The sequence below is a fragment of the Aotus nancymaae genome, unplaced genomic scaffold (genome assembly GCF_030222135.1).
Source record: "Aotus nancymaae isolate 86718 unplaced genomic scaffold, 86718_ANA_hifiasm-v0.15.2.pri h1tg000094l, whole genome shotgun sequence".
Taxonomy (NCBI): Eukaryota; Metazoa; Chordata; class Mammalia; order Primates; family Aotidae; genus Aotus; species Aotus nancymaae.
In genome coordinates this window covers 458179-528388 of record NW_026988509.1, presented here as the reverse complement: position 1 = coordinate 528388, position 70210 = coordinate 458179, and the positions used below count along the sequence as shown (strand labels likewise).

At 55.0% G+C, this 70210-nt stretch overlaps 1 protein-coding gene and 1 long non-coding RNA gene across 2 annotated transcripts; both read right to left on the bottom strand.

Annotated features, from left to right (window-relative positions):
• Positions 1 to 48552: 48552 nt before the first annotated feature.
• LOC135271861 (collagen alpha-1(VI) chain-like) lies at positions 48553 to 60409 on the bottom strand. The gene is made up of 18 exons (XM_064369880.1): positions 60245 to 60409; positions 60005 to 60067; positions 58680 to 58742; positions 55168 to 55230; positions 54889 to 54951; positions 54529 to 54579; positions 54286 to 54321; positions 53346 to 53408; positions 53088 to 53153; positions 52718 to 52753; positions 52297 to 52333; positions 52002 to 52010; positions 51198 to 51331; positions 50622 to 50731; positions 50249 to 50432; positions 49941 to 50124; positions 49711 to 49740; positions 48553 to 49384 (listed from the first exon to the last, which is right to left on the bottom strand). The coding sequence occupies exons 1-18, from the start codon at positions 60407 to 60409 to the stop codon at positions 48762 to 48764; spliced, it is 1980 nt and encodes a 659-aa protein (XP_064225950.1). The 3' UTR covers positions 48553 to 48761.
• A 34-nt stretch (positions 60410 to 60443) lies between these two features.
• Positions 60444 to 60892, bottom strand: LOC135271849 (uncharacterized). The gene is made up of 3 exons (XR_010339980.1): positions 60734 to 60892; positions 60586 to 60639; positions 60444 to 60497 (listed from the first exon to the last, which is right to left on the bottom strand). It is a non-coding gene; the product is annotated as an uncharacterized LOC135271849 (long non-coding RNA).
• Between the last annotated feature and the right edge of the window lie 9318 nt (positions 60893 to 70210).

Genomic DNA, 70210 nt, shown 5'->3' with positions numbered 1-70210 from the left:
CCGCAGGGCTGGGCTCGGTGAGGCCTCTTCCCAGCTGGCAGGTGTCTAAGTGTGCCCGCGTCCACTGGGACCACAGCCATAGCTGACCAGGGCTCCATCCTCACGAAGTCGTTTAATGTCATCACACCCCAGAGGCCCCATCTCCAGACATAGCTGCCCTGGGGGCCAAGCCTTCAACCTGTGAACCCGGGAGAACACGTTCGGTTCCAGCGTTGGTGACGTGAGTCTGAGGACGTCACAGGCACCATGGCCTGGCGCCTTTCTTCAGGCACACGAGTACGTCTTTCCACAGGGCTCTGAGGATAAAGAGGGGAGAAACCACTGAGATAGGAAGGAAGGGTTGGTGCCGGATGAGGGAAGTCACGGTGCCAGGCCAAGGAAACGCCAGGTGATTCAGATCTTTGGAGAGGAAGGGCTGGCGTCTTCATTTGGAAAAAGATGCTGAGAAAGCATTGGCGGCTCCTCAGGCTGGGACGTTTCCCTGAGGCTCCTTCTTGCAGGATTCTGGGTGTAGACGTCCCGGGTGGAGGTGCCACCAGCCAGATGGCGACCAAGGAACCTGCTCCCCACACTGTGGTCTCAGGACCCCACCCCACGCCCACAGGCCTTGGGAACTGCGAGGACCTTCTGTTTGTACAGTTATGTCTGTCCACATTGATTGTATCTGAAATTAAATCCAAAAAGACTGATTTATCGATCCATTTCACATTCACAAGGACAAACCCACCACATGTTCACATAGTATGGTTTTAATGACAACAATTAAATTGTAGTTCCCCAGCGGGAAGTCTGTGAGGACAGTGGCGGGGTCTGAGTCCAGAGCCTGCCGGGATTCCGCACAAGCAGCCGTCGGCCTCGCCATCCTCTCCCTGTGCCGCCTCGGGGCTCTGATGCTGTGTGTGGCGGGGCCAGGACCCTCTTCCCAGACCCCAGTGTCGCCAGCCCGGCTCCCCAGGACACCGTGACGCTGAATGGGAGAGGATGCCAAGGGCTGCCAGGGTAGAGCCCGTGCTCCTGACTTGTGGGTGACCTGGGCTTGATTTGGGGACCCAGGCGGGAAGCTGTCCGGTAGCCGTGTGTGGAAAGGCTGGTCAGGATGGTCAAGGTGCTGTCCACCCGCCAGTGCTCCCAGGACCCTCTCCCGAGCCCCCGCTGCGGGCACAGTGAGATCTGCGGCAGCCCGGGGGAGGGTGCTCGGTGGGGGGTGTTCGGTGGTGGGGTGCTTGGTGGTGGGTGCTCAGTGGGGGGGCTCGGTGTGGGAGCTCGGTGGTGGGTGTTCAGTGGAAGGGCGTGGTAGTGGGGGTGCTTGGTGGGGAGTTCGGTGGGGGGGCTCGGTGGTGGGGTGTTCAGTGGTGGGTGTTCAGTGGAGGGGCTTCGTGGTGGGGGTGCTTGGTGGGGAGTTTGGTGGTGGGTGATCAGTTGGGAGGGTGCTCAGTGGGGGGGCTCAGTGGTGGGGTGCTTGGTCGGGGGAAGGATGGGTGGGGGGCTTGGTGGTGGGTGCTTGGTGATGGGTGTTCGGTGATGGGTGCTCAGTTGGGAGGGTGCTCGGTGGGGGGGCTCGGTGATGGGGTGTTCGGTGGTGGGTGCTCAGTAGGGGGGTGCTCAGTGTGGGAGCTCAGTGATGGGGTGCTAGGTCGGGGGAATGATGGGTGGGGGGCTCGGTGGTGGGTGCTCAGTGGAAGGGCTTGGTAGTGGGGGTGCTTGGTGGGGAGTTCGGTGGGGGGGCTCGGTGGTGGGGTGTTCAGTGGTGGGTGTTCAGTGGAGGGGCTTGGTGGTGGGGGTGCTTGGTGGGGAGTTCGGTGGGGGATCTCAATGGTGGGTGCTCGGTGAGTGGGGTGTGGCAGCCAGAAGCCCTCCCGTACAAACACACTTCGTTCTCTGGCTGTGTTGGGGAGGGTCCACCGTGAGGGCATCGTTTCTTCAAGCTGAGCTGTGGGCTGTGCCTTGGAGCCCCTCCTCCAGGGCAGACGCCCAGCAGACATTGGTCTGTTGACCTCCAGGGACGAAAGCGCCAGGTCCCAAGAGTCCGGGTTGGGTGCTGGGAGGTCTGCCGGTGCTAGGCCCCCAGCAGGATGGGTCCTGGCTTGGGTCTGCCCCCCTGCTCTCCAGGCTGTGGGACTGGAAAGCTGGCTGGGGCCTCCCTTTCTTTGGAAATAACCAGATCATCCATCATGCCCCATGCAGCCTTATTCAAGACCAGCAAGCATTTCCTGCTCAGGACGGGCTGTCTCCAAGTATGCATGCTAAGGGGAACGTTTTCCTGGCTGGAAACACCTGCATGCCGGCCTCACGCCTATGAAGAACGGATCTACAAAAAGAGAAAAAATGAATAAGTGAATCCCCTCCCCCAGGAGGAAGCAATAGGCCATTGTGCAGAGAACCGATGTGATGACATCCCCTTGGAAGAGGCGGTTCACTGTGTAATAAGAGTTCCCGTGTGTAATGAGAGTCGTGTGTGTAATGACAGTTCACGTGTGTGCCCACGTGTGTAGAGTTCACGTGTGTAATGAGTTCAGTTTGCATGTGTAATGAGTTTGTGTGTGTAATGAGAGTCGTGTGTGTAATAAGAGTTCGCATGTGTAATGAGAGGTCGTGTGTGTGATGAGTTTGCATGTGTGACGAGAGTTCATGTGTGTAATAAGAGTTCGTGTGTGTCATGAGTTTGCGTGTGTGATGAGTTTCTGTGTGTAATGAGAGTCGTGTGTGTAATGAGTTTGAGTGTGTGATAAGAGTTCGTGTGTGTAATGAGTTTGTGTGTGTAATGAGAGTCACGTGTGTAATGAGAGGTCGTGTGTGTAATGAGTTTGCGTGTGTGATGAGAGTTCATGTGTGTAATAAGAGTTCGCATGTGTAATGAGTTCAGTTTGCGTGTGTAATGAGTTTGTGTGTGTAATGAGAGTCTGTGTAATGAGAGTCACGTGTGTAATGAGAGGTCGTGTGTGTAACGAGTTTGCGTGTGTGATGAGAGTTCATGTGTGTAGTAAGAGTTCGCGTGTGTGATAAGCTGCAGAACTGCCCACCAGTCTCCTGTTCGGTGTTCTCCCGACCCCCTGATAAGCAGCTGCAAAACGTGTCAGGCCAAGGACAGCGGCCCCGTTTGGCCCTCCAGCCGTCTCTTCTTCTCGGAGCCTCTCCTGACTGTCCTGCACATCTGCCTGCATTTTCCCGGGAGTTGGATCCACAGATGTCTGCTTATGCAACTCCTTCCCACTTTTGGCCTGGGAAGTTATTCGAGGCATGGAGAGGAGCTTTGCACGGATGCGGCCAGCTGGGCTTGGCGAGAGGCCCTGGGGCGCTCTGGGACAGAGGAGGGGCGCAGTGTGAACGCCTCTTCCTGGGAATCCATCTTCGGAGCCAGGAAGCCTTTCCAGTGGCCCTGGTCACCTTTTCCCGAGTGGTGCCAGGTGAGGAGGCCCTAACTGCCCTCGCTGCAGGGGCTGTCCCTGGTGCTAGGCCAAGTGGGGGAAGGTGGACGAGGAGTTGGTCAGCAGGGCAGAGGGCGTGGAGGACCGTGGGCAGGCAGGTGTCAGGGGCCACAGAGAGTCACAGCAAGCCCATGAGGAGGTTATAAATGGAGAACTTTGAAGAATCACTGCTGGGGAGGCGCCGTTTACATACAGGAAGATGCACCCACTTAAAGTGTATAGTTTGATGAATTTTGGGAAATGTATACAACTGTGTGACCATGAACACAATCGAGACAGGAACACATCCATCACCCCAGAAAGATCCCTCATACCCGTTCGCCACGAATCGCCCACCTCACTCAATCACTGATCGCACTTCGTCACCGTAGATGGGTTTGTGTGTTGATTTCCTGTCGTGGAATAAGACGACACACTCTCTTCTGGCCTTGGCATTGGTTTTGAGATGCATCCAAATGTGATTGCCAGGCTGGTGGTGGTGGTGGCTCAGGCTTGTAATCCCAGCTCTTTGGGAGCCCAAGGTGGGTGGATCACCTGAGGTCAGGAGTTCAAAACCAGCCTGGCCAACATGGTGAAACTCCATCTCTACTAAAAACACAAAACTTAGCCAGGCGTGGTGGTGTGCACCTGTAATCCCAGCTACTCAGAAGGCTGAGGCAGGAGAATTGCTTGAACCCAGGAGGCAGAGGTTGCAGTGAGCCAAGATTGTGCCACTGCACTCCAACCTGGGTGACAGAGTGAGACTGTCTCAAAAAAACAAAAACAAAAAGTAGAAAATAAAAACCAAATATGATGGCTGAATGTCCCACGGCATGGCTGTGCCACAGTGGCTCTGGTTTGGGGTCCGTCATCACAAAGCCTGCTGTGAACTCGTGCCTGAGCCTGGGTGAGGATGTGTCCTCCCATTCTTGTGGGCACACATGTGGACTCGAATGGCCGGGGTAGAAGGCAGGTGCACGTCTGACTTCCTATGAAGCTGCCGGTTTCCCAGGGAGGTTTCACCCTCTCACGTTCTCACCAGGGGTTCATGAGAGTTCCGGTTCCTCCACATCCTCGGCAAACACTTGTTACCGTCAGTCTTGAAAGTTTCTGCCACTGCTGTGGGTGTGCCGTGGTCTCTGGCTGTGGTCCTCTGTGTGTCCCTGATGGTGGATGGGCTGAGCACTGGCTTCTGAGCTCACTGACCAATTGCATGTGTATCTTCTTTCATGCAGTATCTGCTCTAATTATTTCTCCCTTTCTTTTCTTCTTCTTTATTTTTTTTTAAACTCTTTTGTAGTTTTTGTAGAGATGAAGTTTTGCCATGTTGCCCAGGCTCATCTTGAACTCCTGGGCTCAAGCAATCCTCCCACCTCTGCCTCCCAAAGTGCCGGGATTACAGGCAGAAGCCACCAGCCTTTCTTTTTTTTTTTTTAAACTTTTGAATTTTGAAATAACTTTAGATCTCACAGAGAAGTTGCAAAGAAAGTACAGAGTTCTCATATGCTCTTCAACCACATCTACCAGAATCAAAGCGTATCACAACCAAGAAGCTGACGTTGGTACCAAACTGTTCACTGAACTACAGATCTTGTTCAGATTTTGTCAGTTTTTTACAGGTATTTTTTCTGTTCATAGTTCATCAGCTTAAGGATTTGTGTACCTGTGATCACAATCAGCACAAACGACTTTTTCATTATCCACTTACAGTCACATTCTGCCCCAAACCCTAACTCCCAGCAACCACTTATCTGTCTTCTGTTCTCTATCTCTACAATTTTATTACTTTAAGAATATTATGTAAATAAAAATATATAGGACAAAAAATACACATATATAGAGAGAGGGAGGGAGAAAGAGAGAGAGACTGGCCTTTTCATTGAGTGTAATGCATTTGAGATCCATTAAATTGCTGCGTGTCTCTGTAGGGCCCAGCCCTGCAGGGTTCTGTGAGCCCCTCCCTGCTGGTGCAGAGATGAGAAACTGCAGAAATAAAAGACACAGACAGAGATAAAGAAAAGAGAGTTTGGGCTGGGGGGTCCACTGCCAACCGAAGTGCGGAGACCTGCAGTGGCCCCGAGTGCCTGGACACTGACTTTCATTGAGTACAAAGCTGGGGCAGGGAAGGTAGGGTGAGGTCACGGTGGCCAGTGACAGGGTCAGGCAAATCACGTGTCTTGAAGATAGGGGGCCCAGGACTTTCAAGTAGCCGAGGCGAGGAGAAAAGCTAATGCGTCAGCGCTCTTCACATATTTGTTAGAAATGTCAGGGACGTTAATTCTTATCTTCTGAGAAGAAGAGAAACCAGGTGCAGAAGCAGGGCCTGAGAGTGGACATGGAACGTGATCACTGAAGCACAGCATCACATAGAGGCAGTTAAGCCCCCGGGTGTCTGTGGGCCTCCCTGACAGCGTCAGGCCTACTGCAAGAGCTTGGAGAAGTGGAGTTTTCTCCCAACTTCCCCAGGAAGGAGATGTCTCGGCCATCTTGGATGTCTCCTTCCCTAGCTGGCTAAACAGTGGGCGCTTTCCCGGCGCTGGCACTGCTGCCCAGCCGAGGCGCCCTCCAGCAGCCCTTATGTGGGCGTGACAGAGGGCTTAGAGCATCTTGCCTTAGGATCACTTTGTTCACAATGTCACCTCAGTTCCATGTTTCATAACCCCATAGTTATTAGTAAAATTAAAGGTTATGTTGAGTATATATCTTTCTGATTATAAGTGAGTAATCATAATATTATATATGATTATATAAAGGAATAAGTATGTGCCTACATTTCTAATTCTTTTCTAAATTAATATTTACATGGGAACAGGCTGAGGCTTCAGGCCCTCCCCACGGCACTTGCAGGGTTTGCCCCCCATATCTCAATCCTTGCTCCTTCTCGGTGCCGGGCAGTATTCCCTCGTGAGAATTCCCAGTTCGTTCACCCCGTCAACTGTCGAAGGGCATTTGCATTCCTGGAATAAATCCTGTGTGATCGTGGTTTATAATTCTTTTTACATATTTCTGTATTTTATTTGATGATTTTTGCATCTCTATTCATGACAAATGTCAGCGTGCAGTTTTTAAATGTTGTTTTTGTCTTCTTTTACTGTCAGGGTAATGCTGGTTTCATAGAGTCACGCAGGAAGTGCTCTGTCTTCTATTTTCTGGAAGATGTTGGATAGAATTGGTGTTATTTCCTCTTTAAATGTTTGGTAGAATTTATCAGATGGTGAAACCATCCGGGTCTGGATATTTCTTTTTTGGAGGGTATTTTAACTCAGGAATTTGTTAAAGAAATCCCATTTCTTTAAGAGTTCTAGAATGATTTGGACTTCTGTTCCACTTAGAGACAGTTCAGCAGCTTGCTGTGTTTGAGGAATTGGTTGATTCATCCACTGTGTTGAGTGTCTGTTTGTAGATTTGCTGGTAGTATTCTGGTTTCCTTTTAATGTCTATGGGGTCTTAACTTTGATATCCCTTCTTTTATTCCTGATATTGTTTATTCTCTCATGTTTTGTCAGTTTTGCCAAAGTTTCATTGATTTTATTAATTGTCTCAGAAACCAGTTTTCTTTCCGTTGATTTTCTCCATCATGTTTTAAGTTTCGTTGATTTCTGTTTTATTTTTTTCTCTTTGTTCTCCTTGCTTTGGGTTTTTTTTTGCTATTTTAAAATAAGTTCTCGAGGTGAAAGCTTGGATTATTCTTTTGAGATCTTTCTTCCTTTGTAATATAAACATTTAGTGTTATAAATTTTCCTCCAAACACTAGATTAATTGCATACTTCAGGTTTTGATATATTTTCATATTCGTTCAGTTAAATACTATCTTTAAATTCCCTAGAGACCTTCTCTTTGTGGATTATTTAGAGGTATGGTGCTTAACTTTTAAGCATTTAGAGATATTCCTGTTATCTCTGTGATGATTACTAGTTTCATTTCATTATAATCAGAGAACATACTTTGTATGATTCAATTCTTTCAGATTTATTTAAGATTAAAAAAATAGAGACAAGGTCTCACTATATCACCCAGGCTGGCCTTGAACTCCTGGCCTCAAGCAATCCTCCCACCTTGACCTCCCAAACTGCCAGGATTACAGGCGTGAGACACCTCACCTAAGATATTTTGACGCTGGGCATCACCCACCTGTCTTGGTAACGTTTCCATGCGCACTTGGGAAGTATTTGTGTTCTGCTCTGGTTGGGTGGAGTGTTCCATAAGTTCAATTAGATGAAGTTGGTTGATGGCGATGTTCAGCTGTATGTCTTTCGTGATTTTTTGTCTATTTGTTCTGGGACAGAAGTGTTGAGGTCTTCAACTATAATTCTGGTTTATTCCGTTTCTGTCTCGTGGGTTTTGTTTCGCATACTTTGAAGCTGTGTTGTTAGCTGTGCACACGCTCAGGATTGTTATAGCTTTTTGGTGAATTGACCCTTTCATCATCATGTAACTTTCCTCTTTGTCTCTGATAATTTTATTTTCTCTGAAGTCTGCTTTATCTGATATTTACATGGGCAGTTCACTTTGTTAAAATTTGTGCTTGCATGATATATCTCTTTCCATCCTTTTAACAATGACCTCTCAATATTATCTTTGAAGTGAGTTTCTCGAGGTAGAATATAGATGGGTCATTAAAAAAATCCATTGTGACAATCTTTCTTTTTTAATTTTTAATTTTTTTGTAGAGATAAGTTCTCCCACTGTTGCCCAGGCTGGAGTGTAGTATCATGATCATGGTTCACTGCAGCCTTGACCTCCTGGGCTCAAGTGATCCTCACACCCTGGCCTCCTGAGTAGCTGGAACCACAGACACACACTGTATGCCTGGCTAATTAAAATTTTTTTGTTGTTTTGTAGAGACAGGGTCCCACTATGTTGCCCAGGCTGGTCTTGAACTCCTGGCCTCAAGTGATCCTCTTGCCTTGGCCTCCCAAAGTGCTGAGATTATAAGTATGAACCACAGTGCCTGGTCTCTGTGTTTTAATTTAGACCAGTTACATTTAATGTAATTATTGTTATGTTTGGATTCAAGCATGTTTATACATTATTTGTTTTCTGCTTATTTCCACCATTTTTTGTTCTTTTGTTTTGTCACTCCTGTCTTTTTTTTTTTTTTTTTTTTGGTTATTTGAACATTTTTCAGTATTTTAAGTTACTTACCTACTATGTTGTTGATTATATAGCTCTGTAAAATACTGGTTTTCTGGGGATTACCATATGCATTCAAAACCTTTCACAGTCTCCTCAGAATCAGTATTTTAGCATTTCAAGTGTTTTGTGGAACTCCTGGCACATGTAGCTTCCTGGACCTGTGCCTTTCATGCTGCAGCTCGTCTTCTTTGATGCATCTGCGTGTGCTGAAGTTCCACCCAATGAGGTTACACTGCTTGCTTTTCAATACATTTTAAAGAACGGAAGTGAAGAGCAGCCCATTACGTTTACTCATATTTATTATTTTTGTGGCTCTTCCTTCATTCCTCGTGTTTTTCTATCAGAAAAAGACTCGTTTAGGGTACATTTGCTGGCAGCAAATTCTCTTAGTTTTTCTTCATCTGAGAATGTCTCCATTTCACCCTCGTTCCTGAAGGATATTTTTGCTGGATATAGAATCCTGAACTGATAATTATTTTCTTTCAGCAAATAAAAAATGTGCCAGGTTGGGCGTGGTGGCTCATGCTTGTAATCTCAGCACTTTGGAGGCCGAGGTGAGCAAATTACCTGAGGTCAGGAGTTCAAGATCAGCCTGGCCAACATGGTGAAACCCGTCTCTACTAAAAATACAAAAATTAGCTGGGGATTGTTGCAGGCACCTGTAATCCCAACTACTCGGGAGGCTGAGGCAGGAGAATCGCTTGAACCTGGGAGGCGGAGGCTGCAGAGAGCCCAGACTGTCTCGAAGTTTTCTTTTCTTTTCTTTTTTTGAGACAAAGCTTCACTCTCTCTGTTGCCCAGGCTGGAGGGCAGTGGTGTGATCTCAGCTCACTGCAGCCTCTGCCTCCCAGGTTCAAGCGATTATCCTGCCTCAGCTAGCTGGGACTACAGGTGTGTGCCATCATGCCTGGCTAATTTTTGAGATGGGCTTTCACCATGTTGGCCAGGCTGGCCTCGAACTCCTGACCTCAGGTGATCCGCCCGCCTTGGTCTCCCAAAGTGTTAGGATTACAGGCTTGAGCCACTCTGCCCGGCTGCTTCCATGGTTTCTAATGAGAAATTTGTGGCCATTTCAGTTGTTCTTTTATAAGAAATGCATAATTTTTCTCTTCCTGCATTGAAAAATTTTTTCTTTGTCTTTAGTTTTCAGAAGTTTGGTTGTGATGTTTCTGAGTGTGGCTGTATTTGGGTTTTTCCTGCTTGGACTTCACTTAGCTTTGTGGACCTGAGAATGAGAGGAGGATTGGAGGATCAGACTCTGCCTGTGAGAAGGGCAGAAACTCCCCAGACCAGATCTGCCTGCAGAGTTGCCTGTGAAGGAAGTTAGGGTTTACAGTAGGTAGATGCTGGAACCCCACTGAGCTAATTTTATCTGTGGCCTTCCCCAAGGTACAGCTTAGTCAGGTACCTCTTGGCCAAGTAGATGGCAGTGGGAGAAAGTTTGGGGATGGGTGGAGGCTCCGGTTCGGGGTCTGGGTGGAGGCTCCGGTTCGGGGTCTGGGTGGAGGCTCCGGTTCGGGGTCTGAATTCAGGCTCTGGCTCAGGTGTTGGATGCAGGCTCTTGGGTGTGCCAAGTGGCACCAGCCCTTGGTCCTACTGGCTGACAGGCACGCTGTGCTCTGGCTACTGGACCACACACGCTGGCTCAGGGGGCCTGAGTTTGGATTCCTTCCTCTTCTCACAGCTGATTTTCAAGGAATCAACTTTGAACAGATGATGTCGGTGGCAGCATGTGGGCCAAACTTCCCTCGTGTATTTGTCTGTTCTCACACCGGTAATAAGGACATATCCGAGACTGGGTAATTTATAAAGGAGAGGCTTAGTGGATTCACAGGTCCACACACCTGGGGAGGCCTCACAACCGCAGAGGAAGGCGAAGGAGGAGCAGAGACACCCTCTCACATGGCGTCCGACAAGCGAGCGTGTGCAACTCGCCTTCATAAAACCATCAGATCTCATGAGACCGATTCATTATCTCGAGAACAGTATGGGGGAAACGGCCCCCATGACTCAGTGATCTCCACCTGGCCCTACCCTTAACACGTGGGATTATTACAGTTGACAGTGACACTGGGTGGGGCGACAGCCCAGTCCTACCACCCGGGCACCAGCAAACATGCAAGCGAGGCTCACGCTTCCCGGCCCTCTGCTGAGAACGAAGGGAGCTGGGCTGGGTGGGGACGGGTGGCAGGAGGAGGGCTCAGAGCCCACGCTGTGGGGAATGGAAAAGAGGGACCTGGGAGGTGCTGGGACCCCAGTGGCAGCTGGATGGCCACCTGCGATGGAGAAGAGGCCTTGGAAGGTGCGGCCACAGTGCTGTTGCTCCCTGGCACGATCCCTGCACGGGCCCCCTGGGTCCCTGTGCCCAGCCTGTCTTCCCTGGCCTGGGGACTGAGCTCAGCTGCTGAGCCCACTTGGAAGTGAGCGGCCGTGTCCCCACTGGGTGGGGAGGGATGGAAACCAGAGGGGACTGACCCAGCAGGAGGAGAGGTTGGGCGGTCTGAGGCACTGGCGCCAGAGGTGGAGTGGGGTGTTCACAGAGGACACCCCCCGGTGAAGATTTCAAAGGCAGAGCTGCTCTGGGGACACCAGATCTGGGGTGGAGTCTGAGTGTGTGCGGGTGCCGGAGAAGGGGTTCTGGCCGCAGAGGAGAGACGGTCAGAAGCTGAAGGCCCAAGGACAGCTGTGCGACCCCCTGGGGGCCTCGTTTGCATGCAGGCCACGGGGACCAGGGACGCACAGAGTTCCCTGGGAGGGGCTGCAGGGAGGGTGGAGGACGGGGCAGCTCTGCACTGTGGAATGGACAGGAGGGAAGGGCTGGCTGGTGGGGGCAGTGGTGGGCTGGGGTGAGGCCCACCACGCTGGTAAGTTTCCCCACTGGCCCTGAGGAAGAACAGCTGGGATTCCCAGCGAGAGCTGATTCCAGCTGTGAATACGCCTCGTCGGGGAAGCTCCTGAGCGCGCTGTGGCGTTTCTACCGTGCAGACCCAGAGACAGAGGACACCTTTGTGACCATTGTGTTTAACATCATGCGTTTAATTGTTAAGTTTATGTAATTTTAAAAATAACATCTGTGTTTAGCCACTGCCCACACCCGGTTCAGGGTCCCCTCACCCACTTCATTCTCCAGAAAACCCTGCCCATCAGGGCTGAGTCCCTCACCCTCTTCCTCCATCCAGGCCTGGATTTGACCTCCAAGGCTCACCCAGCCAGACGCCCCCACTGCCCTCCTTCTCTCTGCCTCTCCCTGTCTGCAGGACAGGCCTCTGTGCCCCAGGAAGCCGTCAAGATCTCAAATCAGCCCCAGGCCCAGCTTGAAGTCTGTGTCACCGACGCTGTCCCTGCACGCCGGCCGCACGTAGGCGGAGGGGCCGGATGGGAGCCATCTGGAGCCTCCTCGGGCTGAGACCGCAGCTTTCCGAGGAAGTGGGACGCTCTGTGGGCGGCGCCTCATTTTAGCCCAGAGCGGCCTGTGGTGTGGGGCGCTGGAGGAGGGTGCAGGGTGGGGTCATCCCGGAGCGTCTGTGAACCCCGCCACAGGCCGGGGCCTGCCTACCGTCCACGGAGCAGAACCCACGGGCGGCCTCTGGGGTCGAGGCCCTGACGCCTGCCCCGGAGGAGGGGACGCAGAGCCGTGTAGGTCCATGCCGTGTGGGCCCGAGCAGCGTGGCCCGTTGTGGCCGTGTCTGCGGGTTCTGCGGCGGAACCTGTGTTCTCTGTCCAGCAGCCGCAGGCTGGGCCGCCTCATCCCTCGGGGAGGGAGTTTCCAGACGCCCGTGGCAGCTGCCCACAGTCCTCAGGGCAAAGTGCCTGTCAGGCTCCACTTCACGGCCCCTGCTCACTTTGGGGGTGATGTGTCCCCACCCCGCTGTCTGAATTCCGCCTGTGGGCCCCAAACCTGGTGATCCCTGCAGTTCCCGGCTCCCGTCCCTCCTCGCTCCCTCCACGCCCTCCCCTGACCGCCGTGGCTGGGCCCTGGATTCAGTCATCTGGCAGGGCGGCACTTCCCAGGACCCTTAGAGTGGCCGGGCTGCGGCCCCCAGAGGAACTTCCGCAGACACCGTGCCTTTGCCGGGCAGCTTCCTCCCGGGTGCCCTCCAGGCTCGCGCTCTGCCGGCCTCGGGGCTGGGTGCATGCAGCTGGGCCGGCAGCTCCTGCGTCCCCTTTTCTTTTTAACTGGGAACCAAGGAAGGGCTTCGTTGCTGTGAACTTAAGACAAAATTGCCCCATACCTCATCCCTAAGACCACACTGAAGGACACCACTGTGTTGGAGGCTGGCGGACACTGAGGAGGCCTGTCCACACCCCAGGGGATGGCGGTGGTATTGGGCCTGGTGGACACAGAGGAGGCCCGTCTACACCCCAGGGGATGGCGGTGGTATTGGGCCTGGTGGACACTGAGGAGGCCAGTCTACACCCAGGAGATGGCGGTGGTATTGGGCCTGGTGGACACTGAGAAGGCCTGTCCACACCCCAGGGGATGGCGGTGGTATTGGGCCTGGTGGACACAGAGGAGGCCCGTCTACACCCCAGGGGATGGCGGTGGTATTGGGCCTGGTGGACACTGAGGAGGCCAGTCTACACCCCAGGAGATGGCGGTGGTATTGGAGGCTGGCGGACACTGAGGAGGCCCATCTACACCCCAGGAGATGGCAGTGGTATTGGAGGCTGGTGGACACTGAGGAGGCCTGTCCACACCCCAGGGGAGCGGTGGCTCCAATCCATGTGCAGCTAGGTAGGGGAGGGGCTTTTCTTCCTCGGGGGCCTCTTCCAGGGTCAACCCCGGCACAGAGAATCCAAAGTCTTTTCTAATCTCACGTCAGTGGGAATCCTTACAAACACTTGGTGATTATGTGGCTTCCAGAGACTGAGTAAATATTTACGTTGCATACTAACTTGTTGATATCCTAATCGGAGTTACTGTACTTCAAAGAATGAATTCTTAGTGGATATCTGTGGCTATTTTAAAGCTGAGATCTCATTTCCAAAGGAAACAGCACAGATCCCACACGTTGGCTCTGGGCGGGTCCCCACTGGCTCCCCTTGGGCCTCCCAGCCTTGGCCTTGACCATCTCAGAGCGAGTGGATGTGGATGGACACACCGCAGGCAGTGTTTTGTGTCTGGATTCTCCATAAGCATTGACTCTGCGAGCCTCACAGTCCTTTGGTTGTGGAGTGGCCCGTCGTGCGGCTGCAGACTGCGGGTCTGGTCAGCTTCGACGGGCGCCAGGCTGCAACCAGATTCTGGCAGCTCTGAACCCTCATCGCGGTCCTCGTGTTACCCAAGCTCTCGTTTCTGTTGCATAAACACCTAGGCACGGGATGGGTGCTTAGCATCAGGGGGTACTGCAAAGTGGTTTTCCAAAGGGACTGGGTGTATGAGCCGCCCCCTCTGAAGCCTGGCACTGGGGGTGTGAGCCTCCCCTCTGAAGCCTGGCACTGGGGGTGTGAGTTGCCCCCTCTGAAGCCTGGCACTGGGGGTGTGAGTTGCCCCCTCTGAAGCCTGGCACTGGGAGTGTGAGCCGCCCCCTCTGAAGCCTGGCACTGGGGGTGTGAGCCGCCCCCTCCGAAGCCTGGCACTGGGGGTGTGAGTTGCCCCCTCTGAAGCCCAGCATTTGGTTGTTCTGAATGCTTCCAGCGCTTGGTACTGACGGTTTAATGTTGATCATTTTCATGAGTGTGTAGTGGTATCTCATTGTGATTTAAATGTATATTTTCCTGGTAACTAATGGTTTTAAGCACTTTTCAGATGGTTATGAATCTTTTGGATAACCTCTTTGGTATCCAAAAGAAGTTAATAAGTAAATATGAAAGCTAAGACGACACATATTTATTACTTTACATTTAGTAAAGTCCACCATGGATCCCACCGGACTAAAATCAAGGTGCTTACAGGCCTGCACCTCTTCCTGGGGCTCAGGGGACACTGTCATCACCTTTTCCAGCTCCGGCTTCAAGCACAGCTTCTGCTGGTGTCTGTGGCTTGCAGCCCCGTCCTCCAAGCTGTGGTGTGGACGTGTGTCTCCTCCAAGTCTCGTGTGGAAGTGCGATCCCAGTGTTGGAAATTCAAGGAACGCAGCATTGTCAAACAATCTGGAAAAGTAAGAACTGATTTGGGCGACTCACACGTCCCAATTTCAAAGCTTACTACAAAGCCACAGTAATCAGGGTGGGGAGATGCTGGCTTAAGGATGGACACACAGGAAAATGAAACAGAGTAGGATCCGGAAGCAAACCCGCACACGGCGGTTCCGGGAGCAAACCCGCACGCGGCGGTTCCGGGAGCAAACCCGCACGCGGCGGTTCCGGGAGCAAACCCGCACACGTAGTCAGTTGATTTTCAGCAAGGGTGATGTGTATTCAATGGGAGAAGTCTTTTTGATAAACGGTGGGGGGTCACCTGGATAGTCACCTGCAAAAGCATGGATTTATGTCCCACCTCCCACCAGATGTGGAATTAACTTATGATGAATCAGTGACCTAAGTGTCAGAGCGGAACCTGTAAAGCTCGTAGAAAACGCAGGCACCTTCTTCAGGACCTCGGATTAGGTCATGGATTCTTAGTTATGACACCAAAAGCACGAGCTACAAAAAAAAAAAAAAAAAGATAAATCAGGCTTCATAAAAATCAAACATTTTGTGCTTCAGAAGGCATTTGGGAAAATTAAAATATAACTCACACAATAGGAAAAACATTTGCAAATCACATATCTCATACCAGACTATAATCCAGGATATACGAAGGACTCCTACAACCCAGTAACAAAAAGACAAATAGCCCAGTTTAAAAGTGAACAAAGGACTTGGTGAGACATTGTCCCAGAGAAGACTTACAAAGAGCCAGTCCACACGTGGAAAGTCCTGCAGATCGTTAGACGTCAGGGAAATGCAGGTAAACACAGTGAGGTCCTGCTTCGCGTTCACCACGACGCCTGCGCTAAAGGAGACCCGCGCTTCCTCTCGGTCCAGGCCAAGGGCTCCGCAAAGGACACCCACACACACTCACACAAAGGCTCAGCAGCAGCGCCCAGCTGAAAAGTGCCCACCGATGGGCAAGTGGATGAACGCCATGTGGTGCAGCTGCAGAGGAAACCGTTACTCAGCCGCAGCCGGAGCGAGCCACTGACACGTGCCACAGCGTGGGTGAACGAACGTGGAAACATGCCACGTGACGAAGCCAGCCACAGAAGCCACGGATCACGTGACCCATGTGTCTGAGACGCCCAGAGCACATAAACCCGGGGTCGGAAGTGGGCGATGAGCTCCCCGGCCCCTGGGAGTGACTGAGCGAGCGGGTGTGGGCTCCTTTCTAAGCGGTGAAGGTGTGCTGGCATCACAGTGGTGGTGGCACACGTCCGGTGAATGTAGCAGAAAGCCACGGCGCTGTACACTTTACAGTGGTGAATTCTATGGTATGTGAATTATATCTCAATTAAAAAACACTGTATTCTTGGCTGAAAAAAAGAAGAAAATGTGGAGGTGTCTACAAAGGAGCACAAAAAATACATGAGAAAGCGTCAGAAAGCCGCCTGCCGCCCACCCACTGTGCGTCCTCCACAGTACGGGCTGTGTGGCCAGCCAGGGGCTCCTGCGTGGAGGCCCAGCACTTGGAGGCTGAGGTGGGCAGATCATTTGAGCCCAGGAGTTGCAGACCAGCCTGCGCAACACAGTGAGGTCCCCTCTTTACCAAAAAAATACCAAAAATAGCAGGGTGTGGTGACGCACGCCTGTAATCCAGCTACTCAGGAGGCTGAGGTGGGAGGATGGCTTGAGGTTGCAATGAGCCACGATCTGGTTACTGCACTCCAACTTGGGTGACAAGGCGAGACTCCGTCTCAAAACGAAAAAAGAAAAGAAAGAAATTCTCTTCGCATTCAGACATCTATACACCAATATGTTGTTTTGAAAAACAGGATTCTCTTCAGGTTTCTGTTTGTAACTTGCCTGTTTCAATATAATATAAATATAATATAATAAATAATATAAATATATCTGTATAATATAAACGCTTTCATTTTAATAGATATATATTGCTTAAAAAATTAAAAGTAAAGTGAACCCTGCACCAGAGTCTGGAAGGAGGAAGGCTGCCCCCTGCCTCCCAAAGCGCAGCTGGGCTGCAGTCCGCTGGGGCCAACAGACGTGGGGGAACTCAGCCCAGCAGCAGCGGCCGACGCAGGGGTGCAGCGGGCGTGAAGGGCGACCGGCCCGGGGCAGGTGTCAGTGGGTTTTGGACCTACTGAGGGACGCAGCTGCCACTGGGCTCTGCTGTGACACAAGCCCGCCGCCTGCCTGGAGGCGGAGGACACGGGGGAGCCCCCTTTACAGGTCGGGCTGCGCTGACATGAGGGCAGCAGGCTCCTTCCCTGTCCTGGCTTCTCAGAGCAGCGGGGATTATGCTGTCAGAACAGAGGAAGAACGGGAAACATTAGTGAGTGTGCTGCGTCCACCTTCACGCTCCCAGAGGGAGGCAGAGAGTCCAGATCGTGCGGCTTTCAGCTCCTGCGGCAACCCCGAGACCCGGCATGCAGGGCTGTCCCCTGAGGGCCTCCTGGTGGACTTTGCCTCCTCGGCTCCGTGGGGGACCTGGGGCTGTGCAGGGTAGGGGTTGGGGAGCCCTCGGCTTGTGGTTCGACTGCCTGAGGCCGTGCCCGTGCATGTGGGAGCGTGTGTGGGAGTTTGCAGCTGTACATGTGCGTGTGGGCACGTGTGTGGGTGAGGCCATGCCCGTGCATGTGGGCGCGTGTGTGGGTGTTTGCGGCTGTACATGTGCGTGTGGGAGCGTGGGTGGGTGTCTGTGGCCGTGCCTGTGTGTGTGGGAGCGTGTGTGGGTGCAGACAGATGAAGTGGGTGATGGTTTGGCCATAGGACCTGCCTCCTTGCTGTGGGTGTGTGGTGTCTTGGTGAGAGTCTTTTGGTCCTGGGGGACAGGGGCGTGCTTGGTCACCTGGGGGTGTGGCTGGGTCATCCTGGCCTCAGGTACCCAATGGTGACCCTCAAACCCTGATGACTGAAGGCCACGGAGGCGACTGTGGTTGGTGGAGGGGATGTAGGGTTTGGACTTGGAAGGTGTGGGCTCCCGAGGCCAATGCCCCTGCCTGACTCTGTGGGCACCTGGCTTGGAGGCCTGATCCAATCTGCCATGCAGGGCCCTGAGCCTGCCCTGTGGAACACCGTGGGGAGAGGCCCAGCCAGGTGGCCACCCCTGCCGTGTGGGTGCCACTCCGTGCCTCAGCCTCCCATGTAGTAGGAGACACACGGCTGCTGTGAGGGTGAGCGAGGTGACCCCAGAGGGTGGGGGCTGCACGTGGCTGCCGTGAGGGTGAGCGAGGTGACCCCAGAGGGTGGGGGCTGCACGTGGCTGCCGTGAGGGTGAGCGAGGTGGCGCCCAAGTGTGGGGGCTGCACGTGGCTGCCGTGAAGGTGATTGAGGTGACCCCAGAGGGTGGGGGCTGCACGTGGCTGCTGTGAGGGTGAGTGAGGTGGTGCCCGAGTGTGGGGGCAGCAGCCTGCTGGGCCGTGCAGGAATCCCACCCTACTGGGCTTCAAGTGTCTGCTCCTCTCCCTCCCGCAGGGCAGACCCCACTGTCCGCAGGAGCCTGCCCAGCCTCAGGCTCCTGACTTCCTGGAGACCTTTCCTCCGCCTGCTTTTGGCCAAGGGAGCCTGATAGCCGTGTGGCTCTGGGGAAAGCGCAGCTCCCCGGCAGGGCATCCTCATCTGCCTGCAGACCGTCCGTGGCTCCTACATCCGGGAGCCCGCCAGGGAGACGTGGTACTCCAGGAGTGGAAGGCGGGCATTAGGGGAAGAGACTGCTCCCTCTGCTAATCTCACCGGCTAAAGGACGGCTCCCAGCAAAGCCTGGGCATGCACCAGGAGCTGGGCTCCCAGGAGCCCATGTCAGTGTGCCCATGCCTACGAAGGAGAGCAGATGGTTCTTATCACTCTGAACGCTCCATCCGGACAAGGCCCCACCCAGGGGGTGCTCGGAGCCCCAGCTCTGCTGGGCCAGGCTGGGGGAGGTGGGTGGCAGGCTCCTCTGGAGCTTGGATCCCTGGCAGCTCCAGCGGAGTGGTGATGACACTGCTGTCCCCACTGGTCTGCGATGACACAGAGGCTTGGGGCCCTGCCTCTCACACCACCCTGCATCCATGCACCCAGCAGGGCTTGGCAGACCCTCTCCAGGGGCCCCATTTCCTTTCTTCTAACTCAGAAGAAGCCCCTCCCCAGCTCTGTCCCCACGACGTGCTTGTTCAGAGGAACTGCCAGGTTACAGGGAGCACATGTGTCCCTGCAGCCTCGGCTCACGACCCTGCCAGGGTGCGGACCCAGCCTCGCCTTGGGAAGGCAGCATCCGGGCCCAGCTCATGTGGGCCATGCTGTGGCTGTGGGCTGGCCATGGGACCCCAAGGAGATGGCATCCTTGTGACATCAGTCCCTAGGGGTCACCAGACGGATGCACTGCATGGCCCAGAGTGCCTGGACCAGGGTGGCTTCGATGAGTTAGTGTCCTTTGTAGGGACATAGATGAATCTGGAAACCATCATTCTCAGCAAACTGACACAAACAGAATATCAAACACCGCATGTTCTCAGTCATAGGTGGGTGTTGAACAATGAGAACACATGGACACAGGGAGGGGAGCATCACACACTGGGGTCTGTTGCAGGGAGCCAAGGGAGGGACAACGGGGGCAGGTGGGAGGTTGGGGAGGGATAACATGGGGAGAAATGCCAGATGTAGGCGACGGGGGGATGGAGGCAGCAAACCACTTTGCCATGTGTGTACCTATGCAACAATCCTGCATGATCTGCACATGTAGCCCAGAACCTAAAGTACAATTAAAAAAAAAAGACAAAACGTAGCAGGGATGGTTTGTTTCTGCTCCAGGCCATCTGCATTCCTTGCTGGAAAGCCTGAAAAAGCAGAGGGCTGGAATCACCTGGACCCTTCTTTGCTCACATGTCTAGTAGCTGGGCTGGGGCTCACCTGGAACTGCGAACTGAAGCACCTACACGTGACCTGCCGGCACGGCTTGAGCTTCCTCACCACATGGCAGCTTCAAGACGGTTCCTGCATGGTTGCCCAGAGCACCAACAGCAAGTGTTTTGCCTCAAGCAGAAGGTGTGCATGGCCTTCCGTGGGGGTCTGGCTGTGGAGGGCACTTGGTGTTACTCCACTGGGCTCTCTTGGTGGAAGGAGCCACACGTTCACTTAGATACAGAAGGAAAGCTCCCTCGGCACAGCTCAGCGCCTTCAGAAGGAAGGGCTGTAGACTGCCGCCTCTTTAGGGAGAAATGTCACGTTTTAAAACTGCCACAGTCTCACCCTAGACGACAGCTGTTTACATGCCCCCGCAAGCCACACATACTCATCTCCTCCCAAGACTTCCCACGGTAGCTGCATCCGATTTTGGTTTCCATCTCATGCTCAAAGCTGACGCTCTTGCTCCTGATCAGGTCCAGGTGTGCGACTCCCCAGGGCTGGTTCCTCAAGTGCACTGCCCCTCGTTCTGAAGATTTGTGAAAAGAGAGGCAAGTTATCTTCCATCTGCACACCTGACATACAATGTGGACAGGGATGGGATAATCACACAGACACTCCTGTTCAAAAAGGGAGAAAATGGGAAGCAAAGAGCAGTCATCGGCTCATAGCAATTCTGACATCCGGTCAGGCATCCATCACCTGATCAGGCCTCCCCACTGCTTGTGAGAGACTCTCCTACTCGCTTAGCTCTTCTGAGTGCTTCTGCCACCCCCGGAGTCACCTTTTATCTTTCGTAAGAATGGCCAGTGTTTGCAGCTGACGTTTGTCATTTTACCTACTTCCTTCTTGCAGAAGTTCAGGGACCCAAAGACCTCTTGTAAGTTGATATCGACTCTGTTCCTTTTAGACAAAGTTGATGTGATTCCTTTAGAAACATTGTGGTGTTTAATTTATATGAATTGCATTAGCTAAAACTTACACCTAAAAAAGATTCTTCTGTACCTTAGGTCACCTGTGAGGCTACAGGGGGACAGTGATCTTAAAATTCTTAGAATGTCTATTGGTTAACATAGAAGGCACACTTGTAAGAGCTTTAGAAAGTCATTTATTTGAAATGGTCTTCGAGGCATTACTTTAAATATTTCTGAGGCTGTCTTTGGTCCTTTTGTACTGCTGTAACAAAATGCCACAGGCTGTAACTTATAAAGAGCAGAAATTAACTTCTTACAATTCTGGAGGCTGAAAAGTCCGTGATCAAGGCACCAGAATCTGGTGAAGGGCTTCCTGCGGTGTCCTCACATGGTGGAAAAGGGAAGGGAAAGCCAACCCACTCCCCAAAGCCCTGTTTACAACAACATTTATCCATTCATGAGGATGGAGCCCTCATGACCTAAACACCTCTTAACAGGCCGCACCTCCCAGCGCCACCACACTGGGGATCACTTTGCCAACACATGAATTTTGGGAACACATTGAGACCACAGCAGAGGTCTTAACTAGGGATTTTACAGTCACATCCATGGTTTTATATTACTCTGAGACCATGTTATCTGAACAGTGACCTGGATTTGATTTTTATCCATAAGCTCCATTTTACTTTGAGAATCATTCTGGCAAGCCAGACTGTTTCTCTATAATTTCCCTAAACTTTACTTGAAAACTGAAAAGTTTATTTCTCAGTTCACCTCTTTGCTCTTGAATTTTATTACAGGCAGCCGAAAGAATCCAGGAAGCACCTTCAACACCCCCTGCCCAGAAATCACCTTAGCTGAATCATCAGTTTATTAGGAATATTTTCTACTTTTCATATTCCCTCAGGTGACAGTGTTGCCAAACTTCCACACCATGTAACAAGAACTTCCTTTTTCTCCACTTCCAAGAACATTTTAATTACTTCCCTTTAAACTCTAACCAATAGCCCTTATCAAGGCACATCAGATGTCTGCCTGTCTACTTCCCAAATCAACAAAATGTCAGTTTTTCTTTTACAGCAGCATCCAACTTCCAGCTACCAAAAGTCTTAATAATTTTGTGTCACACGAGTGACTTCATCTTTACTCTGAGACCACATTTTGCTGACAGTTCCGCAGGTCTTACTTTTGCCCTGAGGACGTTTCTTGCTTTGAGAGCTCATTGTTGCCTGGAGAGATTGTTCTGAGCCTGCTACAGTTTTTCCAAACTCCAGTTTAAAACAACAGTTCATTCTTTTAGGTCACATCTCTACATTCAGTTATTCTTACTATACCCTCACTCTTGAGTGAAACCTTAGCTGGGTATAAAATAGGTTGTAGTTGGAGCCATTTCTTCATTGTTTTCTTGATTCTATTCATCCTGATGAGAAGTCTGCTAGTCTAGTGGTTCCTTTATAGGTTATTCCATCCTTATCCCTGAGATTCTATGGTTAAACTCTAATGTATGAGTGTGTTGAGGGGGTATGGGGAATTTGACACTATTTTTTCTGCTTAAAACTTGGACTCTGCTTTATATCTGAGGTAAGGAAAGTGAGTGAGTTCCTTGAGACCACATTTAAGGTTGGTATAGAGCCAGAATGAGAACCGAGGCTCATTGGACTCGTCACTAAGTGCTCTCCTGTGGTTCTACCCCTCTTCCCACAAGTGTGGTCGTTGCTATCTCAGATAATTTGGATGGGGAGAGCAAGCAGGGGACTTTACTACATGGTGATGCTCTTTCTTCCCTAACTGGCTGTACACTCACGAGGTCATGGAGTCTGCCTTCTTTTTTAATCATTGTTGATAGTGCAGTATCAGGGAGAATGACAGGTTTGTTTGAAAGAGAACAGACTTTGGAACTGGGCAGGCCTGAATTTGACTCCAAATCATCACTAATTTTGTGCAGTCTTGCACAAATTACCCAATACCTCTCAGAATTACGTTGCTCATTTGTAAAATGAAGATATCATCATCATCTTTATGGGGCATATGGAGATGTTTGTACACAGTAGATGCAGGGCAGGTGCTTGGTGCAAGCTTGCTGATAGGGGTTGAGGCTGGTGATGTGATACTGCAAACAACTAAACTAAAGCCACCAAGGTGCCAAATTGTCAGGGGCTGAGAGAGCAGATCGGGGAGAGATTTACCTCTCCAAGAACATTTACAGCCCTGAGTGCATCACCGGTTGGGAGACGGGTCAGGCTTCCGCTTGCACCACAGGCGGATTGGGTTGCTGTGATAGCTACCTCCTTTATTTTTCTGACAGTGAGATTTATAGAAGGAAGGAAGCCAGATCCTCAGTCCCTGGCTTACTTTGTGACTTCATTCCAGAGTGTTCCAGTAATGTTCCTCAGAAATCCCTCAGAAAGTGCTGAAGAATGAGGGCGAGGTTTTAGTATTTGCTGTTGTGGGGGTCAGCTGGGTTCCTCCTGCACTGGGGTGAATGGCAGTCTCCAAGTGGATTTTGGTCGCCGCTATGAATAATGCTTTTTTGCTTAAAGGCAGGGTGTTACACAGTGGATTAAAAAAACATTTTGAAGAATGGCTCTAAAAACACAATTAATGCACATAAAAAGCACTGACTTAACACTTTTGACGTGTGGGTTTCAGCTGCCCCATTGACTTAGTCACCTATCTGGGTATGTAACACGGGTTCTGTAGCTCAACTGAGGTCAATGCCAACAGAGCTGGAGAAAGCTCAGAGCAAAGGAAGAGACCAAATCTCTTACAAAAATCCTGGCAGACCAAACTGTTCTCCATCCAGCAGATTCCCCTTAAATGAAAGCTGTTTATAAGAGATGTCAGATCCTGGGTCATGTTTTGAAACTGTTCCCTGGGCTCTGTGATAACCTCACTGGGGTCACATCTGGCCTGGAAGCCACATGCCAAACACTACATATTTAGGGCTGAATTTGCAAGTTCATGAAAGGAGGGAAAAACTTTAAAAAGCTTATACATACATATATATGTATATATACGTATAAACTTTTTAACTAAAGTTTTATATATATATATATATACACGTATATATACGTATATATATATATATATTTTTTTCTTCTTTTTTTAGAGACAGGGCCTTGGTATTTTGCCTAGGCTGGACTCAAACTCCTGGGCTCGAGGAATCCTCTTGCCTCAGCCTCTGTAGTATCTGGGACCACAGGAATGCACCACTGTGTCAGCTTGAATTAATTTTTATGTATGGTGTGAGGCAGGCATCAAGATAAATATTTGTTCCTAATAGTTAACCAGTTTTTCAAGCACAGTCAGTTGAAAAGAATTTCTTTTCCCCATTAAATTGCTTTGGTGGCTTAGTTGAAAATAAATTGGCTATATAAGCGATGGTCCATTTTGAACTATATTCTGTTCCATTGATCTATTTATTTGCCTTTATACCAATACTACACTCTCATAATTGCCAGTGCTTTACTAAGCTTTGAATTCAGGTAGTGTAAAATCTCTGATTTTGTTACTCTTTTCCAAAAATTGTTGGCTACTAGGTCCTTTGTATTTTCATGTTAATTTCAGAATCAACTTGTGACTTTATGTTCTTAAAAAGTTGGCTGTGATTTTGTTTGAGATTGCATTGAATCTGTATATTAATTTTGGGAGGGGCTGGGCGCATTGGCTCACACCTGTAATCCTAGAACTTTGGGAGGCCAAGGCAAGTAGATGACTTGAGGTAAGGAGTTCGAGACCAGCCTCGCAAACATGGTGAAACCCCATCTCTACTAAAAATACAAAAATTAGCCAGGCATGGTGGTGTGTGCCTGTAGTCCCAGCTATTCAGGAGGCTGAGGTGTGAGAATCACTTGAACCTGGGAGGCAGAGGTTGCAGTGAGACAAGGTTGCACCACTGCTCTCCAGCCTGGGTGACAGAGTGAGACTCTGTCTCAAAAAAGAAAAAAAAAAAAAAAAAAGGAGAGAATTGACATCTTAACAGTATGTACCCTTCTAGTACACGAACATAAACATAGCTGCATTTATTTAGGTCTTCCTGAAGTTTTCTCAATAATGTTTTACAGTTTTCTGTGAACAGGTCCTGCACACCTTCCATTAAAGTTAATTCTAAATAGGGTAATTACTGTTTTATTTTGATGCTACTAATGGTGTTTTTTCCCATTTAATCATTTCAACTTTCCAGCTGCTTTTTGCTAGTGTATAAAAATTCATTTGATGGTTATATATTGATTTTGTATCCTGAGTTCTTGCTTAATTCATTTACTAGCTCTAATAATTAGTTGTTGTTAATACTTAGGATTTTCTACATATGAAATCATGTTCTCCATGAACAAATAGGTCAACATTTTCCTTTCCTCTCTTTACGATTTTTAGTTATCTTGCCCTGCTGCACGTAGCTGGGAACTCTAGTACAGCGTTGAATAGACACAATAAACGCCAACACCCTTGCCTTGTTCTCAGCCTTGGGTTGAAAGCATTCAGCATTTCCTTATAGACGATGGTGTTATCTGTGATTTTACAAGTTGAGGATCTTACATTATATTCCTTGTGTCTTGAAAGTTATTATTTTGAACAGATATTAAATTTTGTTCCAAAGTTTTAAATGAATTTATTTAGGTTATCTTACGAATTTTGTCCTTTAACCTATTAACGTGGTGAAATTTGGATTACATTCCTGGAACAGACCCGCCTTGGTCATGATAAATTTCCTCTTTCACTACATTGTTTGATTTGCTAACAAGTTGTTAATTTTTAAATTTATGCTTTTGAGGGATATTGATTGGTCTGTAGGGTTGTTTTTTTTTTTTTTTTTTTTGGCAAGGGTTTGGTATCAGGATTATTCTGGCTTCATAAAATGATTTAGGAAGCATCTTCTCTTCCTTCGTTTTCTTCTGAAAGGGTTTGGGAATTATAGAGATACTCATCCCTTAAGAGTTTGGTATAATTTACCAGTGAAACTATCTGAATCTGAAGCTTCTTTTTTAGAAAGTTTTAAAGTATAAATTCTATTTCAGATTTTCTGTTTATTCTTGGTTAGTTTTGATAAGGTCTGTCTTTCAAGATTTTTATCCGTTTTATCTAAGCTGCTAATTCTTCTAATTTTTTTTGTCTTCCATTTCCTGTCATTTTTGCTCTCATTTTTGGATCTGACATGGTTATATTTTCAGACTACATGTTATAATCCCATGTTTTGCAAAAGTTCTGTTCATATATTGAAAAATCTTTCTCCTTTGTCTTGAGGAAAAAATCTGAATAATTTCCAGTGACCTTCAAGTTCACTGATCCTTTCTTCTGCATTATTCAAGTCCACCCACTGATTTTTATCTTTCAATGATCTATTAGTATTCACATTCATCTTTTGAAACATACCATTTGTTCACCCACATTTGAAATAATTGTTTTAGTATTTTCTTTTCCCAATTATTGGTAAATCTGATGATCATCTCTTTCTAAAATAAGATTTTATTTTATCCTAGGTATAAACCATACATTTTCGCTTACTGGCATGTTTTATATACTCCTATTGCTTGGCATATTGCATATAAATGAATAATGAAGATTTAAACATTTTTACTTTGGTTCCTTAGACATGCATTTCCCTTCCTCAGAATGCAGTGAAGAAGAGAAGCCAGTCACTCAGCTTTCTCCTACAATCTCCTTGAGACAAAAAAGTCGCAGCTTTAACTTGTGATTACTCAACTTCAAATTCCTGAGATGCAGTTTTTCAGACTTGTCAATGTTTGGTCTTAGAAGGGGCGGGTTGCACCTTCAACCACTCAGGCAGTGGAATCCATTAATCACAGCAAGTATGAGATAGTGTGGCTTCCTTCTGCTTAGCCCCCCTTCCTCCACTGCTAAGTTTATGACAAAACTTGGAGTGGGGAAGAATTGCTCGGGTTAGCTGCTCTATCCTTGCCCTTGTGGCTTTTCTAGACTCCAATTTGTCCCATCAGCTCATACTGCCACCCAAGGTTCAGCTGACAACCCTTTGTTCCCGTGAAGTTCCTTGTCCACAGCAGGCCAATCCTCCTCAGACCTCAGTAGGAAGCCTGGGAACTGCCATGTCTCTTTCTTGCCTGTGCTTGTTTCTTTCTGGAACTCAGTTATCAAGGCTTTCTTCATGCTGCTGCCTGACCTACCCACCTCCCCTGCCCCCTCCCGAGCCCTGATCTTTTAGAAAAGGACAATTTTTATTTTGTTTGAATTTCTCTTGTTGTTCTTATGCGAACAGTCTTTCTCACCTTAATATAAAGCAGGAATCTCCCGTATCTGGCATTCTGCTACTTTTTCCAGTCAATAGTATGTCATGAGTATTTTTTCGTGTGAACACAAATAGGTTTACCTTATAATTTAGCGCTTTAAACACTCATACTTTGTTTTGCAAACAAAAGTAATGCTTTTTCACATTGGTAGATACAGAAAGCACAATAAAAATTAAATGAAAGTTACTCATTAACTTGTCTTCTTTTTTTAAATTGAGGAATAACTTACATATAGCAAAATGCCCAAATCTCAATTGTACAGCACAATGAATTTTTGATATATTTACACTATGACTCACTTATATCGAGATACAGAACATTTCCATTATTATTCTTCCCAGTCAATATTGTCTCCCAGAGAAAACCTTGATTTTCATTTCTAGCATCATAGTTGGCTTTTTGCAGTTCTGGAGTTTAATAATTGTACTGGAGTTTAATAGTATGTATTCTATTGTGCCTGTGAGATTCATCCATATTGTCGTGTGTCTCTGTTGCGCCTGTGAGATTCATCCACATTGTCGTGTGTCTCTGTTGCGCCTGTGAGATTCATCCACATTGTCGTGTGTCTCTGTTGCGCCTGTGAGATTCATCCACATTGTCGTGTGTCTCTGTTGCGCCTGTGAGATTCATCCACATTGTCGTGTGTCTCTGTTGCGCCTGTGAGATTCATCCACATTGTCGTGTGTCTCTGTTGCGCCTGTGAGATTCATCCACATTGTCGTGTGTCTCTGTTGTGCCTCTGAGATTCATCCACATTGTCGTGTGTCTCTGTTGCGCCTGTGAGATTCATCCACATTGTCGTGTGTCTCTGTTGCGCCTGTGAGATTCATCCGTATTGTCGTGTGTCTCTGTTGCGCCTGTGAGATTCATCCGTATTGTCGTGTGTCTCTGTTGCGCCTGTGAGATTCATCCGTATTGTCGTGTGTCTCTGTTGCGCCTGTGAGATTCATCCGTATTGTCGTGTGTCTCTGTTGCGCCTGTGAGATTCATCCGTATTGTCGTGTGTCTCTGTTGCGCCTGTGAGATTCATCCGTATTGTCGTGTGTCTCTGTTGTGCCTGTGAGATTCATCCGTATTGTCGTGTGTCTCTGTTGTGCCTGTGAGATTCATCCGTATTGTCGTGTGTCTCTGTTGTGCCTGTGAGATTCATCCGTATTGTCGTGTGTCTCTGTTGTGCCTGTGAGATTCATCCGTATTGTCGTGTGTCTCTGTTGTGTCTGTGAGATTCATCCGTATTGTCGTGTGTCTCTGTTGTGTCTGTGAGATTCATCCGTATTGTCGTGTGTCTCTGTTGTGTCTGTGAGATTCATCCGTATTGTCGTGTGTCTCTGTTGTGTCTGTGAGATTCATCCGTATTGTCGTGTGTCTCTGTTGTGTCTGTGAGATTCATCCGTATTGTCGTGTGTCTCTGTTGCCTATTTTTATTGTTGTGTAACATTCCATTGATGAATTGCACCACAATTATTTCTCCATTAGCCAAGTGATAGACGATTGAGCTGCTTCAAGTTTTTTGCTTGTTTTCAAGTCGCTGTGAATTTTTGTTGGACATTTCACTGATTTTTCTAACTTTGGTTAGAGTGAAATGATTGTATCATGAAGAGATGTATATACAGCTTTTACAGAAATTGACTGTTTTCCCAAGTGATGGAATCACTTTGCATTCCAGGAGTGCATGAGAGTTCCAAGTGCTTCACGTCCTCACCACATTTGGTATTATCAGTCTTTTTAGAGTTCTGCCACTCTGTTGTGTGACAGGGCCTCATAAAGTCTTAACTTACACATCACTGATGCGCTCCCATTCTTTTCAACAGCTGCATGTCATTCTCCAGTATGAATGTGCTGGAATTTATTTAGTCATTTCCTTACTGATGGACATTATCTTTGTTTCTAGTTTTAATTCTTTAAAATACTGTTTCATTTCACACTTTTGACACACACCTTTGAGTGCACATGCAGGTAGTTCTGGGTTCAGGTTTTAGGGTACTCGGCACTGCAGTGTAAGGCTTGAGGGAGCAAACATGTCATGAAGAGCCCTGCACAGCCTGCCCACAAGACCCCTGTCCAGTATTATGGTGTCTCTTCTCACATGACACTGTCACTCTGAACCAGATGCTTATAAAAAAGTGAGGCCTTTCCCGTGCTAAGTCCCGGGCCACATGTTAAGCTGTGTTTCCATTCTCTTGCTCCTTCAAAGGCTCTTTCCTGGAATCGCCTCTTTTTTTGACATCAGCATGAATGGGATGCATTTCTCTGGTTTTCCTTTCTTGGCTGCCTTTTAAACAAGGCATTTTGAAGATAACAGTTTTACTGCCTATCACTGCAGTGAGGCAGACTGGTGACAACAGAAACCAACCAGAAGTTTTATGGTTTTTGAGTTCTCCTGGAGACTCCAGGCCTCGCTGTCACTCTCCTCAGTCCACACTGTCCTGGTCCCTGCCACTGAGATGAAAATTAGAAGCCTCCCCTACAGGGGTGTCCTCTTTTTTTTCTTTGCTCACATCAGGAACATCTCCTACATTTAGACCTGGCCGGACCCTTTCCTTTTTTAAAATTCCTGATATTGAGAGAGCTTGAGTCCATCCAAACTCTCGACAGTTAAGAAAGACTTGAGATGACCATAGATAACTGACAGGCCTGGCCTGGACACCATCTTGAAGCTCGCCCTAGACTGCGGAGCTGTGGGTGGACGGCGGGGTGCCCGGAATGCAGTCACCCTGGATGCTGACACTGGCGCGTCAGCTCCAGCGACCTTGGTTTGGGTGAGCATCTTTGACCTCTCCGTGCCTCACTGCCTCATCTGCGACACGCGGGAAGAAGGATCCACTGGAGAAGGTGGCTGAGCCAGGGCACTGAGACGCGTGAGGTGACAGCCTGAAATGGCGTCCACACGGTGGGGGTGATGCCATCACCCCCGAGTCCCCAGAGGAGGGGGCGACGCAGGCGACTCCAAGCTGGGACTGACCACTGCCATCTGCGGACCTGGCCCTGTGCCTCAGTTACCCTGTGGGTTACTCTCGTCCAGTGGGAGCGGCACAGCCCGTCTGGCCAGCCCTGGGGACTACGCAGCTCCACCTGGGCAAAGTGACACCAAGCTAGGTGGTCATCGAGCAGCTCAGTGGAAGGCTCTGCACCAGCAAGCGCCTCCCCTCATCTGGGAGGTTGAGGCAGGGGCCGCCTACCGCGGACAAACGGAGACGCCGCCGGAAGCCCCGCATGTCCCGCCCACCGCGAATCTGGACTGTGATTGGTTTGGAGGTGCACACGTGATGCCTCCCCAGCCAATGAGATGCAAGGACCAGGAGCCCGGGATTCTGGGAAGGGTTTGTCTTCCTGACCGGAGCCGTGGCGGCGCTTCTGCAGCTGCTCGGCTCGTGGTGTTTGCGGACGCTCCGGGCATCTGCCGTGGCCATGCGGTCCCTGTCCCCGTGCGGCGGCACCCTCAGGACCCCGGGGGAACGAGCGTGGGAGCGGGAGCCCGGGCTCCGAGGAGCGGGGTTCCCGGGGACGCCGAGGCTACCGAGCTCCCTGCTGGCGGGAGCAGAACGGACAGCGGCGGCCCGAGCCGCGCCCTGGAGGCCCTTCGAGCTCTGCGGCCGGTGGCACGTTTCGAAAGCTCCTCCCGCCCCAGGGTGAATGGAAGCTGCTTTGGGAGACGCGGTAGCGTCGCAAGTATTTCCAGTCCGACTCCTCCAGAAAGCCCGCGAGGAAGCTCGTCTCCCTCTCCGAAGGAATGTCCGTGCGCCGCTCGGTGGCTTCCTCCTCCATGTGCTGTTGGAACAAAGCGTTTTGTTCGGTTTTGTAGCTTCCAGATCACGTAAGGAACGCTGACGTCCCCGACCTGAGCCCGTGGGCTGCTTTTCCTCCAAGTCGACGGCAGCTCGTTAAATCGCCTGGGTTCTTTCCAAAGCCAGCTGGGCCTGGGCTCCAGCCCAGATGGTGGGAGAGACTTGGTCCGCGTCGGGCCTGGCATCAGAATCTTGACAGATGCCCCCACCCCCAAATTATGCATGCGAAGCCAGCAGAGGACCTCTGCTCTGAGAGCCTGAGCAGGTGGGACTTAAGGCTGCCTGCAGGAGACGGCAGACCGTGGAGTCCAGGTGATGGCTCCGGTTCCCTTCCCGATTTGTGCCTGTAGTCTGCAGGGTCATTTCTGCGCCCCCAGGAAGTTGTGCGTCTAGGACTTCCTACTGTGCTTGTCCCCTCAGTCTCCTGGAGTGGTCAGACACTGCCAGCCGCAGCTCAGCCATCCCGTACGTGCTCGGCCACAGAGGAAAGTCTGAACAGCACGATGGCAGCTGACCTCACAGCCTCTTCCGCCACATTTGGGAACCATCTGGGAGAAGAGATCAAACACAAGCCTTAGGGGAAACCTCAGACCCAACTGGCAAAAGATGAACAAATGTGCTGAGCAGGAGACAGAACCCACAAGAAAGCAGCATGCAGGCAAAAGTGGTGGGAATCCGACCCAGGAAGCTGCCGTGCAAAAGGCTCAGTGGTGGATGGCTACAGCTTTTACTCATGGAGCAGCCTGGAGAGTGAGGGTTGTCATCCTCTCCTCACTGCATCCCTCGGCCTGGGATAGACACTGGAATCCGGCTTTATGGATTTTACTTAAATAGTTCCCATCGTGCTTACCATGCTCTTGGCACTGATCTAAGTGCATTGCAAAGATCAGCGGAACCCTTGGGACAGGATTCTGCCATGGGTGATATTATTGCTCCCACATCAGAGGTGAGCGAGTGGAGGCCCTGGCGGCTGAGATCTGAGTCTGTGCAGGTCAGCTCTGGAGCCTGTGCTCTTCACCTCAGCACTGTGCCGCCTCTGTCACAATCATGACTCAGGCAAGGAAGCTGTCAAGTTCCAGTTCCACTCTTCCTTCAAAGAGCCAGATACATTTGGCTTTGAGTCTAGTCGTGTCGCAGTCCAGGGTTCTCCTGGGGGATTTCTTCTAGTTCATGAAGCCTCTCACTCTCCTGACTCCATGTCCTATGACTGGTGTCTGTATGCTGTAGCCAGCCCTGTCCTACATTCACCTGGGTGCAGGACTCTACACGGTGGCACTTCTCAAAAGCTTTTTGCTACATGGGGTGCTGGCGGAGGGGATGCATGTTGTAAAACACTGAGACGTGCCTGGACTTGTGAAATCCACTTTGCTCTCCCCAAGGTCCCAGAGCCTCAGCATTTCCTCTTCCCTCCTGCACTTCCTCTAGTGACTGTAAAGTCTTCAGTCTCCTGTAGGTATACCCGCGCCGACTCCCTTTTCTGAAGTGGCCGTAGTGAGGAGAATGGGCGCCAGCACTTCCGTCCTCTGCCTCAGTGCTTGTCAATGAGTTTTTACAAGGAAACTGAGAGCTCTTCCCCCCAAGACATCTCTGCTGAATGAAGCTGTCCTAATTCTGTGGTCAGAGAATGCTTCTGTCTCTACCCTACTGGAGAAGTAAAAGCACAGGACAAGAAGGGAGAAGGCTCCTTGCTGTGGCCCCGCCCGCTGCCCGAGGGCCTGGAGAAACTCAAGTCACCTCCCCTAGTCCCAGTTTCCTCTTCAGTACGCTAGGAACCATAGCAGCCACTCTGTACTTTTGAAGAATTGTCCATGATCTCCGGTTTAGGGAGCTGGGTGAAGCCCTCTGGCTCACTACCCTCACACCCAAGGATGTGAACAACAAAGGTTTGAGCAAGAAAAGACAAACAGCAACAGCCTTAACTGCTGAACGTGGAGGAAGGGAGACCAGCTCCTTGCATCAGGCAGCGCCTGCCTCCTCTACCTGTGGAAGAGGACAGAAGGCAGAGCACTAGGGAATGCCCCTCTCCCCGCCCCACTTTGCTTCCAGCAGGAGAGAGCTAAAGGAGATGGGAAGGGAGGTGGGAATTTCTCAGAAATTGGGGCCTTTCTCAGCTTGCTTCCTCCTGCCCCCAACCATGGTGATGCCTTATGGATTGGGGTTGGGGTTGCCAGCTTAGAAAGCCAAGTCTCAACTTTTAAATAGTCTTGGAAGAAAATAACATAAATCTTTATGAGGTGAAATTAATAAATCAGGAAGTCTGGGGAAAGGAGTGTGAGTGTAAGGAGATTACTGGTCTTTCACAGTGGGAAGACACGGGTAGTTTCTAAGTTGGAAAATGAATCAAGAAGTAACAGTTCTAAAGGGAGCCATATGAAGAACTAAAAAAAAGCAAGAATGAATTTGCTGGGTGTGATGGCCCATGCCTGTAATCCCAACACTTTGCGAGGCTGAGGCGGGGGGACTGCCTCAGCTCAGGAGTTCAAGACCATCCTGGGCAACACGGTGAAACCCCATCTCTACTAAAGTACAAAAAATTAGCCGGGTGTGGCAGCATGCACCTGTAATCCCAGCCACTCGGGAGGCTGAGGCAGGAAAGTTGCTTAACCCTGGAGGCAGAGGTTTCAGTGAGCTGAGATCGTGCCACTGCACTCAGCCTGGGTGACAGGGCAAGGCTCTGTCTCAAAAAAAAAAAAAAGAGAGATTGAATTATAATCAGGGAACATCAGAAAGTAGGTAAGAGGAGGAGAGGTGAGGGAAGTAGGTAAGAGAAGTTCTGCTGATTTTCTTCTTTTAAAGTCGGTGTTCAATAGACATTGTCTAAATGTGCTAAATCTCTGAAAAGAGTGTTGGCACGCTTTGTGGACTGAATGCTTGTGTCTCCTCCTCTCAGATTCATAGGTTAAAGCCCCAACTTCCAGTGCGGCTATATTTAGAACAGGAAGCAATTGAGGTTAAATGAGGTCATAAGGGTCAGCACTGATCTGATAGGAGTAGTGTCCTTAGAGACACCAGATTCTTTTCTCTACCCTCACAACCTCCTCCCCTGTGTGAACCTGGCAAGAAAGCAACTGTTTCAAGCCAGCAAGAGATCCTCCCCTACACCAGAAATCACCTATGCTGGTACCTTGGTGAACTTCCAGCCTCCAGAGCTGTGAGAGAAACTGAATTTTGGTCTGTGGTACTTTGTTATGGCAGCCCAGGCAGACTAATATATGGTATAACATATGAAAGAAAAAAGTGGAAAAATTAAACAGTGTAACCCTTTCAGATTACCATAAGGAAAAGAACCCACTTCTGAAAACAGTTCATACAGTGGGACTTAGAAAATAACGGAAACATTATAAATAGAAAATGTAAAATGCTGGCTTAAAAATAAGTGTGTCAAACACAAATTAAATGTACTTACCTACTGAAAGACATGTAAAGCCCAAGCAAATAAATTCATCCAAAACAAAGTGATTCAGAAAGGGCACATTAAAACCTAGAGAAACAAAGACAGAAGTCAAGGCACAAATTATGAAGTGAGTTAAAACAGCACTGTATATGGATCATGAATTTATTTTTTCTGAGACAAGGTCTCACTCCCATTACCCAGGCTGGAGTGTAGTGGTGCACTCATGGCTCACTGCAGCCTCGACTTCCCAGGATCATGTGATTCTCCCACCTCAACCTCCTGAGTAGCTCGTACTACAAGCGTGCACCACCATGCCCAGCTAATTTTTTGTATTCTTAGTAGAGATTGTTTCACCACGTTGTCCAGGCTAGTCTTGAGCTCCTGGGCTCAAGCAGCCTCCCAAAGTGCTGGGATTTCAGTCGTGAACCACCTTGCCCAGTCAATCATGAAATCTTAATGCACCCAATAATGGCAATCAAAGCACATGGGGCAGACTTCCTCTCTGTGACCTGGAGTAGATACACTTTTCCCCAGTCCTCCTGCTAAGTACAACAAGAAGACCCTGGAAACTCTGCGTGAAATGGAAGATTCTGAAAGGTCGAGAGAAGAAGGCAGATTAGTCAGGAACGTGGGATTTTGAAGAAGGATATGGTGGTGCGCTCCCTGGGCTTCCCTTTTCCCTTGTATATCCCAGATATGGAGCTGAAAAAGCTGGAAACCTGGAAACACCAAAGGGCAGACAAAAATATCCCTAACAAGAGTTTTCTGTTTCTAGCCAGAGGATCAGGATAGGAGCAACCTAGGAAGACAGAGAACTTTGTGGCCTCACTTTCACCTATGCAAGCAAAGCCCAAGTTGGGGAGCCTGAATTTCCACCCTCGTGAGAGTGATGTCACATGCCAAGTAGAGAGCTAGTATTTCTGTCCCCGCCATTGATAACAAGGCACGACACCCGCACCTCACAGTTCAGTGAAAACCACAAACAACCTAAACTTCCACTCCTACTCGGCAGCAATAAAGCATGGCTTCACCTCCTCAGTGGGATGATGTTGCAGGAGGCTGAGTGAGGAGTTAGGACTTCACCGTGACTCAACAGTAAAGAGGCTTTCCCTAGAGTGGAATCAGTGGAGACAACATGGTGAGCCCAAAATCCTGCCACCATCCAGAATTAACAAGCTGCCCCTCCTTCTTCTTGGGTATCAATAGAGGCCTTAGTGGGAGCTTTGATTTCTATTTCCACCTGGCAGTAGCAAGGTAGTGACTCCCTCCCTCCCTTTGCTAGGTCAGTGTCAAAGAAAGCCAGATAAAACGAGTTTTCAAATGAGATCCAGAGTCTCATAATACAAAAATGTCCATGTTTCAATAAAAAATTACTAACCATACCAAGAACTCGGAAGATTTCAAACTGAATGAAAAAAACAGCAAAAAGTGCCAGTGCTGAGATGACAGATATTACAATTATATAACAAAGTGTTTAAAATAGCCATGATAAGACTGCCTCAGCAAGTAATTTCCAACATTCTTGAAACAAATAAAAAAAATAGAAAGCCTCAGCAAAGCAGTAGAATAGAAAGTCTTATCAAATAAATAGAAGATGTAAAGAAGAGCCAAATGAAAAGTTTAGAATTGGAAACTATGGTAATCAAAATAAAAATCTCAGTAGATAGTTCAAGAGATGAATAAAGCAGCTATGCAGAAGGCTGGGGCAGAAGAATTGCTTGAATCTGGGAGGCAGAGGTTGCAGTGAGCCGACATCACGCCAGTGCACTCCAGCCTGGGCGACACGGCGAGACTCTGCGAGAGAGAGAGAGAGAGACAGAGAGAGAGAGAGAGAGAGAGAGAGAGGGAGGGAGGGGGGAGGGGGAGAGGGAGGAAGGGAGAGAGGGAGAGGGAGGGAGGGAGAGAGATCAACAAAGAATAGTGAACTGGAAGATAAAACAATATAAATAACCCAATCTGAACAAGAGAAGAACAGAGCCTTAGGACCTGTGGGACTGACTGAAGATCTGACACTCATGCCACCAGGGTCCCAGAAGGAGAGAAGCGAGAGAGGGCAGAGCTGAAAAAGTGCTCAGTGTTGCACTGCAGTTCAACAGAGGAAAACTGCTTTTCAACAAATGGTGTGAGAATAATTGGATGTTCATAAGCAGAAATACGAATCTTGACCTGAGCCACAACCTATCTAAAAATCGATTCAAAATGGGTTGTGGAACCAAATGAAAAATGTAAAAGTATAAAACTTTTGGAAAAATAGAAAATTTTCAGGATCTAGTGCTAGACAAGGTATTCTTAGACTTGACACCCAAAACACAATACATAAAAGGAAAAATTTATACATTATACTTTATCAAAATTGAAAACCTTTGCTCAGTGAAAGACTCTATGAAGAGGATAAGAAGACTACAGAATTGTAGAGAATATTTGCAAATCGCTTATCCGACAAAGGACTAGTGTTAGAATATCTAGAGAGCTCTCGAAAGGCAACAGAAAGAATCAAACAATTCCAATAGGAACTGGGCAAAATGCATGAAGAAACATTTCACCACGGAAGATGTCTCAACTGCAAACAGTCACATGAGAATGCATCAACATTCTTATCCATCAGGGAAATGCAAATTAAAACCATGAGATACCATTACTCATCTATCAGAATACTTAAAATAAAGGCTATAATCAATGCCAAATTCTGACAAGAATGTGGAGAAATTGGATTAACACAATGCTGGAGGGAACGGTACCGCCACTCTAGAAAACAATTTGAAAGTTTTTAAAAAACGCAACATACAACTACCATATGGCCCAACATTGCACTACTGGGCTTTTATCCCAGAGAAATGAAGATTTATGTTCACACAAAGACCTATACACGAATGCCTATAGTAGCTTTATCCATAATAGGTAAAAACTGGAAACAGCCTAGATGTCCTTCAACAGACGAATGGTTAAACAAATTGTGGTACACTCTTACCATGAAATACTACTCAGCAATAAAAAGAAATGAACTACCGATACTTGAAATAACCTGGATAAGTTTTCCCAGAATTATCCTGAGTGAAAACATCCATTCAAAAAGATCAGATAGTATGATCACATTCACATAACAGTTTGAAATGATGAAATTATAGAGACGGACTAGATTAGTGGCTGCCGGTAGTGGAGGGGATTGAGATGGGAGAGTGGTGGGTATAGCTCTAAAAGGGCCACATGGAAAATCCTCTTGGTGGTGAAATCGTTCTTTATCGTGGTCCTGTTGATGTCAATATCCTGTTTGTGTCAGTGTAGTATAGTTTTGCAAGATGCTACCATTGGGGGTAACTGGGTAAAGGGTATACAGAACCTTTATTGTTTCTTACAACTGCATAGAAATCTACAATTATCTCGAAACAAAACATTAAAAAATTTGTAAATACATGAAACATTACAAGATTGGTTTAAGATTTGAAAGTCAGCTACTTTAACTCACCACACTAACAAACTGGAAAAGAAAAAAAAAACTGTGATTATTTCAAAAGATGCACAAAAAGCATTTGATAAAATCCAATGTCTGTTCTTTATTAAAATAAAAAAAAAACCCTGACTCTGAACAAACAGAAAATAGAAGGGAAGTACCTCAAATTGTTAAAGTGCATCTCTGAAAAACCTTTAACTAACATTATACTTAGTGGGAACTCTGAGATCAGGACAGGGATGGTCACTTTCACTCCTTCTATTTAATATTGGAATAGGGGTTCCAGCCAGTGCAACAGGCAGAAAAAGAAATGAGGCATCTAAGTCGGAATAAGAGAAGTAAAACTGTCTTTTTTCATAGACAATATGATCATCTACATAGAAAATCCGATGGAATCATTTTAAAGCTGCCACAAATACTAAGTTTAGCAGTGTTGCCGGGCGCAAGCTCACTAGCCAAGACTCAACTGTATTTCTATCTGTTATTAACAAATACTTGTAAATTGAAATTTAAAATTACCATTTACAATACTGGCACAAAAATGATAGAGTATGAGTCTATACAAATGTGAGCAAAGCCTGTACACTGAAACTTACAAACATGGCTGAGATAAATAAGATCCAAATAAGTGGAGAATTATACCAGCGCTGCGGTCTGGATGTTTGTCTGTGTGGTGACTGGACTGGTTCTGGATGGAGGCAGCAGTCCCTGAGAGACCGGGTGGCTGTATGGTCAGGACGCACATCGGGTGTGGTTCCCTTCTGCACGTTCTCGCTCCCTTTCTCAGCTTCTCCACCATGTTTTAAAGCAGCAGAAGAGAAGCCGGGCAGATGCTGTCTCCGTGCTTCTTACACAGCCTGCAGAACCGTGACCTAAATAAACTTCTTTTCTTTATAGATTTCCCAGCCTCAGATATTCCTTTATAACAACACAGAACGAACTAAGTCAACTGTGTTCATCGCATTGTTAAGTTGGCGTTATCCGCAAATTGGTCCGCTGATTCAATCAAAATTCCAGCAAACTATTTTATAAAAATTGACAAGCTCATTTTAAATTAATATGGGAATTCAAAGAAACTTGAATAGCCAAAACGACTTTGAAAAAGGACAACATTGGAAAATTAACACTGTGTAATTTCAAGACTTGCAAAGCCACAGTAATCAGGACAGTGTGATATTGGCATAAGATAGACAAATAGATCAATGGAACAGCGTAGCATCCAGAAATAAATCTACATGTGTATTCACAACTAATTTTTTTAAACAACCGAGGAGCTAACATAAACTGGTGAAGAAAAGAGAGTCTTGTCAGCACATTGTGCTGGAACCATTAGACACCCACTTGAAAAAGGATGAGCTTTGATTCATATCTTGTACCATATGCAATTATTAACTCAAAAGAGATCATTTAAAACCTAAAACTATGAAATTTACAGAGGAAAATATTGGGCTTGGCAAAGGGTTCTTACATATGAGATGAAAAGCGTGATTCATTAAGTAAAAGGATGAGATGGAATTCATCAAAATTTAAAGCTTCCGTTCTTTGAAATACATTGTTGTGAGAATGAAGACAAGGTTGGCAAAAAAAAAAAAAAAACTATTGAAATGATGCATCTGATTAAAGTTGTTTTTTTCCAGAACATAATTAAAAATTCTCAAAACCCAACAGTAAGAAAACTATCAATTTTTTAAAATGGGCAAGTGATTGAAGAGACGTTTAACGACAACAAAAAAATATGACACGACAGATTCTCAACATCATTAGTAATTAGGGAAATGCAAATGAAACCACAGCGAGATACCACTACACATCTGTGAGAGTGGCTAAAGTTTAAAAGACTAATCAGACCAAGTGCTGCTGAGGGTGTGAAGCAACCGGAACGCTGATGGGATGTTAAATGGTAGAATCACTCACGTTGGAAACAGTATGGCTGTTTCTTAAGAAGTTAGCGGTAGCTGTCATACAGCACAGCCGTTGAAAGAAGTGAAAGTACGTGACCACACAAGGACTGTGTACAATGTTCATAGCTATGAGTGTGTGAAGAAACAAACACGGCCACACACTACCAGTAAAACTTGATGTTTTCAAACTTTATTGGGGGGAGTCAGTAATTTCGTGACATTTATCACTTTTTTCCCGAGAGAAGCGTAGTCTGCAGCTCGTGTGAGGCTGGATCCCTGGTTTCCTGCAACACTTTACAACGTTCTGGGTTACTCTGGATATTCAGAGAACAATACATGTTGAACTGCTGTAGAAATACACGCCAAGATATGTTAGTTATGTGTTAGAATATTTACTTCACACACCCTGTTTTCTTTCTTAAGTGGTGTTAGGACATTTATTCCAAACGGAACCTTTGTTAAAAACATTGCAGCCATTGCACATTTGCGGAGTTGCTTATGGAAACTACTAAACAAAAGCTCTTCCCATCACTGAGTAGAGTCAGCATCATTTGCGTCCCTAAATACTTCAGTATGTGTATCCTGAGAACAAGAACATTCTCTTACATAACCACAGTACAATGATCAAAATCAGGAATTTAGCATTGATACGATGCCATCATCCAGTCCACAGACATGTTAGCATGTTGACGATTGTCAGAATAACGTTCTTGGTTGCCTGATTACCAAATGATTTCCTATAAGAAGGAAAAAAATCTTAGAAGATTACTATAACACTGGGCCCAAACACTGAAAAACCTGAATGAAAAGATAGTTTTATATGACTGACCGAATTAACTAGTAAACATAGAAAATCTAAGCAGATATATTCACATAGAAAAATCAGAACTGTTCCCCTCCAGCCCGACCCCAAATCACCAGGCTTCCAGGATTTCAAAGGGAGCTAACAAGAAAATTATATAAGCATCTCCATCTATGAAAAACAAGTTTTATTTCCTCATTTTTATGGACAAATAGAAAAACTGTGTCTTAGTGGGAGACACTTTTAGCATTTCTGCCAAAGTCAGGAACAAGAACAGCCTGCACACTATTGTTACCCCCACTGCTGGATACACTACTGAAGGCAGACAGCCTCACATGCAGTCACACACACTCATGTACACACACATACACACGCATGCACACATACATGCACACACACATGCACACACATGCCCCCCATGCACACACCTGTACACAGCACACACGCACACACACATGCACGTGCACACGCACGTACACATGTGCACGCACACATGCATGCCCCACACATGCACACACATGTACACACACGTACACACACATGTGTGCACACATGCACACACCTGTGCACACATACACACATGCACACACGTACACACACGCATGCACACACATGCACACATGCACACACACATACACACATACATGCACACAGACACACATGCACAGGCACTGGCACAGGAACTGGAAAAAGGAGGTGAAACCGTCTCTATTGCAGATTGTAGTTCTGGTGAAATCAAGGCAATTGACTGAGAAACTGTAATAAACTAAAACAATAAGATAATTCACTAAAGTGGCAGGATATGAATTAACAGAGAGAAATCAGTCGTCCTCATAGACACGATGGACAAAGAATAGTAAGAAGGGGACCACATAGCCAGAAATGAGAAAATCTATTAGAAGAAAGCTTTAACCCGAAAGGCGCTGACGGAGACGGAAACGACTGAAAAAGCAGGGCCTGTTCCCGGACAGGAACACTCGGTATCGTGAAGTTGTCAGATCTCTTTAATTTGTAAATAAAAATACCACAAGGTTCTCCCTCCCCAGCAGGGCCTAGACAAGTCTATTCTAACGTTCCATAAGAAACAAGAAATAAGAAGAGTCAGGAACATCCTGACAAGATGAGCAGGGCAGGGACTGTGGGGCTGGGCCTGGCAGAGATTAAAAGTAGAATCAATTGCTCATAATTAAAAGTGTGCTTCTGGAGAGATCAGTGAATATGGAACAGACTAGAAGATCCCAAGGAGGTGCACGCGCGTACGTGGAGTGCACGTGGATAAAGGCGGCTCTGAAGCTGGGAAGGCAGACTTGTCAGGAAATGGTGCTGGGTGCCCTGGACGCCTCCTTGAGCAATGACCTTGGCTCCCTGTGTCACGCTGGGCTGCACAGCATAGAACACACCCCAGTGGGTCATCGAGCTGCAAGAAACATGCAATCACACGAATACCAGAAGACAGCACATGAATTGCTCCGTAACCTGGGCATGGGGAAATCCTTTTAAAATATTGTTCAAGATTCCATACCAACAGAAGAAATGACTAAGAAATTAAGCTACATTAAAATACAAAATGCCTCGGCCAACCCCCTACCCCCCAAAAAAAGCAAAATCAGAATACCTGTGTAAACTGTAAACAAGTACTTTTACATTGTCACAGAGGGTGAGTCTGCATCACACATAGTTTCCAGAAATAGAGAATTAAAAACAAGACAACGGGACAGCGGGCAAGAGCCATGAACAGGCCTTTCTCAGAAATGGTCACCGGGCACGGCCTTCCCACGCGGGCATGGGCCCAGCTTCACCGTGGAGAGAGAAGCGCAGGCCGGGGCTCTGAAGCTGCACGTCCCAGCCCCTGGGTGACGGCTGCTGTGCTGACCGCTTCTTCTGTGGCAGGAATAGTGAGGGAAGGCCCTGTTGGACACTGTTGGCTGTCACGCAGAACAGCATGACCCTGTGGAGGGAGACGGGCCGTCCCCGACAAAGTCTCAGATGCTTTCCCTTGACCTGTCCTGAGGGTGCACATGCGAGCAAAGTGGGAAATGATGCTGGATGGCATGTGGGTGATGCTGGCATGTGGGTGACACCGGATAATATGTGGGTGATGCCAGCATGTGGGTGATGCCAGCATGTTGGTTTTCTTTGCAGCCTCAAAGATTGGAAACCACCCCCATATCTTACTGTGAGGTGCTCTTGAAACTTTGGTAGATTCACAGCCTGGAAACCCCACTTCTACAGGGAAGAGCGTGATCCATAGTAATCTCCAACATGTGTTACTACATAAACGTAGTGTGCACGTCTGTGACTACGGTGCTCTATCTTTTGTAGAAAAAAGGTGTCACTAAAAGAAACACTGAAAGAATTAACCGGAAACTTCGGGAAACTGGCAATGCAAGTGTGCCCTGGGCATTAGATGGTGCTTGGGAGCGAGTTCTATTCTGGCTAAGTGCAGTAATGGTGTTTGCATGTATAAAAAGCACTTTTTTTTTTTTTGAGACGGAGTTTTGCTCTTGTTGCCCAGGCTGGAGTGTTTCCAGTGGTCCTCACCAAAGGCGCAGGGGAAGAGAGGAAACTGTGCTCCAAGGGACGCTGGGCTGCGGGCGATTCTCCAAGGAGCTCTGGGTTTGCGAAGGACACGGTTGAAGCTGGAAGGAATGACACAGGCAATTCGGTGACGTGGACCAAGCAGCCGGGAAGTGAGGCTTCGCAAAACCTCTGAGCAGCAAGCCCATTGGCTGCATTTGGGCGAGGTGGAGGTGCTGGCTGGGTGGGGTGGGGGTGAGGGGTGGAGGCTCTTGCTCCTGCCCTGTCCTCCCCCGGGGGAGAGTATGAAGATCGGGAAGGCCAGGATGGACCGCACCGCGTGGACGCAGCCTCTGCTGCTCCCGCTCAGGTTTGTGCGTGGGGAGGGCGGGCGGGCGGTCCCGGGGCTGACAGGAAGGAAAGCATGGCCTCCCCTGGAGACCTTCGGGAGGGGATGGCCGATATGCAAAGCAGTGAGGAAGGAGCTACCCCAACTCTGCATGGGAGAAAGGACGGGGCCCCACCCTGGGTGAAGATTGGCTGCATTCCAGGAGAAAGGGGTTGCGGGAGGGAGGGAAAAGTCTACTAGAAATATGACGATCGGATGATCGGATTGGGTTTGGAAACGTGAATACCACTGTCTACAAACGTGCACCGAACACAACACATCTCAGTAGATTAAAAGTGAAACACGACAAGGAGACACAACATAGAAAAAAAGGAAGTGAGGACCGTCCGGGAAGGGCTCACAGGGGCCCCGGCACTGGGGCTGTCCGGGAAGGGCTCACAGGGCCCCGGCACTGGGGCTGTCCGGGAAGGGCTCACAGGGCCCCGGCACTGCCGCTGTCCGGGAAGGGCTCACAGCAGCGCCACGGCTGGGGTCGTTCTTCATCAATGCGGATGAGAGTGGACCGCGCGTTGGGCCGTCATAGCCGCCAAGTGCAGCGGCAGAAAGAGAAACGAAAGTGGCCCCAGGCCTCGGTCCACCCCAGGTCCCCGCGATGGATGGTGGTTGGGATGGCACTCAGTCACAGGGGTCCCGAGGTGGGTGAACAGGCCCTGTATGTCCCCAGCCAATGCCACTGGATCTAGGGTAGCTTTTGGGGTGGCCTCACAGGGGAGCTGTTGGCTGGGAGGTGGGCTGCGGAGACACCTGGGACCCCCACGGTCTGCTAGGCCTCCATACCCCCTCAGACCCCTGGGTCCCTGTTCCCTTGAGGACCCTTCCTGGGAGGGAACTGCAGCCAGAGGCTCCCAAGGAGAGAGCCTCTGCCAGCACTGCCTCCCTGTTCTGGATCAGGATGGATGGGTGCAGGGGAGGACCCTCCTGAGAGGGCTGAGATCCCAGGGTTCTGCTTCTCCTGCCAACCCCCTGTCTTCTTGAGGCCAGTGGGTCCCAGCTCCTCCTGCACCGGGACAGGAGGGGCCAGCAAGAGGCAGGAGCTTGCTCTGAGCCAGGAGTCAGGGAGCCATGCTGTGGACGGCATGGGGCCACCTGGGCTGTGCCCGGCCCAGGAAGGAATGGGGTCTCTGACCACTCAGTGTCGGGGTGACTGGCTTTGCCCTCCTATTGGGAGACTCCGTGTGATGATCTGAAACATCGCTTTTCTAAACTGGGAACAGGTGCGGGCCTGATGGGCCAAGGTTTCTTTCCTGACTATTTTTTCACAGTTGAGCTCCGTAGAACAAAGGAGAGCGTTCTAGCATCTGTTCCTGACCCGGGAGGCCACAGGTGAGACGTGCAGCCTGGCTGCTGGCTTGGAGGACACTTCAGGGGTCGGGGCACCCCCTTCTCGAAGCAGGGGGTACGGTTTGGCCCTCTGTCCCCACGCACGTCTCATCTCAAACTGTGATCCCTCCCGCTGCGGGATGGAGGTGGCTGGAAGCTGGGGTGGCCTCCCCCGTGCTGTTCGTGTGATAGTGAGCGAGTTCGCGTGTGATCTGACGGCTTTATGAGTGTTTGGAAGTTCCTCCTTCACGCTTCTCTCTCGCCTGCCACCACCTGAATAGAGGTGCTGGCTTCCCCTTCCACCATGATTGTAAGTTTCCTGAGGCCTCCCCAGCCATGTGGAACTGTGTCAAAGAAATCTCTTTTCTTCATAAATCACCCAGTCCTGGGCAGTTCTTAGAGCAGTGTGAGAACGGACAAATGCACAAGGACGCCCACATTTGTCGTTTTTCACCTCCCTTCAGGAGGAGGGTCTTGGGCACACGCTGGACACAGCAGCCCAAGGCTCCTTGGTGAAGGTGTCTTAGTGCCAAATGCAAAGCCTTGGGCTGGTCCTCTTGGGTTGACCTCATTGCATCTGGCCGGCTCCAGCCCACCCGGGCCTGATTTGCTCCTGACCCTGAAGCCCAGGGTGTCAGGGCCTCAGCTCCTGGGAGGAGTGGGAGGAGAGGCCAGAGGGCCCCTAGGGGTTCCCGTGGGGATGCAGGGGCTCAGCCAGCATCGCCATCCCGACGCGTGGGGTGCGTGGTGATGACCCAGGGCTGGGACTGAGGGCGGGCTCTCGGTGTCTGGGAGGCAGGGGTGGCTGTGACAGGGCAGGGCGCTGCCGCAGGGGCCTGCCCAGAGTCCTGCCAGTCTGGAAAAGGCACTTTTGTTGTTGAATTGTCTGATTATTTGGGGCCGGCGGGCCTCCAGTTCTGAGGCAGGAGGTGCACACGGGGTCTGCGGGCCTGGGAGCAGGGGCTCCAGGGGCTGAGGCTGGGCGAGGGGTCTCGGGGGCCTGGCTAAGTGTTAGTCTGAGGGGGGTGCAGGGGCCATGCTGACTGGCCGTGTGAGTATGTGTCTCTCCTGTGCCTCAGTTTCTGCAAAATGAGAGGCTGGGACCTTGGTGTCGGCCCCCCGCAGTTTGAGGCCGGGAGCTTCCTCAGCCCCTGTGGAGGTCTGTGTGGAGTCCCTGGTGACCCCAGGCATTGGAGGATGGAAATGCCTGCAGGTGAGGAGGAGGTGAGGCCCAGGAGAAACCCAGCTGGGACCTGGGAGCAGGGGCCCCACCACAAGGGACCGCTGCACTCAGCGTGCAGCCCAGGGGTGACCCAGAGAGGTCTGTGCAGGGCAGGTGGAGGGGAAGGGGACCCCACAGAAAGTGCTTGGGAAAGACCCTCTTACCAGCACCCCGGGACCTCTTCAGTCCAGGCCACTCCCCTCCAGCCTCCCCAGCCTCCTCCCAGCGTCCACCAGGCATAGGCCATGGGATGCACGGGCACCAGGGGCCTGGGCCTTACCATGACAATCTCAGGTGGGTGCCATGGAATCATTCACCTGGCTGACGGTGGGGAAAGCCGGGGCGAGGGCGAGGGCCAGCTCGAGGTGTCCTGGTTGCATTCAGAAACCGGGGTGGCGAAGAGCAGGCCTGGGCCCGGCCGTGTGGGGGCTGCGGCCAGAGGAAGCCTCTGCGGGGCCTTGGGGGGCAGCCTGGGTGTGGGCCCCGGCACCATGAGGGAACGTCCTACTGGCCAAGCCCAGCCCTTGTCGCCAGGGCCGCGGCTGCAGAGGAAGTCCACAGGGCAGCCGGGAGGGGCTGGGCCACTGCCTCACTGCATCTGCCCCGGGCCCCTCTCTCCCTTCAGTTCTCCACCTGAAACCCAGGGCCCTGGCATTTTCCCGCAGCTCTGGTGGCCACAGAGTGTGAAGCATCTAGCGAGGCAGATCCTTGCTCGCAGCACCTGGGGGGTTCGCTGAGGTCCGTGCGGGTGAGGGTGAGGTCTCAGTGCCTGGGAGGCAGGGGTGGACTTCGGGAGGCCCTACTCTCACCCCGCTGCCTGTCCCTGCCGCCCTCCTCCAGCCCAGCGCTCTGACCCTCATCCTCTTAGCCTCTCAGCGGCCCAAGGAACAGCTGGACACCTGGGGTTCTGGAATTCATGGGCTATGAACTTCTTTCTCTTGAGGATGAGCTGTTGCCACCACTGCCCTCCGCCTTCCACTGTCCACCCTCCCCCTGCTCTGCCCCAAATGTGGAGCCTCCCAGGACATCTTCCTATGGGCCCTGCAGGGTCTCAACTCCCCGGGGCATTTCAGTACCAAGCCTAGAACCTGAGTCTGGCCTTTGTGGTTGACCTTGCAGGATGTGGCTGGCCCCAGCCTACTAAGGCCTGATCTGCTCCTGAACCCTCAGCCCAGGATGTTGGCCCCAGCTCCTCCCTGTCCACAGACACGGCATGGTCTCCATGTCACTGACGCAGAGGCAGATAAGGGGTGTGGATGGACAGCTTTAGCCAAGGGCAGCCCTGATTTTGGCCTGGGATGGGTGGTGATGGGGGTGGGCACATGGCCTGTGATGGGTGGTGATGGAGTGGGCACAAGGCCTGGGATGGGTGGTGATGAGGGTGGGCACGTGGCCTGTGATGGGTGGTGATGGGGGTGGGCACGTGGCCTGTGACGGGTGGTGATGGGGGTGGGCACGTGGCCTGTGACGGGTGGTGATGAAGGTGGGCACGTGGCCTGTGACGGGTGGTGATGGGGGTGGGCACGTGGCCTGTGACGGGTGGTGATGGGGGTGGGCACGTGGCCTGTGACGGGTGGTGATGGGGGTGGGCACGTGGCCTGTGACGGGTGGTGATGGGGGTGGGCACGTGGCCTGTGACGGGTGGTGATGGGGGTGGGCACGTGGCCTGTGACGGGTGGTGATGGGGGTGGGCACGTGGCCTGTGACGGGTGGTGATGGGGGTGGGCACGTGGCCTGTGACGGGTGGTGATGAAGGTGGGCACGTGGCCTGGGAGGGGTGGTGATGAAGGTGGGCACGTGGCCTGGGACGGGTGGTGATGGAGGTGGGCACGTGGCCTGTGATGGGTGGTGATGAAGGTGGGCACGTGGCCTGGGAGGGGTGGTGATGGGGGTGGGCACGTGGCCTGGGAGGGGTGGTGATGAAGGTGGGCACGTGGCCTGGGAGGGGTGGTGATGAAGGTGGGCACGTGGCCTGCGAGGGGTGGTGATGAAGGTGGGCATGTGGCCTGGGAGGGGTGGTGATGAAGGTGGGCACGTGGCCTGGGAGGGGTGGTGATGGGGGTGGGCACGTGGCCTGGGAGGGGTGGTGATGAAGGTGGGCACGTGGCCTGGGAGGGGTGGTGACGGGGGTAGGCACGTGGCCTGGGAGGGGTGGTGACGGGGGTGGGCACGTGGCCTGGGAGGGGTGGTGACGAAGGTGGGCACGTGGCCTGGGAGGGGTGGTGATGAAGGTGGGCACGTGGCCTGGGAGGGGTGGTGATGGGGGTGGGCACGTGGCCTGGGAGGGGTGGTGATGAAGGTGGGCACGTGGCCCTGACCTCCTATGATTGCTCCATTGGTGCACACAGTGGGATTTTACCTCGTGGGGAACCCCAGGGAGAAGAGTGAAAACCTTTATTTGGAAAAGTCGTTGACATGGATACGGTTCAGAGGAAACACAGGAGCAAAAATAACACGAATGTAGAAAGAGGGCCTTGGAGAAAACATCGAACACATCACTGTTGTGAGGAGGAGAGGTTTGCGTTGTTTCTAGGAAGACACAGGCCTCTGTGGCACCACGGGATTCTCGGTCCAGCCCCAGCCCCGGTCTCTGCGGGAGGGAGGAGCAGCCGGGGTTAGCACCTTTAATCTTGAGGGTCTTGAGTGCAGCCACCGCCCCTGCGAGTGCTCTCTGAGTCGGGGTCAGTGCTGGTCAGCAGCAGCCCCCAGGGCTGTGGGGCTGAGGTCCAGGCTGGTCCCCCGGACCCTCAGGAGACAGGGCTGAGCGGCTGAGATCTGTGTCCACAACAGTCCCCTGACCTTGGTTTCCCAAAACGAGACAGAGTCCAGTGCTGCCATGAGCTGAGAGGAGGAGCTTGCTTTGACTTTACGTGTAAAGTAAATGTTAGGTGAGGAATTCTGGGTTGGTGGGAAAAGCCAGCTATGGGGACAGAGGAGAGGGAGGCACGTGTGGCACAGGCTGAGAGGGCGTCTGGCTCAGGCAGGTGGGAGGCAGCACAGATGCGCAGGGAAGGAGCGGGCGGGCAGGAGGCAGGGAGGGTGGGAGAGCCGGGGCGAGGAGCCCAGGCAGACGCCAGCGCAGGGCTGAGCCTCGGAGGGCGCTGTGGGAAGTGGGCAGCCGTGCTGCATCCTGGCTTTCCAAGCTGTTCCTTCAAAACAAATCTAGTGAATCAGGCGGGTGGGGAAAATTCGCCTCCCATTTAACTCTGTTTAAGGATGGGTGGGGAGGGGTGGGAGGACAGGGTCTGGGCCGGCCTGCGGGCGGGCTAGCCCAGCGCCACCTTCCTGGAGACCGTCTGGTGGAAGACGCCGCGGAGCAGGGCCTGGTAGCTGGGGACCCGGAACAGGTGTCGCTCGCCATAGGCCACGTCGTACTCGGCTGTCTTGCCTGTGACCAGGACGCGGATGTGGGGCTCGTTCACCTGGCTGCCCACAACCACCACAAAGATCTCCACGCCTGCCCGCTGGGCCTCCTGCACTGCCTTCTCGATGGCCGCGGGCGTGGCGCCCTGCGAGTTGCCGTCCGAGAAGAGCAGCAGTCTCTTCTTGGCAGCGCCGGATGAGGCCTCACGGTAGAAGCGGGTCACGTAGGCCAGGGCATCGTTGACGTCGGTGGCATCGTTGAAGAAGTCCATGGCGTCGACACTGCTGGCCAGGACCGTGTAGTTCTGCAGGAACTGCACTGACGCCCGCTCCGGCCGCTGCTGGCCCGTGCCGCTGTACTGCACCACCGCCACCCGCACGTCATGGGCCGGGTCCGTCCTGCCCGCCTCGAGGAAGCGCTCAGCCAGCCGCTTGGTGAAGTGCTTGGTGGTGTCAAAGTTGTGGCTGCCCACGCTGGCCGAGCCGTCCAGCAGGATGGTGATGTCAGCCGGGGAGGAGAACGTGACTGAGGGCAGGGCGGGCAGCATTAGCGTGAGGCCCAGGATGCAGCCGTGGGGGGCTGGCCGGCCGGCCGAAGGGAGTCCAAGCTCCCCAGAGGGCACCATGTGTGGTGCTCACCCACTCTCCTCCCTCGGCCCCCTCCTCCCGGGACCCCCTCCTCAGGAGAACCCTCCTTCTGGAGCCCCCTCCTGCTGGGGCACCCTTCTTCCAGAGCCCCCTCTTATCAGAGCCCCCCCCAAAGCCTCTCCTCCCAGAGCCCCCACCCCAGCCACGGCACTCTCCTCCCCATGCACCCTCCTCCCCATGCACCCTGGCCACTGAGGTACTCACTGGGACAGGTATAATCTGGACACTTCTTGTCTGCAAAAGAGAAAAGCCGTGTAGCATGAGCCCGCTGCCCCACCTGTAACCCCGCAAGATGTCCCAGAACCTTGACGGCCAAGCACAGGTGTGGCCATGCCCCGGAGGTCACAGGGCTGTCCCACACAGGCCCCCGAGCTGGGGGGGGCCTCTGTGTGGGACAGAGCTCGCTGCTCCTGCCCTGGGCATCCTGTGCGCACCTATGCAGATCTGGGCCGTGACATTCTTCAGGAAGGCGTCCTCCAGCAGCTCTGCGTAGTTCTCCTTGACCAGCGAGATGCCGGGCCTGCCCTGGGAGGGTGCCAGGCCTTGGCAGGAAATGACGTTGAGCTGGTCGGAGCCCGGGACAAAGTCAAACATGTCCTTGATGCCCACGGAGACCACCTGCGGGGACAGACAGTGTCAGTGTGGCACACCCGCTCTGCCCTCCTCACCCTGGCGAGAAGGCCACCCTGGCTTGCAGGGTGCCCAAGGTGGGGCAGGTGCAGCCTTGTGGCGGCCACCCCACCTGGATGCCTGGGCCGCAGAGCACGTTGAGTGGCGTGGTGTCCCTCTGGGTGTCGGAGCGCCCGTCCGTGATGACGAGGGCAATGCGGCTGTGCGGGCTGGGTGGCAGCAGCTGGTCCCGCGTGTACTGCAGCGACTCTCCCGTGAAGGTGCCGCCCGCCATCCACTGCAGGCTCTTGATGGCTCTGGACAGTGAGGGGCTTGTGGGGCCCAGCCCTGCCGCGGCACCAAGCCCACCTGGGATCGGGTCAGGACCCAGCCTCCCCAGGGATGGGCCGGCCCGCCTTGCAGCCAGGGGTTGGGGTGAGGGGTGAGGGGTGAGGGGTGGGAGGGCCCTTGGAGATGCCACACTCCTGGCCACGTGGAGCACTCACTCCTTGAGCTCCTGCATGTTCCGGATACCAGGGCTGCGCAGGCTCACGTGCTCCTGCATCTGGCTGTGGCTGTACTGCACCACGCCCGCAGACGACTGCCCCGGCTCGAACTGCGGAACAGGCACAGGGTCAGCACGGGGCTTGCCCCAGGCCCGCACAAGCCTCCCTCGGGTGTCTCTGTTGGCCGTGGGTGCCCAGAGGGTGGCACGGGCCCCGGGACCTGGGTCCCCTGCAAACCAATCCTCCTTGGTGGATGAACCCCACTCCTGGGTTCCGTCCACGAGGGACAAGCCCTGAAGCCACCCCCAGGACTCAGGACCCGGGACTGCAGCCCCTCAAGGAGGGGAGGGGTGCTGTCTCTCATCCGAGGCACCTGTGTGGAGTGTGCCAGCCTTGCCAGATGGAGCTGGAGGCCTGGACAGGCTGGCGCCTGCCTGGCATCCCCGTCACGAGCAGGGCAGTCACAGGGATGGATGCAGCTGCTCGTGGGGCTGGGGTCTGGCCCTGGCAGGGCCGGATGGCAGGGCCCGGGTGCGCCTGGGCTTGGTGGAGCTGGACAGGGTGAGGCCGCCTCACCTTGACCAGCTCGTCCCGGCTCAGTCGGTCGATGACCTTGACCACGAAGTCCTTGGCGATCTCGAAGTTCTGCAGGCCGATGCTCTCTGAGCTGTCCAGCACGAAGAGGAGGTCGATGGGGCCGCACTTGCATTCTGCAGGCAGGGAAGGTGTCAGCAGAGCACGCCCCACCCCTCCACGGCCCAGGCCCCGCCCCCACCACCCAGGCCCCGCCCATCCACCACCCAGGGCCTGCCCCTCCACCACACAGGGCCCACCCCTCCATGGCCCAGGCCACGCCCCCACCACCCAGGCCCCGCCCCTCCACTGCCCAGGCCCCACCCTTCCACTGCTCTGGCCCCTCCCCTCCACCGCCCAGGCCCCTCCTTGGCTGCCATGTCCTCCCCTGACATGGTGGGGTCCTGTCTGGCTTGGCCCAGGATGAGCCCACCCCTCCCATGGCCCCTCCATCTGGTGGGCTGGTCAGGGCTGGCCTCCCTTGGCCAGGCTGGGCGTGGGGCCTGTGGGCCAGAACGATGGCGCAGGGTTATTTATTTAACTCTCCTGGTTAAATAATATATTTAAATAATAATATATTATTAAATAACCGCTCCTGGTTGTTTCAGTTAAGGGCAAAAGATGACGAGGCCCAGCCCAGCACCCAGGACCCTGCTGGCTTGGAGCAGGCCCCGGGGGGGTGGGCAGGTGCAGGGAGCCACAGGCGGGGACCAGGGCGCCACTCGCTATCCTGTGACATGCGCGGACCCAGGCCTCGCTCCCCGCCCCCGGGAACCATTCTCTCAGGAGGCAGAGCACGGGTCTCACCACAGCAAGCTGAGAAGAGAGAGTCAGTTAGACCAGTCAGGGCCGCGTCCCGGCGTCAGGGAGACTCCTGCTCTCGGGGCGGCCTCCCCGCCTCCCCGGCCGCCCTCCCTGCCGGACGCCAAGGGCTCTCAGCCTGTGCGGGGCCCGGGGTCTGGGGGTGCTTTGGAGGCCGGTAGGGGCCGGCCGAGGAGCCTCCTCAGTCAAGGCTGTGCGCTGAGACCCTCCTAAGAGTGGAACCGGCTGCGCTGGCGCCCTGCTCTCCATAAGGACAGTTTCTCCAAGGCGAGATACTCACAGCACATTTTCATGATGATGTCCAAAATCTCGCACTCCTGGGAGGGAGAAGTGAGGGTACTGAGGCCATGGACGGCCCCTCCCAGCGGGGGCTGCCGGGTCTCCAGGTCACCCTCCCGGGGCCCCCATAGGGCTGGGTTTGGGCAGGGGGTTCTTTGCAGGTGTGCCCGGCTCTGCCCACTACCTGCTACTGGGCTGGACCCTGACATGGTCACGAAGCAGCACCATTATGGGTCCCCTCACGGTCCTCACGGGTCCCCCATGGCTGTCACGTGTCCCCCCGACCTGGTACCAGCTCTTCTTCCACAACCCACCCCCACCTGCAAGCAGTGTCGGCAGGAGCTTCCACGGACAGGACCCACACCCCAAGGGACAGAGGTCGAAGTGGTCACCCCCAGCGATGTTCACAGAGCCCCACTTACGTCCGGCCCAGGTGGTCCTGGATGTCCTGGGGGCCCCTGTCCAAGAAATGGAGAAGAGGAGCTCTGAGGGTGAGGTGCCTACTGCACAAGCCCGCCCCCACCCCGTCCCCTCCCTGCCCGCCCCCTGTCTCCCCATGAGGGTTCTGTGAGGGCAGTTGACACTTCGCACACTAGTGGTCTAGGCGGGGCCCCATCCTGAGGACTCACTGTCTCCCTGGCCACCACCCCACCCTGCCGACTGGCACCTCCCACCCACCAAAGCCCTATCCTCTGAGATGATGTGCTCCCCAAAATTCCCTCCTGCTGCCTCCCACTCTCCCAACCTCTTCCAGCGTTCCCGAGCCCCAGCACCCAGGTCCCAACCACCCACCTGGGGGCCCTCGGGGCCGCGGTACCCCTTCGCGCCTTTGACTCCTCGGGGTGCAATGTCGTTGTTCTGGAAGAAAACCGTGTTGTCTCAACAGACCATGGACCGTCTGGTCATCTGTGCACTGGCCCAGTCCACAGAGCGTCCAGCAGCTGGGCCCATGCAGCACCCCCCGGCTGTGCCCATCCACTGCCCTCCGAGGGCCACCCCTCTGTGGCCCAGGCTGCCTCAGGGCTGGTCCCGCTCCTCATCCACACTTACATCATCTCCAGGGTCCCCGGCTTCCCCCTCATCCCCCTTGAGGCCTGGGTAGCCTTTTGTACCCTGCAGGAACAGGAGAGTACTTGGGTTAACAAGGGTTTTATTTTCTTTTTAGGAAGCCAAAATTTTAAAAGGAAAAAGAAAAAGATAAGGCAGGCACTCTTCGCCCTCTTCCTCCCTCCTTTTCCCCACACTCTTCCCCCACCTTCCCCCACTCTCTTCCCCCTCCCCCCACACTCTTCCCCCACTCTCTTCCCCCTCCCTTCTCCCACTCTCTTCCCCCTCCTTCCCCCACTCTCTGCCCCCTCCCTTCCCCCTCTCTGCCCCCTCCCTTCCCCCACTCTCTGCCCCCTCCCTTCCCCCACTTTCTTCCCCCTCCCTTCCCACCTCTCTTCCCCCTCCCTTCCCCACTCTCTTCCCCCACTCTCTTCCCCCTCCCTTCCCCCACACTCTTCCCCCTCCCTTCACCCACTCTCTTCCCCTCCCTTCACCCACTCTCTTCCCCCTCCCTTCCCCCACTCTCTTCCCCCTCCCTTCCCCCACTCTCTTCCCCCTCCCTTCACCCACTCTCTTCCCCCTCCTTTCACCCACTCTCTTCCCCTCCTTTCACTCACTCTCTTCCCCCTCCCCTCCCCCACTCTCTTCCCCCTCCCTTCCCCCACTCTCTTCCCCCACACTTTCCCCCTCCACCAGGGCAGTGTGGGGCTCCCACAGGCGGCACCCCGGTGGGAGCCTCGCCGGCCTTGGCCACCAGCCTGGGCTTCCTCTGGAGCCGATGCCAGCCGGGGCCGTGACCACAGACAGTGGGGCAGCCGTGGGTGCCTGTGTACCCTGTATCTTTGTTCAGGAGCCCTTCTGCACCTGTATGTTCACATGTGTGTGTCCCTATGACTGTGAAGTGTATGTGCCCACAGCCAGACGGGGGAGAAGGTGTACTCACGTTTATCCCAGGAGGATCCCTGTTGCCCGGATACCCCTGTCACAGAAAAGCATGGCAGTGATGCTGTGTTCTGATTCGAGAGGGGAGGCCGTGAAGGGGGCACATTGGAAGGGCCTGAGATTGGCAGAATCCATCATAGAATTCCTAGGCCAACCCACCCACCCAAGACTGCCCAGCCCACCGAAGAGGGCACCGGAGGCGGCTTGGGGCATGTCCCTGTGGGCTCAGCGCCTGGGCACTTACGGGGAAGCCAGGGAAGCCCTCCGTGCCATTTCCAGGGGGGCCGTCTTCACCCTAGGGGAGCAGAGGAGCTGTCACCGAGCGAATCACCAGGCCTGGGGTACCAGCAGCACCTGCAGGCAGGGCGCCTGTCGGCCCGGAAGCCAGCTCCCTCCCCTGGAACCGCCCGCACTGCTGTTCCCCATGGACCCTGGGACCTGGATCTCCAGGCAGGAGGGGCCCTTCGAAGCTGCCTCTGGCTCTGCTGCCGACTGTGGCCAGGAGCCAGTGATGCTGGGGTGCTCCCAGCCCAGTCAGGGGACCCCAGGTAGCTCCACGGTGCGGGGCTGGGGCTCCCCAGGGCCCGAGCTGTTGGACACTCACCCTCTCACCCATCAGCCCGGGGTCTCCGGGGGCCCCGGCAGGTCCTGGCGCTCCTCTGGCGCCCTGAGGGGGAAGAGGGAGGCATGAGGGGAGCAGGCTGAGACGTGGTGACCCTGGAGGGAAGCAGGACCCTCCTGGGGCCGGGAGAGGACCCAACGGGAGCCAGGACACCCAGCGCCATGGAGTCCCCAGAGGGCGTGGGGCCAGCACCAGGCAGAGTGGCTTCTGGGACCCTCAGGTCCCCCTGGTGGGCATGGGTGGGTGGGGAGTGGGTCTCACCTCGGACCCTGGGGGGCCCTCATCTCCTCGGTAGCCTTTAGGTCCAACGGGGCCGGCCTCACCCTGTAGAGAGACAGATGTGGCATGTGGGACACAGGCCTCACCTAGCCTCAGGCCCGGCCACCCCTGACCCTGAACTGAGGGCCTCAGGCTATGAGGCATCAGGGTCCCCAGGCTCAGGCCCTGGTCCTGTCAGCACAGGGGGAGCCAGGCCCACCCCTACAAGCGTTGAAGCTTCTCCCAGGTGACTTCTGTGGGCACCCGGCTGGTGGGGTGAGGCTGCTGATCCCCAGGCTGCAGACCACCTGCCCCTCCTGTCCCCCCATAGTGGCCCCAGCCTGCACCCCCTCACAGCCCTCTCTGGGCTCGGCCTGGTCCCCGAGGCCCTTTCCCCCGACAGGACCCTCTGTGGGCTGAGCCTGGACACCACTGGCCCTGCCCCCACCTGCACTTGAGGCCACCTGCTGGGCTTCACTGCGTCCCCACATCCCGCGAGGACCCGCTGTGAGGTCCATTTCCGGAGCTGGCCCCAGACCCCACCCTCGAGGGCCTTTCCGAGTTGAGCCCAGGGGCCCCAAGCACTTCCCAGCGTGGGCGTGAGAAGGGAGTGGTGTACACGCGGCCGCTGGCCACTGGCCCTGCAAGACCCACCATGAGCTGGTCGCACGCCTGTCCCTGGGCCTGTGGTTGGGCTGATGCTTCCCAATGGGGCCTTTCCTGGTGGTTCCGTCTCAAAGGTTTACAGCTTCCCACTACCTGAGCGGCCCACTCTCCAGCCTGACCCGTGACTCCACCAGGCAGGCATCTAGTGTACTGTATAGTTGGCATCTGGTGTACCGCTCTCCTTACCTCGACTATGCAAGCACCCAGCCCTGGCCGTGAGGCCCCTGCACCCCGTGTGCACCCAGCCCTGGCCGTGAGGCCCCTGCACCCCGCGTGCACCCAGCCCTGGCCGTGAGGCCCCTGTACCCCACGTGCACCCAGCCCTGGCCGTGAGGCCCCTGCACCCCGCGTGCACCCAGCCCTGGCCTTGAGGCCCCTGCACCCCGCGTGCACCCAGCCCTGGCCGTGAGGCCCCTGCACCCCGCGTGCACCCAGCCCTGGCCGTGAGGCCCCTGAACCCCGCGTGCACCCAGCCCTGGCCGTGAGGCCCCTGCACCCCGCGTGCACCCAGCCCTGGCCGTGAGGCCCCTGCACCCCGCGTGCACCCAGCACTGGCCGTGAGGCCCCTGTACCCCGCGTGCACCCAGCCCTGGCCGTGAGGCCCCTGTACCCCGCGTGCACCCAGCCCTGGCCTTGAGGCCCCTGCACCCCGCGTGCACCCAGCCCTGGCCGTGAGGCCCCTGTACCCCGCGTGCACCCAGCCCTGGCCGTGAGGCCCCTGTACCCCGCGTGCACCCAGCCCTGGCCTTGAGGCCCCTGCAACCCGCGTGACCATGTCCTGCAGCGTCAGGATTGCACATTTAACTGGGGACTTTGCACACGGGCCTCAAGGAAGCCCAGAACTCACCAAACTTGGGGTTCACAGGGCTTAGTCTGGTACCCTGACACCCTGCCTTGGGAACGTGAGCAGGGGGGCAGGAGGGAGGATGGAAAGGAGGGTATCCTGGGCCAGGTGAGTGGGAGGCGGGAGGCCTGGACCTCACCAATGTACCCTGAAACACAGCACAGTCAGACCACGCCACAGGCACCAGGAGGAGAGCTGCAGCAGAGGCGGCTCCCGGGGGCAGCTCCCAGGACCAGCACTGAGGGCCCAGCCCCTTCTGGCGTCCACAGGTAGACGGGGGATGCAACCCCGTGCTGGGCTGCGTGGAGGGGAGGGGTAAGGCTGGCAAGGGCTGAGCAGGGAGAGTCCGGGAGGCCAGCCGGGAGCTCCAAAGCCACCTGTCCACACCCCCAGGCCCTGAAAGGCCCCAGGGAGGCTCCAGGTGAACATGCGCCTGCCTTGGCCAGACAACTGTGAGCAACGGGTCAGAGGGTGCCCCGGCCTCAGGCGTTGGGGGGAACTGCTCCCCAGATCCCTGGGCACCGGAGCAGCCAGCGCCCGTGCAGCCCGCCCCTCGGCACGGGAGGCTCCGGAGGCCCCGCAGCCGGCCGGCTTACAGGACCCTCTCCTACCACAGCTCTTGAAAGCTGCTTTGTTTTATCTTAGAGCGACTGCTAACTAGTCTGAAAACAGAAAGCAGGAAGGGTGTGGTCAGAATTCTCCAGGCAGGTCCCGGCCTCTGGACGTTCAGTCCCACTGAGACTTTTGCCTGTGGGCTTCCTGCTGCCAAGGTCCTGAGCAGCCGCCGAGCCTGAAACACAGCCCCACACCACCTGCTCTCCATAGCCTGCCACTGGCCGCTCGGCCACTTCCACTCACGGTGGCCTGCACTCGGCCCTGTCCTGGGGTGACCACACAGCAGGTCAGCCTCGGGCGGACAGTGGCCGGAGCTCAAAGGGCAGAGAGGATCAGAGGCTGCGGCCGCGCACGTCCCCAGGAAGGTGCCAGGAGCCCTTTCTGCCCCTGCCACGAGGGGCACGCAGGACCAGGCGGACGAACGGCCCAGACCCTGCCTGCCAAGCCCTGCCGGGTGCTAATCCGTGACTCAGGTATTTTCAACAGCTGTGTAACAGCTACTGGCATCACAAAAGCACGATTTCACCTTGTGCACAGAAACACAGGGGCCTTGCACTGGGACAGCCGCTCCCACTTCCCTGGGTCTTAGGCCCTGTCTTGCTAAAGTGACCAGCGGCTGAGACAGCGGCCATGTCTGGGGTCTGGCCTTGTGCTCGGTGGGTGGGCAGCTGCCCACGTGGGGCCGTAAGGTCAATTCCTCCACAGAAGCAGACAAGCTTGGAGAGCACAGACTTGGGTGTGACCGCGTGGAGGCCTTCCTGTCCATGAGGGAGAGCGAGCCCCCGGACGAGGCAGAAAGGGCCCAGCCCGGCCTGCAGGCAGCAGCATAGTGCGGACACCATCACGGCCGTCTCCAGAAGCGGGAAGAGACAGAAGGCCTTGAGCCGTGCACAGCGATTCCAGAGGCTCAGAGAGGGGAATTTAGCATGAGGTGAAAGTGCATTTTCATCCCTGTACCCTGGAATTCTGGAACCTTCCATAGGCTCACAATCCCCAGTCTCCCTCCAGCCACAGCCATGCCTGGCTCCTGACCCAGAAACAAATGCTGACCAAGCCCCCACAGTGTCTCCCAGGGGATCAAGCACCTCTTCCCCACTGTGAGGCGCCCTTGCTCCAGACGGGGTCCCCAGACGGTGCTCCTCCACCTGGGACTGAGCATCTGAGGGTCGGTCCCCTGGGCGCTGAGCCTGCACTCACCAATCCACACCCAGCCCAGCCCAGGCTGCGCCTCGCCTCCCTGCAGCCGGCTCCCACGCAGGGACACCCCGAGGTCTACGGGAAGGCAGACGCCCTCAAATGTAAATGAGTCCCCAGTGCGTGAGCTGCTGGGACGTATCTACCCCCAAGACCCAAATGGGCCCACACCCTGCAACCCCACAGGGCTTCCTACCGGGTCTCCGGGGATACCAACGGGCCCTTCTCGTCCCTGGTCGCCTTGCGGGCCAGCTTCACCCTGGGGACGAACAAGCCGTGAGTATGGGGCTGGGCCATCCTTGGGGAGGACAGCTGCCTGGGCACACTGGGAGCCGGAGTGTGGGGTCCACGGTGGGCAATGGGTGGCTCCGGCCTTCCCTCCCGCACAGCCCCTTCCCAGCCTTGCCAAGCGTTTCCTTGGCTCACGTGCGTGGTTATCTGTGTGGCTGCCAGCGTGGCTGGCTGTCTCCATTCAGGAGGCCGCAGCTCCTCCTGGGCCCCAGAGGCCACCCTGCCTGCACCCCAGCTTCTCCAGAGAGCTCTGCTGACCTGGAAAGTCTCTGTAGCCACAGACCCGTGGCCTGCTGGGAAACCAGAGCCCCAGCCCTTCCTCTGGGCTCTGCCTGGCCCTCCGTCTCATTTCCTGATCTCAGAGGGGTGGGCTTAGAAGGCGGTCTGAGTCACTAAGTCACATGACCCCTGCTTTGACGTACCCCTAAACCCCCATGGGGGCTGTGTGCTTCTGGGAGCTCCCAAGGAGGGGTTCAGAAAGCCCTCATCTCCCAGTGGGCCAAATCCCTGTCCCTCTGCGGAGGCCCTGGCCGTAGCTCAGCTCCCCGGCCCTGCTGGAGCCCTGGCCAACTGTCACGGCGCACGGGAGCTGCGTGTCCTGAGGCCTGGCAGCTCAGCTGGGCACACGGGGCATTCTCTCCTCCTCACTCTGCCTGCCAGGCCCTCACTGTCCCTGAGCCGGGTGGGACTGAGACACACCAAGTCTGCCAGCTGCCACGCCCCAGGACATGTCACAGGACGGAGAAAGGCCAGGCGCTTCTGCACCCCTAGGCTGGGCTGTGGGGTGGCCTATCGAGGCCCACGGCCCATGGAGCTGAAGGTGGGAGGTGGCCCCTGGGGCTGCCAGCATCTCGGCTCTGGGGCAAGGCGTCTCTGTCAATACTCCCCAAGCAGATGCCCTGCTGGCCTGGTTTCCCATCTGGGGTTCTGACTCAACTTCCTCATTCTGGCAATTTTAACAAAGGAAAATTATTCCAAAGAAGAACCCAAGCTCAGATGCAGAAATGTGGACGCGGCCTGGTGGGAAGGTGGGCACCGGGCCCGGAGGGCAGCACCTTCACACCAACCCAGCATCAGGCTTCGGGGGCTGCCCTCCGGATGGTGTGGCAACGGGTTGGCCGAGTCTGGGTGCCACGGGGACTTTGTGGCACATCCTGTGGCTCTGAAGGCCTGACCCGGCCACAGCATCTGCTGACCCGTGGGGTCCCAGGTCCAAGAACTGTGACTCACAGGGTCTCCTCTTGGTCCCCGCGTGCCTGGGGTCCCCCGTGGTCCTCTCTCTCCAGGGCTGCCCTGAGTGGAGAGACGTGGAGGGGAGAAGCTTCAGCTATTGGAACTCACGCCTGGCTGGGGTGGGGCTGGAGGCCTGGCCCAGGTGACTCCCTCAGCAGGACCCCTGGGACGGGCCGTCCCTCCACCTCATGCCCCCTGGTTCCAGAGGCCGGAGTCTCCCTGTCCCCCAGGTCCCACCCGCTCCGAGACCGTGGGAAGGGCCAAGCAAGCCGTGCTCTCCACAGAACGAAAACCCGCCGGAGAGCGGAGGTATCCTGGACGCGCAGGTGAAAGCCCACTTGGCTTGGACCAGAGCGCTGTGGATCTCAGCGCTGGGAGGACCGACTGGGCCGTGGAGGCCATGCCCACAGCGACATGGTGAGGCCAACCGCACAGGCCGCCCTGCCCCACTCACCCGCTCCCCGGGGGCACCATCAGGTCCCGGGTTCCCCTGGGAGGAAGAGGAAGAAATGCCGGTGTTAGGCTGGCGCACCCCTGCGTTTGGTCTCAGGGCTGTGGAGAGACCCCGGGGAACTCACCTCATCGCCCGCCTCTCCTTTCTCTCCTGGGGGACCAGGCTCTCCTGGCTCGCCCTGTGGGAGACAGGGGTAGGATGGCGGCTCCATCTCCCGAACCCTCCCTGGGGGTTCGAACCCCCCCATCCGCGGGGGCCGTGCACATCCTCACCAGGTCTCCAGGTGGCCCTGAGCTCCCGGGTCTCCCTGCCTCCCCGTCGGCTCCAGGCTCGCCCTGAAGAAAATGGGGGGTCACACGATCGTTCCAGTGGCACAGCACCCAGGGCCCTCACCCAGACTTCAGGCCGCTCTCGCTGACCAGCGGCTTCCCTGCTCTGGACCCCCCGGCACCCCCATCACCCAGACTTCAGGCTGCTCTCGCTGACCAGCGGCTTCCCTGCCCTGGGCCCCCCGGCACCCCCATCACCCAGACTTCAGGCCGCTCTCACTGACCAGTGGCTTCCCTGCCCTGGAGCCCCCGGCACCCCCAGCCACCACAGCCCTACACTAAAACCTCCTGGAAAGTTCCAACCTTGTTCCCCATGAGGCCCAGCTGAGGGCCAGCTTGTCTAAGGGGCAGGGCTTGGTTCCGCTAGAGAAGGCACAGCTTTGCCAGGCCGGGGAATTGGCAAACTCAAATCTAGGCCTGGAGGGTAATCTGGGAACGTAAAGATGAGATTTGGAAACTGCCTGCTGGGCACAGGAGCTCCTCGTGGGAGCACGTTTGGGGTGGGGTCAGCATTCACCCTCGTCTTCCCCAGCACCTCTGGTTTCATTGAAGAAACTCCGGAGAAAACACCAGCAACCACGAACTCGACTTTAAGTCAGACTACAAAGTTCCTTCTCACGCCTCATGCCCCCGCCCTCCTGCAGCCTTAAACGCCACCCTTGGCCTGTTCTGATTTCCGCATGAACTGGGCCGTTCTGGGCTGTGACCTGAAGGCTGCAGGGGACGCGGTGGGGTCCCATCTGTGCAGAGCCAGCAGCAGGTGTGGGGACCAATGGCAGAGGCCTGAAGAACGCTGGGCTGCAGGGAAGGGCCCGGCAGGAGCACCATGGCCGCTGTCCCCACGCTGGGCACTGTCCCTGCCACTGTCCCCACGCTGGGCACTGTCCCAGCCGCTGTCCCCACGTGGTCCCCTGTCCCCACCGCTGTACCCACGCTGGGCACTGCCCGTGCCGCTGTCCCCACGCAGTCCCCTGTCCCCGCAACTGTCCCCACACTGGGCACTGTCCCCATCGCTGTCCCCACGCAGTCACCTGTCCCTGCCACTGTCCCCATGATGGGCACTGTCCCCATGCTGGGCACTGTCCCCGCCTCTGTACCCACACTGGGCACTGTCCCCGCCGCTGTCCCCACGCAGTCCCCTGTCCCCACCGCTGTCAAGAGAACCAGGCCCTTGCCCCTGTCAAGAGACCCAGGCCCCCCGGAACCTGCCCGTATCCAGAGGCCCTGGATCCCGGGACCTACCCATGTCGAGTCCCAGGCCCCCAGGCACCTGTCCCTGTCCAGAGACCCAGGCCCCAGGCACCTACCCCCGTCGAGAGACCCAGGACCTGGCACCAGCCCCTGTCCAGAGACCCAGGCCCCCGGCACCTACCCCTGTTCAGAGACCCAGGCCCCACGGCACGTGCCCCTGTCGAGAGGCCCTGGACCCCGGCACCTGCCCCTGTCCAGAGGCCCAGGAACCCACACCTACCCTTGTCTAAAGACCCAGGTCCCCCAATACCTACCCCTGTCCAGAGGCACAGGACCGCAACACCTACCCCTGTTCAGGACCCCGCACCTACCCCTGTTCAGCGACCCAGGACCCCGACACCTAACCCTTTCCAGAGAACCAGGCCCCCAGCCCCTACCCTGTCCGGAGACCCAGGCCCCCGTCACCTACCTCTGTCCAGAGGCCCTGGATCCCGGCACCAATCCCCGTTCAGAGACCCAGGCCCCCGGCACCAGCCCCTGTCCAGAGACCCAGTACCCCCAGCACCTTTCCCTGTCCAGAGGCCCTGGAACCCGGCACCTACTGAGGCCCAGGCCCCCTGGCACCTGCCCCCGTCCAGAGACCAAGGACCCCAGGCACCTACCCGTCCAGAGACCCAGGCCCCCTGGCAACAACCACCGTTCAGAGACCTAGGCCCCCGGCACCTGCCCCTTCCAGAGACCCAGGCCCCCCAGCACCTACCCCTATACAGAGACCAAGGCACCTGCCCCTTCCAGAGACCCAGACCCCGCAGCACCTACCCCTATCCAAAGACCAAGGCGTCCCGGCACCTACACCTGTCCAGAGACCCAGGCCTCCGGCACTTACCCCTGTACAGAGACTCAGGACCCCGGCACCTACCCCTGTCCTGAGACCCGGGCCCCCGGCACCTCCCCTGTCCAGAGACTCAGGACCCCTGGCACCTACACCTGCCCAGAGACACCCGCCCCCATCAGCTACCCCTGTCCAGAGACTCAGGCACCCCGGCACCTAGCCCTGTCCAGAGGCCCTGGACCCCGGCATCTGCCCCTGTCCACAGACCCAGGCCTCCCGGCACCTACCCCTGTCCAGAGACCCAGGCTCCGGGCACCTACCCCTGTCCAGAGATTCAGGACCCCCGGCACCTACACCGGTCCAGAGACCCAGGCACGCCGGCATCTACCCTGTCCAGAGACCCAGGCCCTCCGGCACCTACCTCTGTCCAGAGACATAGGCGCCCCCGCATCTGCCCGTGTGAAAAGACCCATGCCCGCGGCACCTGAACATGTCCAGATGCCCTGGACCCTGGCCAGGGTACCCCTGTCCGGATACCCAGGCCCCCCGGCCCCTGTACCTGTCAAGAGACCCGGGCCCCCCGGCACCTACCCCTGTGCAGAGACCCAGGCCCCCCGGCACCTACCCCTGTCCAGAGACCCAGGCCCCCCGGCACCTACCACTATCCAGACACCCAGCCCCTCCGACACCTACCACTGTCCAGACACCCAGCCCCCCCGGCACCTTCCCCTGTCCACAGACCCAGGCCCCCCCGGCACCTGCCCCTGTACAGAGACCTAAACCCCGGCACCTGACCCTGTTCAGAGGCCCTGGACACCGGCACCTACCAAGGCCTAGGCCCCTCGGCATCTGCCCCTGTCGAAAGACCCCAACCCCCGGCAGCTGCCTCTGTCCAGAAGCCCAGGACCCCGCACCTACCCGTGTCCAGAGACCAAGGTCCCCCAACACCTACCCCTGTACAGAGGCCGAGGTCCCCCAACACCAACCCCTGTCCAGCACCCCGCACCTACCCATGTCCAGAGACCCAGGCCCCCAGGCACCTACCCCTGTCCAGAGACCCAGGCCCCCGGCACCTACCCTGTCCAGAGACCCAGGGCCCCCGGCACCTAGCCCTGTGCAGAGGCCCTGGACACCGGCACGTACCCCTGTCCAGAGACCCGGGCCCCCCGGGAACCTACCCCTGTCCCCAGACTCAGGCCAGCCAGCACTTATCCCTGTCCAGAGACCCAGGTGCCTCTGCATTTGCCCCTGTCAAGAGACCCAGGCCTCCCGGAACCTGCCCGTATCCAGAGGCCCTGGATCCCGGGACCTACCCATGTCGAGTCCCAGGCCCCCAGGCACCTGTCCCTGTCCAGAGACCCAGGCCCCAGGCACCTACCCCCGTTGAGAGACCCAGGCCCCCGGCACCAGCCCCTGTCCAGAGACCCAGGCCCCCGGCACCTACCCCTGTTCAGAGACCCAGGCCCCACGGCACGTGCCCCTGTCGAGAGGCCCTGGACCCCGGCACCTGCCCCTGTCCAGAGGCCCAGGACCCCACACCTACCCTTGTCTAAAGACCCAGGTCCCCCAATACCTACCCCTGTCCAGAGGCACAGGACCGCAACACCTACCCCTGTTCAGCGACCCAGGACCCCGACACCTAACCCTTTCCAGAGAACCAGGCCCGCAGCCCCTACCCTGTCCGGAGACACAGGCCCCCGTCACCTACCTCTGTCCAGAGGCCCTGGATCCCGGCACCTATCCCCATTCAGAGACCCAGGCCCCCGGAACCAGCCCCTGTCCAGAGACCCAGTCCCCCCAGCACCTTTCCCTGTCCAGAGGCCCTGGAATCCGGCACCTACCGAGGCCCAGGCCCCCTGGCACCTGCCCCCGTCCAGAGACCAAGGACCACTGGCACCTACCCGTCCAGAGACCCAGGCCCCCTGGCAACAACCACCGTTCAGAGACCTAGGCCCCCGGCACCTGCCCCTTCCAGAGACCCAGGCCCCCCAGCACCTACCCCTATACAGAGACCAAGGCACCTACCCCTTCCAGAGACCCAGGACCCGCAGCACCTACCCCTATCCAAAGACCAAGGCGTCCCGGCACCTACACCTGTCCAGAGACCCAGGCCTCCGGCACTTAACCCTGTCCAGAGACTCAGGACCACGGCACCTACCCCTGTCCTGAGACCCGGGCCCCCGGCACCTCCCCTGTCCAGAGACTCAGGACCCCTGGCACCTACACCTGCCCAGAGACACCCGCCCCCAGCAGCTACCCCTGTCCAGAGACACAGGCCCCCCGGCACATGCCCCCATCCAGAGACCCAGGCCCCCCGGCACCTACCCCTGTCCAGAGACCCCGGCCCCCCGGCACCTACCCCTGTCCAGAGAGCAAAGACCCCCGGCACGTACCCGTGTCAAGAGACTCAGGCCCCCCGGCACCTGCCTCTGTCCAGAGACCCAGGTCCCCCGGAACCTACCCCTGTCCACAGACCCAGGCCCCCTGGCACATGCCCCTGTCCAGAGATTCAGGACCCCGGAACCAACCCCTGTCCACAGACCCAGGTCCCCGGCATCTGTCCGTGTCCAGAGACCCAAGTCCCCCTGCACCTAGCCCTGTCCAGAGGCCCTGGACCCTGGCACCTACCCAGGCCCAGGCTCCCCGGCACTTACCCCCGTCCAGAGACTCAGGACCCCTGGCACCTAACCCTGTCCAGAGACCCAGGCCCCCGGCACCTACCCTGTCCAGAGGATCTGTACTCCGGCACCTACCCCTGTCCGGAGACCCAGGCCCCCCGGTTCCTATCCTCCTTCAGAGACCCAGGCCCCCGGCACCTGCCCCTCCCGGAGACCCTGGTCCCCCGGCACCTACCCCTGTCCAGAGGCCCTGGACCGTGGAACCTACCCAGGCCCAGGCCCCCCAGCACCTATCCCTTTCTAGAGACACAGGACCCTCGGCCCCTACCTCTGTCCAAACACCCAGGACCCCCGGCACCTGCCACTGTCCAGAGGCCGTGGACCCCGGCACCTACCCCTGTCCAGAGACACAGACCCCCGGAACCTACCTTGTCCAGAGATCCAGGAACCCTGGCACCTAACCTTCTCCAGAGACCCAGGCCACCGGCACCTACCCCTGTCCAGAGACCCAGGCCCCCATCACCTGCCCCTGTCCAGAGATCCAGGCCCCCCGGCACCTGCCCCTGTCCAGAGACCCATGCCCCACGGCACCTACCCCTGTCCAGAGACCCAGGACCCCCGGCACCTACGTCTGTCCAGAGACTCAGGACCCCGGCACCTACACCTGTCCAGAGATCCACGCCCCCGGCACCTACCCGGGTCCAGAGACCCAGGCCCCCGGCACCTACCCCTGTCCAGAGACCCAGCCCCTGGCAACTACCCCTGTCCAGAGAACCAGGTCCCCAGCATCTGTCCGTGTCCAGAGACCCAGGTCCCCCTGCACCTACCCCTGTCCAGAGGCCCTGGACCCTGGCATCTACCAAGGCCCAGGCCCCTCGGCACTTACCCCCATCCAGAGACTCAGGACCCCTGGCACCTAACCCTGTCCATAGACCCAGACCCCGGCACCTACCCTGTCCAGAGGATCTGAACTCCGGCACCTACCCCTGTCCGGAGACCGAGGCCTCCCGACACCTCACCCTGCCCAGAGACCCAGGCCCCCTGGCACCTACCCTTGTCCAGAGACACAGGCCCCCCAGCACCTTGCCCTGTCCAGAGGCCATGGATCCTGGGACCTATCCCTGTCCAGAGACCCAGGCCCTCCGGCACCTGCCCCTGTCCAGAGGACCTGGACCCCGGCACCTTCCCCTGTCCAGAGACCAAGGCCCCCCGGCACCTGCCCGTGTCCAGAGACCCAGGCCCTCCGGTACCTGCCCCTGTTGAGAGACCCAGGCTCCCCGGAACCTACCCTCTCCAGAGACCCAGGGCCCCCGGAACCTACCCCTGTCCGGAGTCCAAGGCCCCCTGGCACCTGCCCCTGTCCAGAGACCCAGGCCCCCGGCACCTACTCTGTCCAGAGGTCCAGGACCCCTGTCACCTACCCCTGTCCAGAGACCCAGGCCCCCCAACACCTAACCCTGTCCAGAGTCCCATGATCCCCAGTATCTGATCCTGTCCAGAGACCCAGGCCCCCGGCACCTGCCCTTGTCCAGAGGCCCTGGACCCCGGCACCTACCCAGGCCCAGGCCCCCCGGCACCTACCCTTGTCCAGAGACACAGGCCCCCCGGTACCTTGCCCTGTCCAGAGGCCGTGGACCCCGGGACCTATCCCTGTCCAGAGACCCAGGCCCTCTGGCACCTACCCCTGTCCAGAGACCCAGGACCCCGGCACCTGCACCTGTCCAGAGGCCCCAGACGCCGGCACCTACCCAGGCCCAGGTCCCCTGGCTCCTACCCGTATCCAGAGACCCAGGACCCCGGAACCTACCCTCTCCAGAGGCCCTGGACCACGGCACCTACACCTGTCCAGAGACCCAGGCCCCCTGGCACCGACCCCTGTCCAGACACCCAGGACACCTGGCGCCTGACCCTGTCCAGAGGCCCTGGACCCTGGCACCTACCCCTGTCCAGAGACCCAAGACTTCGGGCAACTACCCCTCTCCAGAGACCCAGGCCCCCCGGAAACTAGCCCTGTCCAGAGGCCCTGGACCCCGGCACCTGTCTCTGTCCACAGACCCAGGCCCCCCAACACCTACCCCTGTCCAGAGACACAGGGCCCCAGCACTTACACCGTCCAGAGAACCAGGACCCCTGGCACCTTCCCCTGTCCAGAGACCCAGGCCCCAGGCACCTAGCCCTGTCCAGAGACCCAGGCTTTCGGGCACCTACCCCTCTCCAGAGACCCAGGCCCCCCGGAAACTAGCCCTGTCCAGAGGCCCTGGACCCCTGCACCTGCCTTTGTCCACAGACCCAGGCCCCCCAGCACCTACCCCTGTCCAGAGACACAGGGCCCCGGCACTTACCCCGTCCAGAGACCCAGGAACCCTGGCACCTACCCCGTCCAGAGACCCAGGCCCCAGGCACCTAGCCCTGTCCAGAGGCCCCGGACCCCGGTGCCTATTTCTGTCCAAAGACCCAGGCCCCCGGCACCTACCCGCGTTCAGAGATCCAGGCCCCCGGCACCTGCCCCTGTCCAAAGAACCAGGCCCCCCGACGCATACCCCCGTTCAGTGACCCCGCCCAGAACCTGCCCCTCCCAGAGACTCAAGCCCCTCAGCACCTATCCCTATCCGGAGACCCAGGCCACCCGGCACCTACCCCTGTCTGGAGTCCCAGGCCCCCCGGGCCCCTGCCGCTTTCCGGGGTCCCGGGCAAACCGGCCCATGCCTCTGTCCGGAGACCCAGGCCCCCCGGCACCTGCCCCTGTCCGGAGGCCCAGACCCCCTAGCAACTGCCCCTGTTAGGAGGCCTAGGCCCCCGGCACCTACCCTGTCCGGAGACCCAGGACCCTGGCACCTACCCCCGTTCAGAGACCCAGGTCCCCGGCACCTATCCCTGTCCAGAGACCAAGGACCCCCGGGTCCTGGCCCTATCCAGAGGCCCTGGACCCCGACACCTACCCAGGCCCAGGTCCCCCGGAACCTACCCCCGTCCAGAGACCCAGGAACCCCGGCACCTACCCCTGTTCAGTGACCCAGGACCCCCAGAACCTACCCCCGTTGAGAGACCCAGGCCTCCGGCTCCTGTCCCTTCCACGGACCCAGGCCCCACGGCACCTACCCCTGTCCTGAGACCCAGGCCCCTGGGAACCTAGCCTTGTCCAGGAGCCCTGGACCCCGGCACCTACCCCTGTCCAGAGACCCAGACTCCAGGCACCTACACCTGTCCACAGACCCAGGCCCCCCTGTACCTACCCTTGTCCAGAGACCCCGACCACTGGCAACTATCCTTTCCAGAGACCCAGGACCCCTGGCACATACCACTGCCCAGAGGCCCTTGACCCCGGTACCTGCCCTTGCCCAGAGACCCAGGACCGCGGCACCTACCCCTGTCCAGAGACCCAGGAACTCTGGCACCTACCCCTGTCGAGAGACCCAGGAACCCAGGCACCTACCTCGTACAGACGCCCTGGACCCCGGCACCTACCCCTGTCCAGAGACTCAGGCCCCCCGACACCTAACCCTGTCCAGAGACCGAGGCCCCCCGGCACCTGCCCCTGTCCAGAGACCCAGGCCCCCCGGAAACTACTCCTGTCCACAGACGCAGGACCCCGGCACCTACCCCTGTCCAGAGACCCAGGCCCTGCGGCACCTGCCCCTGTCCAGAGACCCAGGCGCCCCGGCACCTGAACCTGTCCAGAGACCCAGGCCCCCCGGCACCTGCTCCTGTCCAGAGACCCAGGCGCGCGGGCACCTGCCCCTGTCCAGAGGCCCTGGACCCCCGGCAACTGCCCCTGTCCAAAGACCCATGCCCCCCGGCACCTGCCCCTGTCCAGAGACCCAAGCCCTCCGGCACCTTCCCCAGTCCAGAGACCCAGGATCCCAGCACCTACCCCTGTCCAGAGACAAAGGCCCCCGGCATCTACCCTGTCCAGAGAACCAGGACCACTGGCACCTACCCCAGTCAAGAGACCCAGATCCCCGGCACCTACCCCCGTCTAGATGCACTGGATGTTGGCACGTACCCCCGTCCAGAGACACAGGACCCAGGCCCCTGGCACCTACTCCCGTCCAGAGACCCAGGCCCCCGGCACCTATCCCCGTCCACAGACACAGGCTGACGGCACCTACGCCCGCCCAGAGGCCCTGGACCCCGCCACCTACCCCTGTCCAGAGACCCAGGCCCCCGGCACCTACCCCTGTCCAAAGACCCAGGCCCCCCGGCACCTAGTCCTGTCCAGAGACCTAGGTGCCCCGCCACCTGCCTCTGTCCAGAGGCCCTGGACCCCAGCACCTACCCAGGCACAATCTCCCCGGGACCTACCCCTGTCCAGAGACCCAGGCCGCCCAGCAACTAGCCCTGTCCAGAAACCCTGGACCCCGGTACCTACCCCTGTCCACAGACCCAGGCCCCCTGGCACCGACCCCTGTCCAGAGACACAGGCCCGCCGCATTTACCCCGTCCAGAGACCCAGGACCCCTTGCACCTATCCCTGTCCAGAGACCCAGGTCCTAGGCACCTACCACTGTCCAGAGGCCCTGGACCCCGGCACGTAACACTGTCCAGAAACCCAGGCCGCCAGGCACCTACCCAAGCCCAGGCCCCCGACACCTATCCTTGTCCGGAGACCCAGGACCCCGACACCTACCTCTTTCCAGAGACACAGGCCCCAAGGCACCTGCCGCTGTCCAGAGGCCCTGGACCCTGGCACCTACCCAGGCCCAGGCCCACAGGCACCTACCCCTATCCAGAGACCCAGGCCCCCGCACCTACCCCTGTCCAGAGAACCAGGCCCCTCGG

Bases quoted from the DNA above. Each gene is read 5' to 3' on its own strand.
- LOC135271861 (XM_064369880.1), bottom strand. From the start codon at position 60,409: ATGGCCTCCACGGCCCAGTCGGTCCTCCCAGCGCTGAGATCCACAGCG. The intron at 58,743-60,004 runs GTGAGTCACAGT...GTTCGTCCCCAG, and splicing joins GGGGACCAAGAGGAGACCCT to GGTGAAGCTGGCCCGCAAGG. The intron at 53,154-53,345 runs GTAAGTGTGGAT...GTTTTCTTCCAG, and splicing joins CCGGGGACCCTGGAGATGAT to AACAACGACATTGCACCCCG.